Here is a 72,089-nt window from a genome sequence, read left to right as displayed (position 1 = left end):
CATGGCTAGTTCTCTGACGGCATCTGCAGCGGCAGTCAAAAAAGATATCAGAATATTAGGACTTATTAGCAAAAAAGATAGACAGAAAATATCATAAATCCATGGTATGCCTACACCTTCAAAACTGCATGCAGGTCTTGTCGCCTCATCTCAAAAAAAATCATTAGAATTGGAAAAAGTACAGAGAAGGGCAACAAAAAAGATTAGTGGTATGAAACAGCTCCCATATGAAGAGAGGTTAAAAACACTGGGACTAAGAAAAGAGACTGGGGGGGTATGAGCGAGGTCTATAAAATCATGACTGGCATGGAGAAAAAGTGTTATTTATCCCTTCACCCAATGTAATTAATACGCAGCAGGTTTAAAAACAAACTAATGGAAGTGCTACTTCACACAATGCACAGTTAACCTGTGGAACTTTTGGCCTTCACAACATCCCCTGGCAACAAGTATAACTGGGTTCCAAAAAGAATTAGGTAAGTTCATGGAGAATAGGGACATCAATGGCTATTAGCCAAGACGGTCAGGGATGTGTAACTCTGTGCTCTGGATGTCCCTAGATCTCTGACTGCCAGAAGCTGGGACTGGGCAATAGGGGATGGATCACTTGATAAGCTGCCATGTTCTGTTCATTCCCACTGTGGGAAGACAGGCTATGGGGCTAGATGTGACTTGGAATAGCCATTTTTATGTTCTTAATTACTTCAGATCCCAAGATAAATAAACTACTCTAGAGATGTACCATCTGTGACAGATACTGCAGTATCTTTGGGAGACCTTGTGAATTAAGTTTAAATAGCCTTGGAGTCCATTGTACTATAAATGCAGAGTTTATGTAACTTCTATAGGGGGAAGATGTGACCCAGGTAAACCCCAGGAAGCATTATGAACTTCACAGGACTATTTGAAACAATGTGTGAGAGAAGAATAAACCTATGGAACACACAGAATTAGGTGACTTTCCAAGGAAATTGCTAGTGGAAGGTGAATGCTAATATACCACCTGTGGTTATGCAAGAACTCAGCCTTTTGAAGCTTCCCTGAGCAGGGGACCTTTGTCTGCTGATTACCCATTCCCAGGGTTCCAAGACTAAAGGCCCAACTGTATAAAGGAGTGACTTACAGATTCATGCATCCGATGAAGTGAGCTGTAGCTCACGAAGGCTTATGCTCAAATAAATTGGTTAGTCTCTAAGGTGCCACAAGTACTCCTTTTCTTTTTGCGAATACAGACTAACATGGCTGTTACTCTGAAAAAAGATTCATGAGTGTGCTTGTTCTAAGCCAACAGCTGTTATGAATTTGAAACCACAGAAAACCCCCTTGGTGGAATTTGAAGGACTGATCACCTGCCAGAGCCCTTGCTGGAGATGGTGGGTGATGTCTGGTAAGCTTATTAGCATGTGGGTTGGTTCTTTTATCATTTTAATATGTTTTTGCTGTAATACTTTCACCTTAAGAACAAATGTGCTTACTTGTAAAGGGCTGGGTGATAACTTAACACTACTGGAAATTAACCAGTTCATTGCCTCTCAGGAGAAAGCAAAGTGCAGACATCGGCCTGTCTAGGCAATCTGGCTTGCTGAGAATAATGCAGGGGAGGTGGTGAACTGTGCAGCCTGCAAAAACACCAGTCAGGAGGACAAGAGATATGGGTCTCTACTCAAGAGAAGTGACTGCTGAGGATCCTGGAGCACCAAGTAGGCACCCTTGCAGGACCATGGAGGGAGGAATACCAGGTTCAGTTGCCCCGAACTGTGGTGAATTTCATATATCAGCTCAGACCAGGTTCAGGCAGCTCAGACAAAGGAAGGACTTGTGCTATAATGGGTCAGCCTAAACTGACCGAGTTCCTTCATTGTGATCCAAAAACTGGCATGAGATTGTAACCAAGAGGGCAAAACCCTGTTGAAAGTGCATGCAGGACTGGAACCTGCCAGGGTCTTCATGCACAAGATAGATGACACCTAGGAAGCCAGCATTCATGTAGACTTTTCTTTTATTATATATTGTCTCTTTAATGCTTTCATCCTAAAAATAAACATACTGTGCTTTGTGAAAGCTGGCTGGTCACTGGTAACCACTCATTGCCCCTGGGAGAACTGCAGGCACTGGACTAAAATCAGCCTTGCTGGGATAAGCACAGTGAATTGCAGAGGGTTGGAAAACATGATCTGTGAGGAAAAGTTGAAAGAACTGGGCACATTTCATCTAGAAAAGAGAAGACTGAGGGGGGACATGATAACCGTCTTCAAATACATAAAGTGTTATGAAGAGGAGGGCATTCAATTGTTCTCCATGTCCACTGAGGGTAGGACAAGAAGTAATCAGCTTAGTTTGAAACAAGCGTGATTTAGGTTAGATATCAGGAAAACAGCTTTAACTATAAGGTTAAGTCCTGGAACAGGTTACCCAAGGAAGTTGTAGAATCCCTTCATTGGAGGATTTAAGAACAGGTTGGACAAATACCTGTCAGGGATGGTCTAGGTCAGTGCAGGAGGCTGGACTAGGAAACCTCTTGAGGTCCCTTCCAGCCCTATATTTCTATGATTCTATGACTGGAAAAATTGCAATCAGCTCTACAGATAACAAAGACAACAATCCCTGCCCAGAGGCCTAAGACGGTACAAAACAGATAGGTAAAACAAACTCATGGGCCTGGGCTGAGAGGGCTGGAAGTATGAGGTAACAATTAAACAAATAATTAAACACAGAGTTTAGCATAAACCCAGAAGTCTCAGTTCATCACTTGCCTGGCCAATGTCATCTGGTAGCTATTTGAAGGCATCATGGCAGAGGTGTTTTTAGAAGATAGGATGGTTAATATGAAATCACAGCCTTTGTACTCTCCTGAAAATGATGAAATAGCCCTTAGCATATTGCTGTTTTCCCCTTTATGACATTAATAATTAACCAGGACGCTCTCTCCCTACCCTGCCCTCCAAGGAATGCCAGGATGTAAAAACAGGAGTATCCACTTCCATTCGCCATGGATGTTCTCTCTTCTGAGACTACCAATCCCTAATATTTAGGCCTGTGGTGTCCCAGAGCAGTTCATCCTAATCCTCCTTTAGATCAGGTGTCTATTCGGCTGTTTCCCATATGCATAGGGTGACCAGATGTTCCATTTTTATAGGGACAGACCTATTTTTTGGGACTTTCTTATATAGGCGCCGATTACCCCCCCACCCCTGGCCTGTTTTTTCACAATTGCTTTCTGCTCACCCTACATATGCATATAATTACCATGCATATCAATGGGAGTTAAGTGTTACACCTTACTGGTCAGTGCACATGTCTACCACTGCCCTCTGCTGGATAGAATATCAAATCTGTTGAAGTGTGCCACCCACCACATTGTGGATGGCCTAGTGGGTGGCTACAAACCTTGTAAACTGAGCAAATCTGATCTGGAACCACCAAGAGAGAATACTGATTATTATTCATATTGCAAGAACACCTACAGGTCCAAGCAGGTTGGGGACAGGTCGCTGCCCTCTGCACTAGGCCCAACATGGAGAAATGCTAGGAGATATTGCCTGTCCTGAAGAGCTTGCAGCATAAACATGGAATGCCATCATGCATCCCGACAGTCAGTTTCTAGTGTACAGCTGTGTTTGCATCAACATCTATCATTTGATACAAGAGAAATAAAGCCTAGGGTACTGTCTCAGGATGAGGATCTCCTGCTTGGAGCATGAATGTCTCAGCTTCACATCAAGTCTCCATAAATGCCAATGCATTAATGTAGCAACAGGCGATGATTAGCCTCTAGCAATGTTCTAGTGCACAGACATTAGCTTAGTCATGTGAACTCCACTGGCTTTGACAGAGTCAGGATCTGGGCATAAGATGCACTCTACACTGCCCTTCCTGGCTGTGGCCTTTTGAGCAGCCATATATGGACGTGTAGCCTTATGTCAGGATTGACCACAAATACCATAGGTGAATGTATTGTATAAAGGGGTTGGATACGTTTATGAACTATTACAATATTTGTCCTTAAAGGGGTAATCAACCTCCTGCTTTGGGGCAAAAACTTAGAGGGATGAGAAAGGAACTTCCCCTTTCTATTCCTTATACACACACTATAGGCCAAGGGTCCTCTGAAGGGATTTTGCTTTCCTCTGAATCATCTGCTATTGGCCACTCCTAGAGGCAGGATACCAGACTTGACAAATTAATTGCTCTGACCCAATCTGGCAGCTGCTCATAATTGTCACAAACATTTACCAGCCCAAGCACAAAAAGTTATTCATCCACAACTGGGGGATAAGGGAAAAAAAACTACACACATTTTACTCACTCATCAAAAAGCTAATCACCTAGGACAAGCGTGTGGGCAGAATTTGGCAAGGCTGTGGTATGGTAAATCCTGTGTTTCTGATGTCATTTATCCAAATGATCAGGACCGCGTCAGTCTGCAAAATGAGGGTGGTTATTTCACAAGAGCAGATTCTCCTGTGAGATTTCTGGCATGCCCTGCCTCCTGTGGCACCAGGAACAGCAAAGGATATTCCTTCACTAGTCCCAACAAGGGCCAGAAGTTGCAGAGCTGCCAAAAAATAATACAACACATGCAATAAAGTAATCCAGTATGTTTAGACTCTCAAAAATAATCTCACCTTGTGGTTTTTGGGCAAGGCTAGCATTTAAGTTTTCCAGGCCAGTTTGCCCATCCCTTAGCACAGGGAGTCTCAAATCTTTTCATAGCATCAATTTTAAAATTATTAAGGATAAAGGTATATATAATTCATAAAGAAACAAAATAAAAATAAGTAGAGTAGTTCATCTTGTAAGTGTTTGCTAAGGGGGAAGTCCATAAAAATATTTTGCTGGGGTGTGGGGGGGGGGGAGAAGAATAAACTATGGACCACTTCCTCTCATTTGCCAGCATGCAGACCAACTCCCTTCACATTTGTGATCTTGCAGCATCCTGGGAAAACTACATCTATTGCTTACATGGAAACCGAATGTTAGGGAAATATTCAATGTGTTTTAACTTCTTTTAGTGCCATTTAGCAGCTGGAAAGAGGAGAGCCAGAAGCCTGAGCCAGCCAGCTCCTTGCTGGACCACTGCCTAAGCAAAACCATGGATACTTGGGATTGTTCCAAGCAGTCAAGTGTATATTAAGATCTCAGACTGGATCTCAGCTTTATGAAGGTTCAAGAGTGTTCACATCTTGGGTTTTCCGTCAGCCCATTAAACTGACAAGGAGCCAGCTGTGGCTTTGAATACAGATTCAAACTTGCCAAAAGTCCCCAAAGGAGCTGTCTGATGGGTTTCAACTTCTGGCCCATCTCTAATGCTTATCAATCAAGTCAATTCCATTTAGTGTGATGGCAAGAGGAAATAAATGTGTTATTTTCACCTTGTTAAATATAGTCCATTTGCAAAGGTGCGTTCCCACTACTGTCAAGTGCTGAACCTCCTATGAATTGGGGAGTGAAGCTCAGCTCCCCTCAACTTCAACTCCTATCAGCTAGGTAGATGAGGGTCTCCATACCTCACAGGTGGTGCTGAGCACCTCATAGAATAAGCATCATGGTTACTTTTTTCAACACCTTAATTTGTACTGTATACAAAGAGTGGGGTAATAAAGGTCACAGAAGCCACACTGCATGTCAGTAGGCAGCACGATTCACACTACATTCATAAAGAGACCTTGTGGTGGGCTTTGTACCTCGTCAATCCCTTAAGTCAGGGGGGCAGGAGGTAACCCCACCTCACTATGCCTACATCTGTTTTCTAAACCCACCCCTGGTAGTCAGCACAGTGTGGCCCAATGGCCAGGGTCAGTCTACTGCCTCTTCCTGATTAGGGTAATGCAGCCTAGCAGCCAGAGTCCATTCAATGTGTCCATAGGGCAGGGCAGTCCAATGGCCAGAGGTCACCTAATTCCCCTTTCCCTAATGGGGTAGCACAGCCTAGTGTGCAGAGTCCCCATTAGGGGGGGCTTGGGCCCACCAGCCTCCACTGGGCCCCAACCCAGAGCCCTGCCAGCAGTGGCATGGTCTGCCACAGGGTCAGTGGGGAATCCTACTGAAACACGCTGACCTCATAAGGGTGGAAGGTACCACTCCCTTAGCCACCCTGGGTCACTTCCTACCAGCTTTCCTGCAGCAGTGGTCCTTATGGTATTACAGCCCCCAGGCTCCTCAGCACCAGACACTCCCTGGGATTCTGATAGCAACAGGCCTCTTGTCCAGGTTTCTGGCTCTTCCGCTCCCATAGGTAAGGGCTGTAACAGCTCCTGGGCTGAAGCCCCTGCCAACTGTCCTTCCTCCTCAGCAGTCCACTCTGACTGAGTAGCTCTGCAGGCTTTTATACCTGACTTCCAGATGGCACATGCCCAGCAGAGCCTCAGGGGTGGGGCTTCCTCTGCTAGGAGGGAAGGATTAACCCCCTCCGTACCAGTGTGGGGCCGATCTGCCCCGCCACTGACCTCTTAGCATAGTAAGGAGCAAAATGCAGAGAAGTTGATAGTACCACAAAAAATCTGCAGAGGAGAATAAGGCAGACTTTTGTAAAGGATTCATAGCACAGGGAAATGTACTCAGTGAGGAATGGGTGGAGGGATGGACGGGTGATGTATAGTTCCTATCAGTAACTGTAAGAAATGTCCCAGGCAATTCAAAGTTTTATGCTGTGACATACATGACAAACACCTGGGTATTTATATGATAAAAGCTGTTAGCCATGCCATCAGCCTACAGCTACAGCTGAACTAGAGCCTCCTCAGCTCTGCTGGTGTTCACCATCATGTTGAAGGATGTGGCCAGAACCTCACAATATTTGACACACGCAGGTTATCAAAGTGTATGACACTTAACTCTGCTTGCCTAACAAATGTTACCACCATCATTGAATCTCCCAGGCATCATCATCCCTTGTGGCACTACTCAAAGCATTTTTTTTTTGGTAGGCTTATTGCAATGCCTGTGGAGATCAATGATTTGGTCTGAGAGATTGCTGCCTTAGGGAAAAGGAGGAATCATAGCAAAAAATGGGATCTTGGTGGCTCAAGTGGAAGGAAGAATATTGAGACTTAGCACTTCCAATCTGCAAAGCACTTGCAAATGTTAACAAATGAACCCTCACAACTTCCCTGTTAGTGGGCAAGCCTTACGAGGAGAAACTGAGGCAGAAGCCTAGATTGTCAAACATGGGTGTCTAAATTAGGCTCCTGAGTCCTTTCATGGAACTGATCTCTGATAGCTCCCATTGAAGTCAATGGGTGCTCAGAACTTTTGAAAATCTGGTCACTTATTTAGCAGCAACTAACTAGAAGCCCCAAGATTTGAAGAGCATGGCCAGAGAGGTTAATGGCCAAATTCTGTTCTTAATTGCAACCCCACTGATATTAGTGAAGTTACACAGATTAAATGCAAGCTGGATTTGCCCTTTTGGCCTCGTCTGTGCTAGGAAATATTTACAAAACATTCCAACCATTGCTAATAGCAATGCTATTGCACCAGTGTTCGTAAAGCTAGGAGACATACCCTCAGAGAAAGCTCTCCAGCTCAGCACCATGTTACTGAATCCTGTACAGGGACTTGCAGCAGGGGGTCCGTGTCAAAGCAAAGTTTAGAAGTCAGGGGTTTCTCACTCCCCAATCCTGTGTTCAGAGGAAAACTAAACCACTGCCATACTCAAAGGAAGGAACCTACCGGGACGCAGAATTTAGAGGAGGTGCTTGGGCATGCTGATGAGCCATATGTTTAGTAGGAATCCAAAGCATAGAAAGGATGCTAATTCCTAAAGGAACATGGTCCCAACATGGTCAAAGTCCATATGATCTTCTGGTTAGAGCTAACTGCTTTGAGAGATCTAATGAATGGTGAGAGAGGAATATTTTGTTTCTGAGATCTAATTTTTATTTTATTTTACAAAAAAATTGCCAATTTTCAAGTAAAAAAAAAGTCCCGAAATTATCCACATGGACAATCAAGTGCACTGGGAAATACATTCTTGACAGACTATATTCCACCAGCAGGTACATTGTGATTAAACCATGGCACCCTAAGCAAACTGGTTAAGCAAATCAGTCTCTTCTTTCTTGTTACCAGATCCCATCAGCAATTCTCTTAGGATGACATCCGTGATTAACTATACAACACCAAAGGCCCCAGAGAGAATTCAGTGCGATTACAATCATACTCTACCTCCAAAATATTTAGAAGTATAAGAAATGCTCACTGGACAGATAGCCCCTGCCCTTCTCCACTCCATCAAGGGCTGAGTGCTGTTTCCTTTGTGTTATGCCAATTTAAGCCCATCTCATGAGATGCCTGTAGTATACTTCCACAACCAGGCCACACGCAGGACAACACAGAGTCGCCACTATGCAAAAAAAATTTCCAGATGCTCCACAGTTTCACAGGATCCTGTAAGATCAGCATGTGCAATGTGAAACAATCAGGTAGAATATTGCATCAGGGAATGATGGTCCTACATTATGAAGTGACACCACGTCTCCTGGGGATAGTAAATTAGTTTAGCGACAATGCATACTTGAATCTTCTCCTAAAACTCAAATCAAACCCATACTGAAAAACTTTCCTGAGGTTCAAAAGTGTTCAATTGCCTTTTTTTTTAAAACACTGTTGTTATTTTAATGCACACTTCTTAGTTTCAATTGGGGTAATAAACAGAAGTGATTGAACAGTACAAGATAGAGGTATGGGTAGAGCACCTAGCACAACAAGCCCCCCATCCTGGTACCTCAATACAAATGATAAACAATAACTATACCCCTGGACTATGTGGAAATGGCAAGCACAGGAATTCACATTAGAAAAGTTGACTCCATTTGGATCTGATTCAGCAAAGCATGTAAGCACATGCTTAACATTAAGCATTTGAATAATCCCATTCCCATTCAGCAAAGCATTTAAGCACATGCTCAATGTTAAGCATGTGCTTAAATCCCACTGAAGTACAACATTAAATTTAATTTAAAGTTAAACTTGTGTTTAAGTGTTTTGATTAACTGGGGCCTTGATTTCCAGCTAAATTTTGCTGACTCTGGAGGTTTGAATTGTTCCATATGCACAAGGACTTCTGGGCGCTGTCCACCTATTGTGGCTAATCACTTTGCGGAGTGTAAACATTGCCTCAATTCAGGCAGCTTTATTGTGACTCAGGAATAACCCTGAAAGAAGGTGACCCCAACAGTGAAGTATGGTTCCATAAACTCTGCCAAGCCAGCAGGAGCAGCCTTAGCAGTTTTGCTAGCCAAGGTGGAAAACATTTGTGTGCCACCCCCCACACTCCCATCAAACTGAGCCAAAAAACTATTTTTTTAAAGCCAAGTGGAACAGTGGTACGGTGCTCCTGGAAGTTGGCACCCAAGGCGACCATACTGCTCACCTGTCCCTAGAACTGGCCTTTCAAGCTAGAGCTACTATGCCTGTCTTTATGGAAGGGATTATTTCCCAAGACAAGCATACCAGATGAGACTGTTATTTGCCTGTCCTGGGGAGATCTCCCTCCATAGTCCTGACCAGAACCTGGAATAAGCAAAGAGCAGAGCTAGTCCTAGGGACATGCCAACAGCCGTACTGAACATGGCTGTCACAGTTCATGGCACTGTACCTGTACTTCCTCCTCGTGGTCCAGCAAGGGCACTCACTTTAGGCTCCTGGCTCTTCAGCCATCACCTCTCTTGGATAGAGACCTGCATCTTTCTCTCCCTCCTGACTGGGATATTTCCAGGCTGCAGAGCTCCCTGCCTACACTGTGAGTTCCCCAGCAAGTCAGATGACCTAAGCAGGCCTGCTTTGCTTTCTCTTTACAGGCTACAAACCGCGTAATTGCCCACAGTTAAAAATTAACACACAGCCCTTGCTAAGCAAGCACATTTATTTGTAAGGTGAAAGCATTATGTGGAAAACATATTCAAATGATAAAAGAACCTACACATGCTGATAAGCTTACCAGAGGTCATGCCAACTCCAACAAGGGCTCTGGTAGGACTCAGTCATTCAGACCCACAATAAGACACAAACACTTGAGTTTTTAGTACAATGAAGTCCTCAGATCATTAAACGTAGTTCAACAGGGTTTGTCCAGGACATTCGAGGAAATTGCCATACCTGTCGCAATGGCTATCCCTTGCCCAGGGCATTCCATCTTTGGCTAAAGCACAGGGGCTGGGAGTGGAGCCAATATAATCTCTTGTAAATCTGAGAAGAAAAGTGAATAGCAGTGATGAATGAGCAGTGGGAGCCCAGGGTGGGGGCCTGGAGACCTGCAGATATTGTGTGCATTCTTAAACGTCCTCTAAAAATATGTTAGACCAGGACACTGCCATAGAGAAGATTGTCCAGTGCATGCTGGGACAGGAGGCTGGGGCCTAATTCTTCCTGGATGTATTTCCATTGACCTTAGTGGAATTACACCAGGGATGAATTTGGCCCAGGTAGTTTAGCCAGTGCTCTGTGGCTACTTTATGAAGTGCAGACACAATCCATGTATCTCAATGTCAAGTCTCAAGAGAATCCAAGAGATCCCACTACACTGAGACTCATTATTCATAAAGGATTATCTTACTCTGGTTAAAAACAAATGATTTCCTAAGCCTTTCCAAGGCTTGTGTAACACTACAGGACACAGTCATCCTCCTCTCTGACTAGGGTTGCCAACAATCCCTTATTTTTCCTTCTCATAAAACACTATTGGGAGATGCTGAGTGATACAAAAAGCAGTAAGAAATACCCCTGGCAAACATAGGTGAGCACTGCTTATTATTAATTATTATTAATTATGATAATAATAATAATAATCTTGGAAGGAGGGGTGGGGTGAGGGGTGCTAAGTAAACAGTCCCCTATTTATCTCTGACCCACTTCCTAAAAGCAACTTAAAAGATAACATCACTTTCTGGATGATGGTATGTGACTGGCCCATTTAAATTAACAGTGTTGGCTGAGTGTCCAAGTTTCATGTCAAGGGCGCTTATTATAACTCTGTAAAACCTTGCTATTGAAACCACAGGCCAGACTGAGCTCTCACCTAGTTTCACTGCAAACCCCAAATATGGACTAATTTCATGAGCCTAAAGGCAGGTGCAGGCCACTTCTGAGGAGCTGTGGCCATAATTATGGTTTTGGAGTGAGAACACCAAAACTCAAAGGGTTTCACATAGTTTGGGCCCAAAATTGGAGGGCTGAATGAAGTTTCACTTGGAGATCTTGGGGTCTGATTAAAAAAAAGAATCAAAGTGAGACTCAGAGAGTACAAAGAGGGCTACGGCCAGGATTTACAGGACAAAGGGTAAATGTAGAAGCCAGCATTCAAACCCACCCCTCCCCCCCACAAACACACACCATCGTCTCCCCAGCTTATCCTTCTGGGGTTTTGGCTTTTTCTATGCTTTTGTCTTTCCTGCTTTTCCATTGCCTCTCCTTTCCCTCCATTTTTAGCACGTCTTCTCACTTTGCTTTCCCCATTTTTCCTTCACGCATTTCTAAGCTCCTTTACCTGCTCTGTACCTTGATCCCACTTTCCTCCTCTCCTGGCCGTTTTAAAGCTTGCTCCATTACATTTTCCATATGCTCTCAACCTCCAACACCTCCTCAGTTACCAGGAGATTCAAAGGCAGGCCTGTTACCCCTCCTGAGCTTGGGAAGCAGCCTGCTGTTGCCTGACTGCGTGTTGCATTCAGCGCCACTCACAATGAAGCTAGCAGATCCCAGCCCTCACCTAAACTCAGGTCCAAGAACAGCAGCACGCATGCTCCCCACTTAGGGTGTGACCCCACATGAGCGGGAATTGGATAAACATTTGCCCTAACACCTACATATGCAAGCCAGCACAGAGTTAGTCTTTTTCCATTAGTCATGTTATCACTGAGGTCAGCAGTACAGAGCACTAAAAAGATTGATTTCAGCTTAGTGCAGGGAAAGAGGACTATGCCCTCAGAAAAGTTTAATGGTAGAATAGGACTTTGTAATTCCAGCCAGACACCTTTCAAAGCTTGGAGAGCAGGAGCCCTGAGTCTCTGGCTGCACCTACCTCCATATAGCAAAAGGCCCCATTCTTGTGCCTTTTGTTAGGGGTCCAAGTATTTATTCAATAAAAAATAAACATAAAATTTGGTTTGAGATGATGTTTCAGCATCAGCACTTCCTTGAAACAGATCGGGGGGGGGGGGGGGGCAAGAAAAGGTTTGAATCCCTATTGTGCTACATTTGAGGCCATTTACTACCAGTTAGGGGCCCTCTCCTGCAACTTATGTGCCGAAGGACTGCTGTGACTGCATGAGCACTGTTGAAATCTTCCTTGCCTCCAGGCAGTGAATTGCAGGATTGGGGCCTAACATCCCTCTCTCCTGTTGAATTGCAGTATAGATTTTTTAAAAACTTTATTAAAGGGAAAACTTTGACTGGAAATCACATTTCTGTCTGAAAACGTCACACTGATTGACATAACCCCTAAGATTACTCTAACTGAAGAAGTTAGTAAGGACAAATATTTTCCCTGTTTTTTTCCAGCTTGTTTACGTTGTGCACTTGACAGTTCTTTGCATCCAGTCAGGGAGGTATTGTCCCTGCAGAGCCTTACACACAGGCACATTATGACGGGTGGGATCACAGAAACCCCTTTGGGACTGCCACCGGATGTGTCTAGACTACCTCTGAGCCTGTTTTCCCTACCTGCTTGGGATCTCAGGGCCTTGCCTTGTTCGAGCCAGACACGCTTGCCTACTGCAAACACAGATCCAAGTCTGAACCACATCCCCCACAAGCTGCAGGCTTAACTGAAAACAGCTTAAGAAGTGCTCCTGTCTCTAGCACTCAGATACCCAACTCTCAATGGGGTCCAAACCCCAAATAAATCCGTTTTACCCTGTATAAAGCGTATACAGGATAAACTCATAAATTGTTCGCCCTCTATGACACTGATAGAGAGATATGCACAGCTGTTTCCCCCCCCCCCCCAGGTATTAATACACACTCTGGGAGTTCTGTTGGAGGAGAAGGTATTTGTGTTTGGTTTTGTACTGGTAGTATTTGTATGTGGAGAGGCTTGTAGGGGCTTTGTGCTGGGAGAGAAGCTGAGCCCTGATTAGGGGGCAGGGCTTCTCTGACTAGGGGTCCTAAAAGGTAGCAGCCAGTCAGGCAGCGGCACAGAAGCTAGCAAACAGAGCTGTAAACAGGGGAGTTTGAGTGGGAGTTTGTCTCGTGGTGCTTGTTTTTTGCTGTGGGTGCTGGTGTTTTGGTGTGGTTTGTGTTTCCCAGATTAACAGGATTTAGGTGGGAAGGCAATGACAGATACAGAGGCAGCAGTGGGAGTGACCCATGTAGCGGAAGACACAATGAAGATGACTGGATGTGGAAGCTGTGGTATGTACATGATCCTGGAGGGGGCACCTGGTGAGAGTTTTGTCTGTATGAAGTGCCGTCTGATAGAGCTGATGGAGGAAAAGATCCGAGGTTTGGAGAAAGTCTGGTAGAGTTTAGAAAGGGGTTTGAGCAGATTATGGAGCAAAGACATGAGGTATCTGAAGGGAAAAGCTCAGACTTGCAGATGAAAGCAGGACTGGGGAATTCTGAGTGGAGACTGGGTGAGGAAAGTGGTCAGTGGAAGCATGTGACTAAAAGAACCAGGCAGAGGAAAAGACGGGCTAGTGAAGGAGAAATAGAGTTTAGGAATAGGTATGCAGAATTGGAAAATTGGAAAAATGAAGAAGGGGCTCAGCAGGTAGTCACTGAAGGTGGAAGGGCAAGGAAGAAGAGAAGAGCGGCTAGTCCTATAGGAAAAGGGGAAGAGTTAATGGAGATTACACCAAATATGAGCCCCAGGAGGATACAGGATGGGTTAAAGAGGATTACAAGGGAGAATAGAAATGGAAAGAACTTGCAGCCAGAGGGAACGGGATAGACTGGAGAATAGCACCGTCACTAGGAAAAGACAGGTCTATGTGATTGGAGACTCTTTACTGAAAAGAATAGATAGGCCTGTAACCAGAGCTGATCCGGAGAATAGGAGGGTGTGCTGTCTTCCAGGTGCTAAGATACGGGATGTAGACCTGAGATTGAAAAGGATTCTAAAGGGAGTGGGAAAGAATCCCCTAATTATCCTTCATGTGGGAACAAATGATACGGCTAGATTCTCGCTGGGAAGTATTAAGGGAGACTATGCTAGGCTGGGGAAGACGCTTAAGGAAATTGAGGCTCAGGTGATCTTTAGTGGGATTCTGCCTGTTCCTAGAGAAGGGCAACAAAGGTGTGACAAGATTATGACTATCAACAGATGGTTTAGGCAGTGGTGCTATAAGGAGGGCTTTGGGATATATGGCCACTGGGGGCATTCATGGACAGAGGACAGTTCTCTCGGGATCAACTTCATCTGAGTAGGAAAGGAAATAGACTTCTAGGATGGAGGCTGGCACAACTGATTAAGAGAGCTTTAAACTAGGAATTAGGGGGAGATGGTTGGGAGATGTCCAGGTAATCTCCACGCCAGAATTTAGCACTGAGAGGAAAGAAAATGAAGTAAGAGTGGATACAGCCGTGGGTAGGAGGAAGGGCAGTGTAGATACAAGTCTAATAGGTTATACTGGTAGTAAAATGACCGTGCCTAATAGGGTACAGAATGTGAGTGAGGCCAAACAGCAAAAATTAAGATGTTTGTACACTAATGCGAGGAGCCTAGGTAACAAAATGGAGGAACTAGAGCTACTGGTGCAGGAAGCGAAACCAGATATTCTAAGGATAACAGAAACATGGTGGAATAGTAGTCATGACTGGGCTACAGGTATTGAAGGGTATGTGCTGTTTAGGAAAGACCGAAATAATGGTAAAGGTGGTGGAGTAGCATTGTATATCAATGATGAGATAGAATGTAAAGAAATAAGAAGCAATGAAATGGATATGACTGAGTCCGTCTGGGCAAAAATTAAATTGGGGAAGAAAACTATTAGAGCCTCCCCTGGGATAGTGCTTGGGGTGTGCTATAGACCGCTGGGATCTAATCTGGATATGGATAGAGCCCTTTTTAATGTTTTTAATAAAGTAAATACTAATGGAAACTGCGTGATCATGGGAGACTTTAACTTCCCAGATATAGACTGGAGGACGAGTGCTAGCAATAATAATAAGGCTCAGATTTTCCTAGATGCGATAGCTGATGGATTCCTTCATCAAGTAGTTGCTGAACCGACTAGAGGGGATGCCATTTTAGATTTGGTTTTGGTGAGTAGTGAGGACCTCATAGAAAATGGTTGTAGGGGATAATCTTGGCTCAAGTGATCATGAGCTAATTCAGTTCAAACTGAACGGAAGGATTAATAAAAATAAATCTGCAGCTAGGGTTTTTGATTTCAAAAGGGCTGACTTTCAAAAATTAAGGAAATTAGTTAGGGAAGTGGATTGGACTGAAGAATTTACGGATCTAAAGGTAGAGGAGGCCTGGGACTATTTTAAATCAAAGCTGCAGAAGCTATTGGAAGCCTGCATCCCAAGTAAGGGGAAAAAAATCATAGGCAGGAGTTGTAGACCAAGCTGGATGAGCAAGCATCTCAGAGAGGTGATTAAGAAAAAGCAAAAAGCATATAGGGAGTGGAAGAAGGGAGGTATCAGCAAGGAAAGCTACCTTATTGAGGTCAGAACATGCAGGGATAAAGTGAGATAGGCTAAAAGTCAAGTAGAGTTGGACCTTGCAAAGGGAATTAAAACCAATAGTAAAAGGTTCTATAGTCATATAAATAAGAAGAAAACTAAGAAAAAAGAAGTGGGACTGCTAAACACTGAGGATGGAGTGGAGGTCAAGGATAATCTAGGCATGGCCCAATATCTAAACAAATACTTTGCCTCAGTCTTTAATAAGACTAAAGAGGAACTTAGGGATAATGGTAGCATGACAAATGGGAATGAGGATATGGAGGTAGACATCACCATATTTGAGGTAGAAGCAAAACTCAAACAGCTTAATGGGACTAAATTGGGGGGCCCAGATAATCTTCATCCAAGAATATTAAAGGAATTGGCACAAGAAATTGCAAGCCCATTAGCAAGAATTTTTAATGAATCTGTAAACTCAGGGGTTGTACCGTATGATTGGAGAATTGCTAACATAGTTCCTATTTTTAAGAAAGGGGAAAAAAAGTGATCCGGGTAATTATAGGCCTGTTAGTTTGACATCTGTAGTATGCAAGGTCTTCGAAAAAATTTTGAAGGAGAAGATAGTTAAGGACATTGAAGTCAATGGTAAATGGGACAAAATACAACACGGTTTTACAAAAGGTAGATCGTGCCAAACCAACCTGATCTCCTTCTTTGAGAAAGTAACAGATTTTTTAGACAAAGGAAACGCAGTGGATCTAATTTACCTAGATTTTAGTAAGGCGTTTGATACCGTGCCACATGGGGAATTATTAGTTAAATTGGATAAGATGGGGATCAATAGGAAAATTGAAAGGTGGATAAGGAATTGGTTAAAGGGGAGACTACAACGGGTCCTACTGTCAGGCTGGAGGAAGGTTACCAGTGGAGTTCCTCAAGGATCGGTTTTGGGACCAATCTTATTTAATCTTTTTATTACTGACCTTGGCACAAAAAGTGAGAGTGTGCTAATAAAGTTTGCGGATGATACAAAGCTGGGAGGTATTGCCAATTTAGAGAAGGACAGGGATACCCTACAGGAGGATCTGGATGACCTTGTAAACTGGAGTAATAGTAATAGGATGAAATTTAATAGTGAGAAGTGTAAGGTCATGCATTTAGGGATTAATAACAAGAATTTTAGTTATAAGCTAGGGACGCTTCAATTAGAAGTAACGGAGGAGGAAAAGGACCTTGGAGTATTGGTTGATCATAGGATGACTATGAGCCGCCAATGTGATATGGCTGTGAAAAAGTTAATGCGGTCTTGGGATGCATCAGGAGAGGTATTTCCAGTAGGGATAAAGAGGTTTTAGTACCGTTATACAAGGCACTGGTGAGACCTCACCTGGAATACTGTGTGCAGTTCTGATCTCCCATGTTTAAGAAGGATGAATTCAAACTGGAACAGGTACAGAGAAGGGCTACTAGGATGATCTGCGGAATGGAAAACTTGTCTTATGAAAGGAGACTCAGGGAGCTTGGCTTGTTTAGCCTAACTAAAAGAAGGTTGAGGGGAGATATGATTGCTCTCTATAAATATATCAGAGGGATTAATACCAGAGAGGGAGAGGAATTATTTAAGTTCAGTACCAATGTGGACACAAGAACAAATGGATATAAACTGGCCACTAGGAAATTTAGATTAGAAATTAGACGAAGGTTTTTAACCATCAGAGGAGTGAAGTTTTGGAATAGCCTTCCAAGGGAAGCAGTGGGGGCAAAAGATCTGTCTGGCTTTAAGATTAAACTCGATAAGTTTATGGAGCAGATGGTATGATGGGATAACATGGTTTTGGTAATTAAATATTCATAAATAGGCCCAATGGCCTGTGATGGGCTATTAGATGGGGTGAGATCCGAGTTACCCAGGAAAGAATTTTCTGTAGTATCTGGCTGATGAATCTTGCCCATATGCTCAGGGTTTAGCTGATCGCCATATTTGGGGTTGGGAAGGAATTTTCCTCCAGGGCAGATTGGAAGAGGCCCTGGAGGTTTTTCACTTTCCTCTGTAGCATGGGGCATGGGTCACTTGCTGGAGGATTCTCTGCTCCTTGAAGTCTTTAAACCACAATTTGAGGACTTCAATAGCACAGATATAGGTGAGAGGTTTTTTTCGCAGGAGTGGGTGGGTGAAATTCTGTGGTCTGTGTTGTGCAGGAGGTCAGACTAGATGATCATAATGGTCCCTTCTGACCTAAATATCTATGAATCTATGAATAAGTAAACAGTGATTTTATTAACTACAAAAAGTAGGATTTAAGTGGTTCCAAGTAATAACAGACAGAACAAAGTGAATTACCAAGCAAAATAAAATAAAACACGCAAGTCTAAGCCTAATACAGTAAGAAAACTGAATACAGATAAAATCTCACCCTCAGAGATGTTTCAATAAGCTTCTTTCACAAACTGGATGCCTTCCTAGTCTGGGCACAATCATTTCCCCTGGTACAGTCCTTGTTCCAGCTCAGGTGGTAGCTAGGGGATTTCTCATGACTGCCCCCCCCCCTTTGTTCTGTTCCACCCCCTTTTGCACAAGGTGGGAATCCTTTGTCCCTCTCTGGGTTCCCACACCTCCTTCTAAATGGAAAAGCACCAGGTTAAAGATGGATTCCAGTTCAGGTGACATGATCACATGTCACTGTAAGACTTCATTACCCACTTGCCAGTACACATGTACACAGGAAGACTTACAAGTAAACAGAGCCATCTACAGTCAATTGTCCTAGTTGATGGGAGCCATCATGATTCCAAACCACCATGAATGGCCCACATTTAGCATAATTACAATAGGACCCCTGAGTTATATTTCATATTTCTAGTTTCAGATACAAGAGTGATACATTTATACAAATAGGATGACCACACTCAGTAGATTCTAAGCTTTGTAATGATACCTTTTGCATGAAGCATATTCCAGTTACATTATATTCACACTTATTAGCATATTTTCATAAAATCATATGGAGTGCAATGTCACACACATACATAGCTCCATTGAACTCAACAAGTGTAAAGTGAAGCACAGTGCTGAAAGCTAAGCATGTGCACAAGTCTTTGGAGGATCAGCTCTTCAGGCCCCAATCCTACAACTAACTGCATACATATGCACCTTTGTGTCTATATGACCCATCAACTCTAACGTGGCTCTGTGAAGCTGGAGGATGTACCCGCATACAGGTAGTTGCAGGATTCACACTTTGATCAGCCTCTTCTTTCCAAAAAGACCCTTGTAAACATCAGCAAGGAAGCAGAACCACTTGTTATAAAAAGTTAAGAAATTTTTAAAAAATGTCAGCACATCCTGTTGAAAGAGCTCACTCTGCGAGAACCTGGAATTTTTAAAAAAATTATCAATTTAAAACAATTCAAGTGAACAGCGTTGTCCCTTTACCAATACTTGCTACAACAAGAAGACATAATTTCTAGGATACAGCTATTGTTATTACCCTGTACCATGATATCTCAGGATGTCATTATCCAGTATTGTAGGAGGAAGAAAAGAGTTAATCTTATATTTTCTCGGAGAAAGGGCAATCCTGAAATCCATTTATTTTCTAACTTTTTTGCCAGAGGCGTAAACGTTTGATAGCTAGTTATTCAATCATTAGTTGATCTTTTATGAAAATGTCACAAAACTCAAAGTGCGACAGATTAGTTACATGCAATAATTTATTAAAATAATTTTCATTTTGCTAGGACAAATAGAAACCTAATGCCTTGATAACCTGTAGCTTATTTAATTGCCCTCCTGTTTGAATTCCCATCTCGGACAAACTTTGGAATCCCAAGGAAATTTACAACGTGACACTAGGACTATTGCTAAACAAATCCCTTTGTGGACATGATGGATTTTTGGACAGATCAGACAGGAGAGGAAAGAGGAAGGTGCAGTTGTCAACCACTCCTTACAAGTTTTAGGTTTAAGAGGATAGAGTAATTCCCGAGTCTCTTTTGCAGGCAGACAAAAAATAGCTAGTCCTGACCATGAATGGGGCCTGCTCAGAGAATGTCGTGCTCCCATTGGGAGTTAAAGCTGTTCTCTATGCTGGGAACCCAAAGGGATGGTGGTAGGAACACTGCCTGGGGGAATCCTTGCTTCAGCATAGCAGGGATGCTGGAACAATTTTTATAGTGGGAAGTGCTGAGAGCCATTGAACCAAACTGTAAACCCTGTATATAATGGATTCCACTTCAAGTCAGAGGGCATGGCAGCACCCTTCCACACACACACTCCTAGTTCCAGCACCTGGGTAGTTCATGGAAGTGTGATTATACCTCCTTACATCAGCTTCCGTGTATCCATCCCAGCATTGTCAACATGACTGCAGATATATTAGGAAGTAGGCCACTGTTGTAGACATACTTGTATATAACAATGTCTGATGCTGATCACTGAAAATTACTGTTGTAGAAAGATGTGAGGTACCTTGAAGGACAACCCTCATAGGTCAGGTGTGATGCTGCTTGGCGTGTCCTTTAGCTATTCGATGGGTGTACCAAAACTAAGGGTTTCTAATTTTAGAGAGCAGAGGAAGTTAATACAGAGTCTTTGGTGTTCACCCTGCCTCCTATGGAAGGTTAGTGCTCAAGGTTAGTGCAGAATAAGGAGGTAATACAGACAATTTGAGAGAATAACAGTGCATAATAGATTATAATTAAAAAAGGTGATCTGCTCTTCTCTATTCCTTTGCCATCTGGCTCTCTAAGATACAGGTTTTCAACCTAGGGTTTGTAAGCAACCCCTTGTTAGAGGGTCATGACCATTCTGACCTTCCATATTCCTCAGTGAGGGGGCCCACCATGGAAGAGATTGAGAATTCTGCTCTAAAAGTTGGTTTAAAGTGTTTCTGTGGCAGAGTGGGTCAAAATCAGAACAGAACCTCAAATCTGAACCCCCTTCAGGGTAAGGGGAAGGAAGATTGTTTGAATCTGTATTTCCTGAACCAAAGCCTCATTCTGGGCAGAATCCAATAGTGAAGGGGCCTATTTTCCAGTTTCATTTTAGACACCATCAGAAATCTTGCAAGACCAGCTGATCTCACCAAAGACTTTTTATCCATCACTGGCAACTTTAATCAAGATTGGATGTTTTTCTAAAAGTTATGCTCCAGGGATTATTCTGGGGGCAGTTCTATAGCCTGTGCTACACAGGAGGGCAGACTAGATGACCACAGTGGTCCCTTCTGGCCTTGGAATCTATGACTCAGCTCCCTCTTATTCACAGCTTAGAAGCCTTCAGCTCAGATACACTGCAGCCTCCACATGTTTGTTTAGCAATATATTTTGTAATTTAAAGTAACAGGAACGTTTGAATGGCAAATTGTGTTTTCTCTTTACCCTGGTCTGTCTGAGTCCTCACTGTTGGTAATTTTTGGCTCTTCTTTCCCATGGGTTTTACTCTCGCCCTTGACACCCACATAAAACCTCATTTGAAACCAATGAGAGTCATGCAGATGAATGCAGGGAACAAGAGACCCAGCTCCCCCCCACCCCACTTACAAATGTTAGCAAATGATAATCAGGAACCTTGAGGAAAAGCTAAGGAAGAATTCATGCTCTAGACTAGAGCTAGAGCAGAGGGGAGATATTAGCATTGTCCATCTGGAAGAAAGCGTGAGTCTAAATAAGGCTGAGGTCAATTACTCTCAGTAGCCAGCAAGAGCAGAAGAAGTAGTAATAGTGGGATTTGAGTGGTAAGAGGGGAGACGGAGGATGCCTGTTAGGAAAAAGCTTTAGAAAAATGTGAACAGTTGGAAAATAGGAGATAGCGCCAAGGGGGCTTGGGAAGACTCTTCAGTGGAGATACACATCCCTGCGTTGGGACTGGAGCTTCCCTGTTCAGAGGTTGAAGGGACTGGATCAGCCCCCAGCACAGACTAGGACAGCCCTATGGGCCACAGCAGGAGCACAGAATCTCCAAGAGCCAAGATCCACCCTCCACTATCAGCACATCCCCTTCCCTCCTGGAGTCAGTGCGTGCTCCGCCTCCCTTCTGGTCATGCCCACAGCACAATGGCCCAGCCCCTGAACCGGCAGCTGCTGCTGCTGCGACACAGAGACAGCGCTGAGCACAGCACATTAGCCTTCTGTGCTAGGAATATTTCCTGGGAGTCTTTTATACCTGCCCCATGGACCTTTTGCACCAGCAACTGTGAATCTGGCCTTTGAATATAGGTGCAATCCTCGAACCTTTCAAATTCCTCCTGCGCTACAGGGTGAAGAAGTCCATTGAATAACACTGAATTTCTGCAACCTGACACTGCCTTTCTGCAGGACAGTTAGAATTTCGAAGGGCCAGGATTCTAATGAACAGATTTTGAAGGTGTTTGTAATTTGTTTACAAAGGTAAGTGATTCTTAAGCCTGATCTGCACTTGAACTTTTGCTGGCATAGCAATATTGGTTAGGGGTGTGATTTCCCCCTCTTCCTGACTAACTAAGCTATACTGGCAAAAGCCCTCATACACACAGTTATGCTGACAAAAAAAGTTCTTTTGGCAGTACAGCTTACTCCATTTGGGGAGCTGGTATAAACTACACCAGCAAAGGTACTCTATTGTTGGTATAAGCTGTCTCCACTGAGTGGATTTGCCATGTAGCTATGCTGGTATATCTATACTGGCAAACCCTTTCCAGTGTAGACAGGGCCTGAATTAGATAAAGCGCTCCTGACAACAGACTGAAGTGGCTTATTAGGCTATCTAACCTACACACCCTTAACACTACAAGATTGTTCCTCAGACTGTCGGTGTGTAACTTAAACCAGTTCCCCAAACAGAGACACACACACACACTCACACAATCTGAGGAACAATCTTGCAGTGTTATGGGTGTGTAGGTTAGATAGCCTAATAGGTCACCTCATTCTGCTTTCAGTAGCCCTCTGTCGAAGGCCCTGTCTACACTTGAAAGGGTTTGCCAGTATAGATATACCAGCTTAGCAACATGGCAAATCCACCTAGTGGGAGACACAGTTTATACCAACTATAGAGTGTCTTTCCCAGTGTAGTTTATTCCAGTTCCCCAAATGGAGTAAGCTGACAAAAAAACTTTTTTTGTCAGCAGTACTGTGTTTATACGAGGGCATTTGCTGTATAGTAATATGGGTCCAAGAGCTGGGGGGACCCAGCCAATGAAATCAACAACATTTAGGTCAGCAGGATAAAACATTGACATCCATTAAGTCCAATTGCTTTAGGACGGCATTGGCATATAACAAGTGAAGAGCAAAAAATGCTGACTCAAAACCAGTTGATCAGACGGAAACTTTTGAAGATGTCACAGCAGTAACCTCTAGAGATTTCTTCAATTTTGAACCTCAATCCCATTTGTAAATTGCATTTCTGGGGGTGTAACTCTTTCCCTCAAAGGGAAGTTTTGCATTCTAATCCTTGGGCTGTTGTAGGCCTGCCAGAATCAGCTGGTGCGCTCAGACGTTTGCAACAGTTGCCAGCTCCTCTCATTCCTTCTAAACTATTTCTTGCACACCTACAGCATTATGTAACTAATAATTATGCCTCTCATGGAATTCTGCTTCCTCCCATTCTCCTAGTGATGTTACGCCCTTGTCAACTGCAATGGACAGAGATTAAAAAAATAGAACCAATTCTGGAAAATAAAATATTTTTCAGTTAACAGATGATTGACAAATGTTTCAAACTGCCCCAAAACTTGACATTTTAGCTCCAGAAGTATCTCCCGCTCAAACGCCTTGTTCTTCCACCACAACTTCTATATTTGTTTTCTCACTCACCTAACTCAAAAATGACTGAATAGATTTTTCTCAAGCTTCAAAAAACACAAATTAACAGTTGGGCTAATAAAAGGACATACATTTTGAGCCCTACAAATACACAACCTTTGACAATTACAGGAGCCGATGGGAGCAGTATAAAAACCTACATCAAATAGAAACTAATATTTTTTCATGAATTTATGAGCAGCTGATAAGGAGGTTCAAAAAGAGTCATATTTTGTAGTTCTATGGTTACTTTTGTCCAAACACCTCAGAGAATGTAACATTAAATGAATTCAGCCTCACAACACCCCACTGGGTAAAATTAGTTTTGGTCTTCTCATTTTATAAGGTAGGAAACTGAGGCACAGCGAAGTGGATGAGGGCACACAGGAAGGATATGGCAAAACCAGGAACAGATCTGAGCTACCCCAACAGCCAGCCTGGTGTTTAAGTCACAAAGGGCTTATTTACACTACAGCTGCTGGTTGATTTAAGCTTGGCAATTTGTATTATGTTAGTAGCATAACTCAAGTCAACGTAGTTTAGATCTACTTACCACGGGGTCCATGCTATGCTATGTCGACGGGAGACGCTCTCCTGCCAACATTGCTTCTGCATCTCGTTGACGTGGAGTACAGAAATCAATGGGAGAGCACTTGCCCATTGATTGAGCATGTCTTCACTAGACCTGCTAAATCAATGCCGCTTCATCGATTGCAGCAGCGCCAATTTTGCTCCATAGTGAAGACCAGCCCAAAGTGTCATGCTATAATGGAAGTGAGGTTCTAACTGTAGCGATAAACTGCACAGGCTTGGCACAAAGTTATACAACTTGTCAGTCAGACTCAAGAAGAGGGGGAAAGTATATGGCTGTAACTATTATTTGTATTATTGTAGTGCCTAGGAGCCCAAGTCAAAACCAGGACCCTGTTGTGCTTGGGTCAGTACAAACACATGATCAAAAAGACAGTCCCCACCCCCAAAGAGTTCAATGAAAAGTATCTTTTGCACTTTAACAATATTACAGTTCAAAGATCCCCAAAATCTGAGATGCACCCTCCCTGGTTTCTTTGTCAGAATGAGTAACTAACATAGGCAAAAGAAACTGAAATGAAGATTTTCTTTCAACCTCCCCATACTGGCAGTAACCATGGAGTCATTCACCTTCGCAGAGAAACCAGGAAGTTTACAGCTCAGACACCTCAGGCCCTTAAGGAAAATGTAATTGTGTAAAAAGTTTAATCGGTGATAATTATATCTATTTTTTTCCATTTGTGAAATCGCACGAAATCTGGGCAGTCCAGCTTTAACTATCACCTTCAACACCTCAGTCACTATAACTAACAGGAGAACAGAGTTCAAAGTTCTGCTGATTGTAGGAGAGGTGGCTAGGGATTGTCTTCACATCATACCTCCTGGGATAGTATGTTGCCTGGGAGGGTACTAATGGCTCCAGGAAACAAAGGGCAAGATTAGCTCATGCTGAACAAACAAATTTCTCAACATAGGAGGTTAAATACATCTATTGCGGTTTTTCCTTGTGTTTATGAAAAAGATAACTTATTAAAACAAGGGTCCCCATGGAAAACCAATGTGAGCTTTCTCCTCTGCCTTGACTGTGGTTTGCTTTAACTCTTTTTTCACTCCTTGTTACAGCTGATTCCCCAATCCCATTTCAGCACCTTCCCTCCAGAGAGGAGGGACAGACAGTTGTAGCTTTGAGGCTTAGGCCCAGATGCACAAAGATATTTAGGCTCCTAAGTGCTAAGCACTATTAGATCAGTCACTGAACCTAGTCTCCATATCCTTCCAGAAATCATCACTTCTCAGGAAATGCCCCATCCATGGGTTGTTATTAATTAAGCGCCCACAACTGACTGCATAGATTTCAGAACTGAGCGAAGTGTTCTGGTTCCGCAGACTCAAGCACTGCTCTGTGTATTTAGCTTTATTTAATACATTTTCTGGAATGATTCCACATACCTGTTCATGCTAAGTCCACAGGCTTTTGGCTTATGAAAACTTTAGCATCAGCTAACTGGCTGCACAATCCAGCCAGTATGCTTAAAACCATCAGCGCTGCAGGAACACATGCAATGGGGAAGAGCAGAAACATTCTGATATCATGTGAATTTGCTGTCGGGAAATGAAACCTTATGACGATTCCTTTTAAGGAAGCCCTTTCTTGTACATTAGCGGTCACATGGCTATAAGCAATCATACATAAAAGATTCTTTATTGGTCAGCATGTTTCTCTGATTATTCCTACTGTACTGTCAGCATTTTACACTTCTCCCCCAGCATCCAAACCACATACTTTCCTTGCCCTGCTGCATACATTTCTCTGGTTTGGAGAATTTCATTGAGTCAGAAACAAAAATAACACAGAATGAAAGAATAAAGGGAGAGGAGGGATTCCCATTTTCCCCTATCCATAAAAGAGGACTCAGAGTTTAACAGCCCGTTAGATAGTGTTTTAGGTCCCACTTTTCAATCTCAAACACACAATTATTTTCCTCAATGTATGAAACCAGGAAAGGCACAGGTGAAAATTCCACCCCAAGAACAGGAAATGCTAAAGACAGATACTAATGTAACTTGCAGACTGGATGTAGTAATTAAAATGTTCTGATGGAAATAGCCAGGGATCAACACACCAGGAAAATATTTCAGCTGTGATTGCATACAGGTCATCTATCAGACTTTTGAGCACTTACAAAACTCTTGATCCTTACAGTAGAAGAAGGGAGAAGAGAAGATTCTGGGATCCTATGCAGCCATTTGGGTTGAGGTTTGGGCTGCAGGGACGTGCTGGCCGCCACTTCCCGCAGCTCCCATTGGCTGGGAACAGTGAACCGCAGCCACTGGGAGCTGCAGGAGGCCGTGCCAACAGGGGCCATTGCCTGCCGTCAATGTAAACAAAAAGAAAAGGAGGACTTGGGGCACCTTAGAGACTAACCAATTTATTTGAGCATAAGCTTTCGTGAGCTACAGCTCACTTCATTGGATGCAGTGATGCAGAGCTGTAGCTCACGAAAGCTTACACTCAAATAAATTGGTTAGTCTCTGAGGTGCCGCAAGTACTCCTTTTCTTTTCGCGAATACAGACTAACACGGCTGCTACTCTGAAATGTAAACAAACTGTCTCACGGCCTGCCAGCGGATTACCCTGACAGGCCGTGTGCGGCCCACGGGCTGCCCACCACTGATCTAAGACATTCAGGCATCTCCTTTCGTATTTAATTTTCATGGAAGATATAAATCTTCTACAGGCAGGTCTATACATCGGACGCCGTATTGGTGCAGCTGCACCGAGGCAGCTGTGCTGCAGTAGCACTTTAACGAAGGCTCTCTAAGCCGACAGGAGACAGTTTCTCCCACTGGCTTAGTTCATTCACCTCTGTGAGAGGCAGTAGCTATGTTGGTGGGCGAAGTTCCGCCGCTGACATAGCGCTGTCTACACAAGCGCTTAGGTGAGTATAGCTACATCGCTCAGAGGGGTGGATGATACACATCCTGAGCCACGTTGTACCGAAGTAATTCTGTGGTGTACACCAGGGCTCAGACAGTTTTTAAATTTTTACCCTTCTTCTCCAATGGCCCAGTCCAATGCCTTTTCCAATAGAAACAACCCTATTGAATTCAATGGGTATTGGATCTGGTTCTAATTGTGTTTGGAGTCAGCACTGACCTCTCCCAGTGGCCTTGTCTATACCACAACCTATCACTATTGCTGACAACAGTTATTAATACTGACTGCAGGCGAACATGCTCATCATTATGTCAGCTAAATGTTGTTAATCTCACTTTCAACCAAGAGTTAACAGCAGCAACATTTAGCTAATATGGTGCTGGACACGGTTATCTTTGTCTACACTTACCGCTGAACGATGCTCAGCACTGTGAATGATGTTAACATTAACGGTTCCGCTTTATAATGTAGACAAGACCAGAGCGTTTTGGGCTGGAGATTTGATCTAAACCAGTCTCCACCACTAAACTCAGGGAATGAAAGACACCGAGATGCCTGCAATCTGGATTAAAGTAAATGGAAGCCACTTGAGCCTTACCTATGGGATTGAAAGAAGAAGAAAAAAAACAACCCCCACCCCCAGCCTGACAGACTCGCTGTCTGAGAAATTGGCCATTGCTCCATCAGCACATTAGAAATGTGTAGTTAAGTCAGTAGGGTTTCAGTATCACAGAATGGGATTATGAGGCGCCACATACATTCTATAGGAAGAAGAGTCAATTGACATATAGCAGCAAAACTCCTGGAGGATTACACGGGAACTATTTGTATTTCTAAATATGAGCGCTCGTGACCAGGCATCATTCCAAATGACTTTTCCATTCTCTCAGCACCCCCATGTTGGAAACATATAGGAGATTGTGTGTTTCTCAGCCCTGTGTGTTCGAATTAGGAAACTATGAGCTGCTGACCGAGCCTAAGTGATTCAGCTCAGATGTGTACCCTGATATTCCACCGAAGAATTTTACATCTGCAACCCTGGATGGAAAGTCTGGTAAGAACAGGCTTTCTGGTAGCTGGGCCAGAAATAGCAACTCTTCCTGCTGCTGTTATCATTAGTGAGCACAGGGCAAAACACAGAAGTTGGTCCTTGTCCCAAGCAACTTAAAAGGTAAGGGTTTGCTCCTTCCTCATTAAAGTCAATGGGAGTTTTACCATTGCCTTCAATGACAGCGGGGCCATGTCATTTTAATTAAGCAATTGATTTTACCATTCAGAAAAGGAAGTCAGCCCCAACAAACACGTGTGCGCATGCCCACACACACACACCCGAATTTGTCTCCAGACTCTTAACAATAACTCCAAATCCAACAGTTTTACATAAAAAGGTACAAGGAACGTTATGATATATTAAATAATAGCATTTCATTCCCATTAAATTATATTACTCTGTCTTAGAGTGTAAATTATTTGCAGCGGGGATCTGGGCTTATTAGATTTCGTAAAGCACCACCTTCTCTTACAAATAAAAATTAATCACAATTAATCAGAACTGTCCAGTTGCCTTTTCCCAGTTGTATTATATCTTAATAGTATGTCCTTGAGACTGTCACGCTCATAATAGTTACCAAAGGCAATGGAGACATAGCTTCCATTCAGTTACAGGATCTAATTACTCACTCATTTGACCTGATAGTTCTGGTCTGAGTCGTTTAAAACTCGACCAGAGAGAGTTTTTAAGAAAAATAATGGAGGGAATATTTCTGCATGGGGGTTCCTGGACAATGTGAACTTAGCTCTTTCCTTTAAAAAAAAAACAAACATTTTTACAAATATAGCACATAATAATCCTGCAATTCTTACTCTGGCAAATTGCTCTAACTCCTAGGAATCTGTGACGCTAACTGATGTTTTTCTCAGTAGGGCATTTAAGAAAAATTGTTTGTTTTTTTAAAACATGCCAAGATAAAGACACAATATTTTATTAACAGCCAGGAGTTAGAAGATCAAAGAAGATCAGATCCTTAAGTCTTTCATCAATGCATGCTAAAAAGCTCTCAGTCATTGGAAATGCCTCCGATAACCCGCTGGCTTGCTCCAGCACAGTGATGTTTGTAATGCATCTTGCAATGCTTCCACTGGGCAAACAGCGCTTACTGCCGTGAAAGTTCACAGCAGCTCACACCTGCCCCAAATTTATGCCCCAGTGTACACCAGATGATTGCAAAATCCCCAAATAGACAATGCCTGATTATTTTTCAACATGAGGGAGAGGGATAACTCAGTGGTTTGAGCATTGGCCTGTTAAACCCAGGGTTGTGAGTTCAATCCCTGAGGGGACCATTTAGGCATTGGGGACAAAAATTGGGGATTGGTCCTGCTTTGAGCAGGGGGTTGGACTAGATGACCTCTTGAGGTCCCTTCCAACCCTGATATTCTATGATATTAGGTTGCCCAAGTAGAGTATTCACAGGGAAAAGACAATATACCCCTCTCAGTAAGAGACCTGGGAATCAGGCCCTTAATCTGGAAGCACCTCTTCCTTTTTCACAGCATCAGAGCATTCCATGTAGCCAATTGCATAAATCCTTTGTTTTTACCCTATCTTACTCCTCCTCTTCCTTTCAAGCAAGTTCCTTTTCCTATTAGGCACACAAGACCAAATACATCCTTGCGTAGACAGGCTCAGCTCCCACTGAATTTAATGGGAGTAGTGACTGCCTAGGACAAGGCTAAATTTGGCTAACGACTTCATCTCCATATGGAGAGTGTTAAGCCAGAGCCGTGCTGCTGTCCTTCCCTATATGCATATCAGGATTACACAACTGAATAAAAAGCTCTTTGTTTCCCACAAAAGTGCTTTGTCTTTGAAGATCAACACCCATTCTCTAGCCATGGTGGGAGCAGCCATCCAGCAGGTCATTAGTCAGAAAGGGACCTGTTCTTATCTGTTTTGCTGAGGAAATTCATTCCACAGTCCCTTCTTGCCTACTAATACAGGGAGTAATAGGGGAGCCTCTCTCTGACCCCATATCTCACACCTTGCATAGCATGCTATTGTCAGGCCTCCAAGGCAAACTATTTTGCCTGCCACATGGAACTCTGTCACTCCACATCTTTGAAGAAGCTGGAATTTCAGATGAGAGTCACCTGCACCTGCAGATGTGCCCCTACAGCAAACTGCAGTTCCCTGTAGGGTGGGCTTCCAAAAGCATTCATCACTGACCTGCCTCCGCTCCCACTAAAATCAACAGTAAAACTCTCGTTGATTTCTATGGGGGCAGCTCGGCCAGTGCTGAGTGCTTCTGAAAACCTCACCTGCGAAGTGCTACACGTTCTCCAGCTGTTTCTATCATATCCATTCCAGCCAATACAAGTTTCTCAGAGCCGCTACCAGCTGCACTAGTAAATGTATAGACTTCCTCCTGCCTTCCGTCTGCCTCCCCTGTCTTCCAGAGGTTTCCTCACTTATCTTGCCTCCCCTTGTCAACCCCCACATCCTCTTTACTGATTACCACATGACCACACTGAGTACTCAGACACAGTCTTATGGGCATGCTACCTCACTCTCTCTCCCCTATGTTGGAGGGTAGGGTATGTGTGGATTCAATCACCTTCTAGATTATCCTAATGGGTCCCTGCGTATCTTTGCTGAAGCAGAAAGTTCAGCACACTTGCAAATAACCTCTTATGGAAAAGTCCTACAGAACTGAAGAGAAAATCAGAACCTAACTCTAGATTTTTGGGGCAAGTTCATTCAGTATAATTTAAGAGATAATATCCCTGCTGTGGAATTCTATAAGTGAGTTAAGTAAAACTATTCTCTAAAATATACAGGATTTTAGAATATTTTTTCTATAAGCCTATTGGGTGAATCACTATTCAAGAGGACTCTTTCCATGAGGAACTAGGGTGATGCAATAAGAGAGGCAGCAGGGTGTTTAGTGTGTATGTGTCTGTCTGTGAGTCAAATGTTTCCCGGCAAGATGAGCTCAACAGGCAAAGCTCAGCCCAAGTGTTACTTCCTCAAAGTCTCTGTGAGTTCAAATCTAGGATTTTGCTTAGGTCCAGCAAAGAACAGGGGCCAGTTTAAGCTTGGGCACGAAGCCAGATCCAGCCTTTCCTGTGATTCAAAGGTGTTCCCAACAGACATTCTGGTTCAGGCCCATCTCTAACTTTCCTGTTTGTATAATGCAGGTAAGAACCTCAGAGCCAGCCCTGATAAAAGACTACAGTCACCCTTACTTAATTTTCCCTATCCTGTGAATACATCATCATTTTCAGGGATGGAACATTAAATGGTGACAAAGGGATATTGATTGTCCTGCTACAGGCAGAACAAAAAGCATTGGGAACACAGAAAGCAGCTCAAATGTGGCTTGTCACTTTACTTCCATGTCATGTCATTTCTCATCCAGTTTCTCTTCCATGCACTGTTGCATGCTTTGGTAACATGAGAAATTTTGCACCACTGCCTCTTCCTTTTAATTTATTTGGTGAACACCTTTCCATCTACTTCTAAATGCCTTATCACCTTCCTGCAGAAACCCATGACACATCACCCTTGTCTCAGCGAATATTGTAGTCATAAATAAATGAGGACAGCTCCCTGGAGCACTGGCACTAACTGATCCAGTCTCTTCAATAGCCAGTGTCATTCTTAATACTGGTGGTCTTGACATGAAGAGTTCAGATGCAGATCTGTTCTGAACTTTCCCACAATTCATGGGGGTTTGGATCCCTTTATTTCACTGCTAGGGCTTGCCTGACAGGAAAGCTACCTCCCACTACTGCCCTAAAAATTGGGTAGAAGATTATGGACCTATTTGCTGATTTGGTAAAAATTAATTGCATTGGAAATTGGTGCTGTCGGTTTTCTCCTGCTAACAATGCCTATTGTGCTGCTCAGATATTCTAGAGGGATGTGTTTGGCAATAGTGGTTTCATTTCTGCAAAGGGCAATTTATAGCATTTCGGCAACTGCTAGAGTAACAGGTTTGCTGTTGGGACATTTTCCTCTCAAAAGAACAGATGAAACCTTGATGAGCCTGACAACAGGCTTGGCTACACAAAGTGGTATCAGTCTGTGTAAACCCTGCTGGTGTGCACTAAAGGCTCCCTAGTGTGCTTTCATGGAGTACTGTTTCAAACAGCACTATGTTAAAGTGCACCAGCAGGGTCTGCATAGACCAATTAATGTGCACCACAGTAGTGTGCCTTAAAAATCACACCCCCATAGACCACATGACCCCATCGTGTAGACAAACCCTACAGCTCTGTTTGTTTGTAAGCTCCACCTCCATGATAGCAATTGTTCTCAAAGACATTGGCTATCTGAAGAACTCTGGTATGGGAGGGTTCCACTGGGGTGACTTGTGTTTTCTGGGGTGCTCACTGGGCCGTTCCAGGAAGAGACAAGCCACTGTTGGAGTAAAAGGTTGATATTATTTGCAAGTACAGGTCATGTCCGGGTGGGACTGCTCAGCTGGCATGTCCATACTAGTGCCCAAGCAGGATAACTCCCCCATGCTGAACCTAGACTTACCGTCCCTAAACAACATAACAGCCACATCTCACCCCAAGCTGCCACTCCCCTCCCTGTAACATTTAAAAACATGCTGGAGGCAGAGGGAGAGTACAGCATTTTTCTACTAAGTGAACACTTAGCAAGTCAGTGCCTGGCCAGGTTCCAGGAACCATCCAGCTCACACCCAGCATGCCCAGAGGTTTAGCACAGGCATTAGCATAGTCACTGCCATAAGCTAAGTTGATACCTATCCTTACGTCTAAACCTTTGTAACACCAGTCCATTTCCCCTGCCAACACCTTCCTAACCCTTACACATCAGTGCTCTGATCTAGCTCCTTCTCTGAGCTGCAAATCTCTAGGCATATAAGTTCTCCAGCCCAGTGGTTTCCAAACTTGTTCCGCCGCTTGTGCAGGAAAAGCCCCTGGCGGGCCGGGCCGGTTTGTTTACCAGCCGCGTCTGCAGGTTTGGCCAATCGCGGCTCCCAGCAGTTCGCTGCTCCAGGCCAATGGGGGCTGATGGAAGCAGCGGCCAGCACATCCCTCGGCCCGCGCCACTTCCAGCAGCTCCCATTGGCCTGGAGCAGCAAACCGCGGCCACTGCGAGCCATGATCGGCCGAACCTGCGGACGCGGCAGGTAAACAAACCGGCCCGGCCCACCAGGGCCTTTCCCCGCACAAGTGGCGGAACAGGTTTGGGAACCACTGCTCTAGCCCATTTCTCCCAGTGAGCTGCCTCTACCCCATCCAACCCCTGCACACACCAGCAGCCAGTCCAGTCCTCCTACTGTCTTCCACCTCTCCAATGTCAGAGCGTGTAGCGGGGTGGCCACCCCCTACTGCCCTGAAGGGCTTGAAATCAGCCATGGGAGAGGGCTGAGGTGGTGAAAGGGCTGCTGCTAGGAAAAGCAGCAAGCCTCGGCTGATTGAGGAACCAGCCACAGACGCGGCCATACCCCAATCAGGGCCCAGCTGGCCCTTATAAGAGGGCAGTGGGACAGGTGCAAACACTTACTCTCACTTTAGATGTGGAAAGGGATGGGCCTGGCTGCTAGGAGCTAAGCAGGGTATGAAGACTAGAGCAGGGCTGGGGGAAGGCCAGAGGAGCTGGGGAGCTTTAGCCTGGAAACCCCCCAGGCTGCAGACATTGTTAAAGGCCAAAGAAAGGTACTGGGGTTGCAGAGGGTAGCCCAAGGGTAGGCAGAGGCAGCAGGTCCAAACCCCCCTTGCTGGTGATGAGTGGCACTTACGCTGCAGTCTGCCCCAGGGAATGGGGGCTAGTTGGTGACTGGCAGTGGCCAAAGACTGAGGCGAGGTGGGGATAGAGGGTGGAGGTTCCCTGGGGAGGGGAGACCCAGATCTGTGGGGGTACTGCCAGGGGCAGCACCCTGGCCTGCAAGGGGTAACGGGGTCCAGGAGGGACTCGGGCCCAGAGGCAAGTGGGACACCAGCCTGCAGAGGGTGCTCCAGAGACTGGAAACACTAATTCCCTGGATGACCAGCAGGCGGTGCCGCAGGGGTGAGTCCCACCCAGCTACAGAGCGCAAGGACAATTTCTCCTCCCACCCCAGCAGCTGATTTATTCCCAATCACAAATTCCCCTACTGAGCTTCCACAACCCTTCCAACCCCCAAATATCAACATTCCAGCCTGTTCCCCTTTCTAGTTCATCCTTTGAACTTCTGTTACTGGCCAGGCCCACTGAGGTGCCAGCGCTCTGCTGAAATCCAGACACTTGTTCTCCGAGCTTCTCTCTCAGGTACCACTGCCTTCCTGATGCCCAAACAAAAGGGCTCTCACTTGCCTCCCTTTGCTCCAGCTGCTCTCAGTGTCCTGGACTTGAAACATCAGCATTTAAAGCTCTTTAAGGTCTCCTTGTATTTGTATGCAGAGTGCCTAGCACCCTTTGGGTGCTACCTTAATATAAATGTATCTTCATTCCAGAATGATCTCTTCCTACAAGGCAAACTTCTTTGTCATGCAAAATATTCTGGGGATCCTCTATAAAGAACAGCCCCATCAAAATGGAGTCCCTCCTGCTGCAGGAAACCTACCTTCCACATACCCCTTTCAGAGTTTCAACTCTCCTGGCCCACCAACGTCTAGCCAGGTACACCCACCAACTTGCAAACTTCAAGCTCAGTTTCACTCTCATGATGCTGCTTTCCTCCCTGCCCTCAGCTGCCAGTGCTTCTACTTAGTTGCCCTCTTTCCAGCTGCTTGCTGCAATCTCCTGAACTCCAATCACCTGGCAATCAACCCACCCCTCCTACTCTGCGTACAGTCTAATCATCTGTAAAGCAACTCGAGAGAGATCTGCCCTACGACACCACTTACACAACAGAGAAGCTGCACGTGGACACCTCAACAAACAGATATGCTAGTGAACAACACAAGCTTATAAGGCACTCAAGTCCATACCACTGGAACCTAGTTATTTGCTGAGTACACTGAAAGGAATGCCACTAGATGTGCACTGCAAGTATGTATCCAACCAGAAAAGGCCATGCATCTAACATACTCTCTGACCTTTCTAGAGCACCCATTGCCATAGTATCTAAGACATTTTGATTGGCACCACTGTGATTTTCCTAATTAAAGTTTGAAAAATTGGCAGGCGTCAGCAGGGTGTTTTTATGTTGAATTTTGCTTACTTTCTTTTCTTAAAGAGAAAATTTTAAAAAGAGAAATTAACATGGTTTCTCAATTGAAAATTGACACTTTGGTTGGTCCTAGCCAGCTTTGTTTTGTTTTAGTTTAAAAAAGAAAATCTTTGTTTTGTCAACCTAACAGCGGTTCTCAAACTGTGGATTGGGACCACAAAGTGGGTCACGACTCTGTTTTAATGGGGTCGCCAGGGCTGGTGTTAGACTTGCTGGGGCCTGGAGCTGGGGCCAAACCCTGAGGGCTTCAGCCCTGGGCAGTGGGCCTCAGGCTTCAGCTTCAGGTGACAGGCCTCAGGTTACAGCCCCAGCCCCACCCCAACCCCCTCCGCCCCGCCCGGGGCGGTGATGCTCAGGCTTTGGTCTCCCCTCCAGGGGTCATGTAGTAATTTTTGTTGTCAGAAGGGGGTCATGGTGCAATGAAGTTTGAGAACCGCTGTGAGCACTACGGGATAGTGTTTGTCTGAAGCATTAGATAATCATTTAGTTCAATGTTTATTCTAAAAAATAATTTGAGTTATTACACCCCAGCTCTAACTGTAAGATCTTAGTGCTACTACTGAAATACATAGCTAGGGTTCCATTCTCTGTGTTCCATCTGCCCTCATTTCATTAACAGTCATAGAAGTTGCAAGCACATTAAAGCAGTTTTCAAGTCTGTTTCCTTTTAGCATGAGGAATAAAATTTAGAAAAGAGTCTAATTCCCATTGAAAGTCAACTGGACTTAAGCTCCTACAGGTTATGTAGGCCAGATTTACAAAGGTATTTAGGCTCCTAAAGAAGCAGATAGGCATCTAATGGGGTTTTCAAAAGAGCCTTAGCAGGTCAGATGCTTAACTCCCATGATACCTAACCATCTTAGACCCTTCTGCAAATCCTGCTAGGCATCTATCTGCATCTTTCCACGGATGCTGCAGGTAAAGAAACCGTCCTGGCGCACCAGCAGATTTCCCTGACAAGCCGCATGCCAAAGGTTGCCAATCCCTGCATTAGATTCTCAGCACGATTGAACAGAGTTTCATAGACTCATAAAAATGTAGGGCTGGAAGGAACCTCAAGAAGTCATCAAATCCAGCCCCCAGTGCTGAGGCAGGACCAGGTAAACCTAGACCCGCCTGGACAGGTGTTTGTCCAACCTGTTCTTAAAAACCTCCAGTGACGGGGATCTCTCAACCTTCCTTGGAAGCCTATTCCAGAGTTTAATGTCCCTTATACATATGAGGGGAAACTTTCTAACTAAACTAAATCTCTTTGCTGAAGATTAAGCCCATTACTGCTTGTCCTACCTTCAGTGAACATGAAGAAAAATTGATCACTGTCCTCTTTATAACTGCCTTTAACATATTTGAAGACTTATCTGTTCGTCATCCTAAGGGAATTAAACTGAGCACTATGCAATTAACTAGGTGTGGATCTCTCAGGTGAGACTTTCAAAACATGGGTCCTGTCTGTTCTGCATACACAGTAAAGGTCCCATGAGATTTTCCCTAAGAGAAGGGGTTTGCCTTAGCAATGACTACTATATCCTTTCCTCCCTCTGTTATCTAACAGGCTGTGTATCAGCGGTCCATGCATTGCAGTGATATCATATATATGATTTGCAAACAGCTTTCAGGTCACTGAGGCCAAAATACAAAAATTAAATTGAAAATTTAAAAATTAAATTAAAAATATGTGTACATGGCAGAAATTGCTTCCTAGGAGCACCTTCTAAGATTAAAAACAAAACTGAAGAATTACAAGTGATATGGAAAAATCTCTCTCCTCTAGAAAGGAAAATACCTTTATGCAAGGGAGGTGCATGAGAGCACCAAAGGAGGTGATGTGGGGTAGCTGTTCAGGACTTCATGTTTATGCAGTTGGTTCTGGTCCATCTGAAGAGTTTTAATAGCATTGTTTTATAGTGAATAAAGGTATTGGAGCAAATTTCCTGCTGCTGTAGATTGGTGCTGCTCCATTGAATTGAATGGCACTATACCAATCAACAGCAGCAGAAATATGGTCCAGAATGTCCATTTTCTTGAGCCTTTTTAGGAAATCTCCTCTCCAGGTAGAATGTTCTCCCTAGGTAGAACCTCTGGGCAGGGCCAGATCTAGGCATCAGCTAAGGAAGCTGGTGCCTGGGTCGGCAAATCAGAATGGGCAGCTTTTTTATTTTTTTCTTCTTCGGTGGCTGCTTTTTTTTTTTTTTTGCTTCGCTGCTTGGGGCGGCAAAAAAGGTAGAGTCGGCCCTGCTTCTGGGAGAATCCAATTTTAGTAAAATGAGAATAAAAGAACTCCTGTTATTTTGACTCTGCCAGCTTCTCTGGGCATCAAAGAAAACCCAAACCATGCAGAGCCCAACTGCTTCAGCTTCCCTCCTGCTCTGTTGGCATGGCAGTCGTCTTCAATATCCCTTTCAGCCCGCTTGCTTTACAATAGCATTCAGGATGTGAGAGGTTAAAGCACCCTGCTGTGCAGAAAGCTTTTACTTGAAAAGTCTACCAATCTCTCTCTCCCCTAATCTACAGAACATAGCTGTGATCATGAGACAACTAAAGTCATGAGGCTGTAAATGCTAAAATGAGGGCTATTATAACAACAGGGTATTTATTAAGCGTCCTGCAACCCTGCTGTGTCCTCAGACACCAACTTCTTTCCAAGACTTTTTTGTTTTTAATAACCAACAGTTAAGAACAGAAGTCTGTTTCCGTCACTCTAATAAGAAGTTATGTAAAGAAAAAAAATAGTTTATAAACTCTCTTCCCTCCATGCCAGCTTGACTTCCATTACCAAGGGAAGCTACATTTGTTCTGCCCTATTTTTCTGCCTGGATGTTGCAGTATAGTCTTACTACACACACACACAAAAAGCAGCATAGGTTTATCTTTTTCTGGCATCTAAGTGACACATTATAATGTTGCACAGAAGGTCAGTGCTGATGTCATTTTACAGTCATGGATACCATGGCTTTGTCATGACTTACAAGTTGGCACTGTTCATTTAGTAAGTAGTTTGTAAACTACCTCCAGTGTCTGGTAGAACTAGACTTTTCACTAGTGTTTATCTGTATTAGGATAGCACCTGGAGGCCTCCACCAAGTTGGAGTTCCATTGTACAAATAAGAGAGATAGCCTGGCCCCAAAGCACTTACAGTCTAAAAGACAAGATGTAACAGGTGGGTGAGACAAAAAGGCTGGAGTGGGGAGGGAAGACGCAGTGACAGTAAGAGAATTTTTTAATACACGCAAGCTGTGTGAACAATTCAGAGATGTCCAAACCAATTAGTAGCCTTAGTCACAGGACTCTTTATACTGTATAACCTAAATTGGTTGTTTCACTGCTCAGTTCCTAAGGCAGTTATTTCCCTCAAGTTTCTCACTCCCTGGAATTTACGATATATGAAAGATAGATTTGAAAGTCAAAATTAGACCTTATCTATTCTCAAAAAGTGCAGTAGTTTCAAATCAATCTCGTTAAACCATTCCAAACTCTTCACTTAGACACACAAACCAGTTTAACTCTTGCTTATATCAATTTCTTTTAAAATCAGTAATTTACATAAGCTAGATCCATATAACCAACAGTTAAACCGTTTTAAGTGTATGTGTGTTCGGGTTTTGTGCTGGTTTAACTAGATAGGTTTAAAAAAATCTAATTCATTAGACTTCTAGTACACACAAGGCCTTAGTGGCAGAATATAGCATTTCTACAATTTTGCTGGAAGCTATGCCATGTTCATGCAACTTTCAATTTCTAACATTCACAAATTTGCCAAAATCAAATAAAATCAATAAACACACTCATTGTGCACCTATGTAATTTTAATGAAAGCACAACAGACTGACACTCCTCCATGTAAGAGATAGGATGTAGTTAGGCTTGGAAGGATTAGATTTTTATCAATAAATGTTGGTAAACATCAATTTACTGGCTGTATTTATTGGCTGTATTTCAAGGAATCCCTGTTGAGGTTACAGGGACAAACCATCCCGATGAGTCGAAAGAATAGTAAATATGGCAGGCGACCAGCTTGGCTTAACGGTGAAATCCTAGCGGATCTTAAACATAAAAAAGAAGCTTACAAGAAGTGGAAGGTTGGACATATGACCAGGGAAGAGTATAAAAATATTGCTCGGGCATGTAGGAATGAAATCAGGAGGGCCAAATTGCACCTGGAGCTGCAGCTACCGAGAAATGTCAAGAGTAACAAGAAGGGTTTCTTCAGGTATGTTGGCAACAAGAAGAAAGCCAAGGAAAGTGTGGGCCCCTTAATGAATGAGGGAGGCAACCTAGTGACAGAGGATGTGGAGAAAGCTAATGTACTCAATGCTTTTTTTGCCTCTGTCTTCACTAACAAGGTCAGCTCCCAGACTGCTGCGCTGGGCATCACAACATGGGGAATAGATGGCCAGCCCTCTGTGGAGAAAGAGGTGGTTAGGGACTATTTAGAAAAGCTGGACGTGCACAAGTCCATGGGGCCGGACAAGTTGCATCCGAGAGTGCTAAAGGAATTGGCGGCTGTGATTGCAGAGCCATTGGCCATTATCTTTGAAAACTAGTGGCAAACGGGGGAAGTCCCAGATGACTGGAAAAAGGCTAATATAGTGCCAATCTTTAAAAAAGGGAAGAAGGAGGATCCTGGGAACTACAGGCCAGTCAGCCTCACCTCAGTCTCTGGAAAAATCATGGAGCAGGTCCTCAAAGAATCAATCCTGAAGCACTTACATGAGAGGAAAGTGATCAGGAACAGCCAGCATGGATTCACCAAGGGAAGGTCATGCCTCACTAATCTAATCGCCTTCTATGATGACATTACTGGTTCTGTGGATGAAGGGAAAGCAGTGGATGTATTGTTTCTTGACTTTAGCAAAGCTTTTGACACGGTCTCCCACAGTATTCTTGTCAGCAAGTTAAAGAAGTATGGGCTGGATGAATGCACTATAAGGTGGGTAGAAAGTTGGCTAGATTGTCGGGCTCAACGGGTAGTGATCAATGGCTCCATGTCTAGTTGGCAGCCGGTGTCAAGTGGAGTGCCCCAGGGGTCGGTCCTGGGGCCGGTTTTATGCAATATCTTCATAAATGATCTGGAGGATGGTGTGGATTGCACTCTCAGCAAATTTGCAGATGATACTAAACTAGGAGGAGTGGTAGATACGCTGGAGGGCAGGGATAGGATACAGAGGGACCTAGACAAATTGGAAGATTGGGCCAAAAGAAATCTGATGAGGTTCAATAAGGATAAGTGCAGGGTACTGCACTTAGGATGGAAGAACCCAATGCACAGCTACAGACTAGGGACCGAATGGCTAGGCAGCAGTTCTGCAGAAAAGGACCTAGGGGTGACAGTGGACAAGAAGCTGGATATGAGTCAGCAGTGTGCCCTTGTTGCCAAGAAGGCCAATGGCATTTTGGGATGTATAAGTAGGGGCATAGCGAGCAGATCGAGGGACGTGATCGTCCCCCTCTATTCGACATTGGTGAGGCCTCATCTGGAGTACTGTGTCCAGTTTTGGACCCCACACTACAAGAAGGATGTGGATAAATTGGAGAGAGTCCAGCGAAGGGCAACAAAAATTATTAGGGGTCTGGAACACATGACTTATGAGGAGAGGCTGAGGGAACTGGGATTGTTTAGTCTGCAGAAGAGAAGAATGAGGGGGGATTTGATAGCTGCTTTCAACTACCTGAGAGGTGGTTCCAGAGAGGATGGTTCTAGACTATTCTCAGTGGTAGAAGAGGACAGGACAAGGAGTAATGGTCTCAAGTTGCAATGGGGGAGATTTAGGTTGAATATTAGGAAAAACTTTTTCACTAGGAGGGTGGTGAAACACTGGAATGCGTTACCTAGGGAGGTGGTAGAATCTCCTTCCTTAGAAGTTTTTAAGGTCAGGCTTGACAAAGCCCTGGCTGGGATGATTTAATTGGGGATTGGTCCTGCTTTGAGCAGGGGGTTGGACTAGATGACCTCCTGAGGTCCCTTCCAACCCTGATATTCTATGATTCTATGAATTTCACATTCACAAACCAATGAAAATGTATTCCATTGATGATAAACATTTACAAATAGGCAAAGTAAAGAAAATGCAGCTGCGTGAGAACTTAGAGTTTGATTTAAGGATATTTACTTTGTATATTGTAACATGTGATGCTGACAGTTTGTGTTTTAGCGGTTATAAAGCTTTAACTTTTTGAATCTCCGTGTCTGCAGTCATTAAATAATTATCTGACTTCCCCAACTGTCTGACCCCTCCAGTTTCCCACAACTGTGAAAATGTAAATAGATAAAAATAGACATGCTTAAAAATAAACATCAATATTATCCATCAAAATTATACAAAAATAAAAATCAAATTCAGACAAGCCTCAATATAGAGCAAAGAGGCATGTTCGGAGGATTGAGATAGGTGGAAAAGGAAAGAAAACTAGCCCAAGATATTAGCCTAACTTTTTTTTTATTTTTTTTTTAACATACATGCGGGACTCCGATTTCTTAGGAGTTCAACTCCTAATTTAATACACTAAGGCCTGGTCTACACTCAAAAATTAAGTTGGCTCAACTATTCACTCAGAAGCATAATTAAATTGACCTAACCCCCAACTTAGCGCTAGGTTAAAAGAGGAATTCTTCCATGGACCTAACTACCGCCTCTTGGGGAGGTGGTTGATTACACCGACAGGAGACCCTCTCCCACTGGTGTAGGTAATGTCTACACTGAAGAGCTACGGTGGCACTGTATCATTTAAAGGGTAGACAACTCTTATGAGTTGGATCCAAAAGCCCACTGAAATCAGTGAAAAGACTCCCATTGATTTCAATGGGCTTTTATCAGGCCCATAGATTCAGTATTTAAGCAACTAATTTCAAGCTTTATTCATGCATCCCAGCTGCTCAGGGTGCATAGTTATATACAACTAATTAAACCCCACCAATCCCAGCATGTCCTGGATCTCAGCTAAACCCAAGCATCAGTTCTATAGGCAGCTCTCTCTGCTTCAGTTGTTGCAGAGTCCTAGCCAGGACAGACACAGGGTAGGGGAGACAGGCAAATTAACAAGGCGATGGCAGCAAACAAGCTAGTTCCATATTTGTGGGGGGAATTTAGCAGGGGATAAGCCAAGTGGAAAGAAAAGGGAAGGAGGGGGTGAGGAGGGGTCAAGGGAAGGGAGAAAATGGTAAGAGAGGCAGTGGGATGGAATGAAGCGGAGGTGAAGAGACTGTGAGGCAGTGAGAAGGTTGGAGCAAACAGCCAATCGGCACAGGACAGAGAAAGTCCAGTCAAAAGTACTGGAATTTCTCTCTTGCTCCTACCAACTGGAGTCTCTGGATGGCTCCTCTGTGCAGTCACCTCCTCCGCATGGGGATTTGGGGAAAAGAGGGAGACAATACCTGGATCCTAGTACCCCAATATGTGGAGGGTCTTCCCTACACAGTTCTGGGTTGAGAAGTTCTCAGAGGAGGGGTGGCCCTGGCTGGGACCCATTTTACCCTCTTCCTCCAGTGCAGCAATCCCAGCTTTGGCAGCTTCTTCTCCTATCTTCTGGAGTCTCTGGCTGAGAGGGGTGGAGGGAAAGGAGACACGACGTGGGTCCTACTGTCCCCAGAGTAGGTGGTTGTCTCTTATATAGGCCACCGCCTCTCATGCTATGGCTTCTGCAGCTATCGTCTACTTGGCAAAACAGTATCAGGAAAGTAAACGATCTCAGCTGGAAACAAGGAGAGCCTGCCCCATGTGCACAGCTAGCAAGTGCTCCAGACACCACACTTTGGAGACCCATTTCTATACATTTTAAGCAGAGCTCAATGAAACTGGGAATTTCCATCCCCTGGGATAGTTTGACATTTCAATGTTTGTTTCATCACAGATTGGGACAAAAAGCTGAAAGTTTGAAACTTTTAGCAGAACAGAGATTCTGAACAGTTTAGATTTGGAAACATCAAAATGTTTTGTTAAACATTTTCAGCTGAAAAGAAGTCATGTGTGTTCCATGATGCTCCACACAACTCAATAAGAGGGAAATCCATATTGCGTTATGGGAGATGAAGTCCTCCAGGTACCCCAGCCTATAAGAGAGAATGGGGGCTTGAACTACAATTCCCACAAGGCATGCACTGATGAGGAAATGTAGTTTAATATTTTGTTGAACTGATTTGAAACTAAACATTTTGGGTCAGTTCAGCAAAAATTAAATATTTTGATTTGGGTCAAATTGACCCAAACCAAAACATTTCATTTAGATTTTTCCCAATGGAAAACATGATTTTCAGCAAAAATCAAAGTTTTCAATTTTGTGGAAACTATTTTCCATCAGATCATAATTCCATTGTAATTCTAGCTCTAATTTTAAGAAGCCCGAAGGTGTTCTAGTCATAGGCGCCAACTCCGTGGGTGCTTCAGGGCTGCAGCACCCATGGAAAAAAAATAGGGGGTGCTCAGCACTCACTGGAGGGCCCTGCTGATCAGCTCCTTCCCCTCCGCCCCCAGCATCTCCCACCCGCCGCAATCAGCTATTCAGCGGCCTTCAGGAGATGCTTGAGGGAAGGTGGAGGAGCTGGACCAGGAAGAGATGGGGGGGAAGGGCACGAAGAGGTGGGGGGAGGGATGGGCTTGGGGGAAGGTGAGGACTAGTGAAGGGATCTGGGGCGGAGTGGGAGTCGACCACCCCCCAGGAACTGGAGAAGTCGGCACCTCTGGTTCTAGTAATTCTAATAATTTGAGGGCAGAATTCAGAGTGAACTGGTTACTGGAGTTACAAACTCCTGAAAAGCAGATTTTAAAAATTAAGTTAATACACTCCCTCAAAACCAAAACATAGGGTTCAATGTAAATGCTTCCGGAGTGTTAGCATTTGTGGTAACAGATAAACTGGTTACAGTCTCCTATTGCACAACTCAGAGGTACTGTCTCAGCGCATTGCAGAATCTGCAATTTCACCTGTTTGCAATGTCGTCGTCACCATCCCAGGATATTAGAGAGACAAGGTGGGTGAAGTATTATCTTTTATTGGACCATCTTCTGTGGGTGGAAGAGGCAAGCTTTCGCGCTTACACAGACCTGAAGAAGAGCTCTGTGTACGCTTCAGACTTTGTCTCTTTCACCAACAAAAGTCAGTCCAACAAAAGATATTACCTCACCTTGTCTCTCCAGTTTCACCTGTCATTTATGTTAATGAGATGTGTGTAAATCTTCACACAGCAAAATTAAAGCTGTATTCCTCACCTCAAACAGACATAACCATTTACACTGCATAATATTACAGGAATGAAATAAACACCTGAGCACGATGATCATAACCAAGGTTTCATCACTTTTGGGTGGTGACTTTAAGAGTAATTAAACAGTGCAATGAGCAGGCAGTACTAGACTGATTTAAAGGGATAGGACACCACCGAGGAGGAGCATATGCATTCAGCCATCATCACCAGTGAGGAAGTGGAACTTTTTCATTAACAGCCAGATTTCCCATTTACTGCTAGCGTACACAGATTTTTCATGGTCTTTGACAGCAGAAAGATGATCTTATGCTTAAGATACAAGACTTTCACCCAGGAGACCAGGGTTGTAGTTCAGATTTTGCCACACAGTGTGGCCATAGGTAATCCATTTTATTTTGCTGGGTCAGAGTCCACATCTGGAAAACAGGGATAATAGTACTGCTCTATATCTGAGATGCTGTGAGGCTAAACTAACTAATGTTTGTGAAGCATTTGGACACTACAGTGATGAGCACCATAGAAAAGCCAATAATAAAATACATTAAGGATCAGCATTTTAGTGGTTTCAGAAGAGTGAACATGCAGACTTTAACAATTTATAAACAATTTATATAATTTGCACACATCTTTTATCAATTCTATTACACAGGCAATTCTCATTTCCATCCATGGTAATGCTTCATGAAGGAAAACTAGATTCTTCTTAGAGCATGTGTCCATGTGGATCCCACCCAGTGTGCACATATCCTATGAGCACAAGACCTGATTCTTTGCATAGTGTTCACCGGGCCACACCTGCACCCTGCATGTCCTTGCCCCCTCACTCCCAGCCCAGGGCAGAGCAGTCACTACTTTCCCTCAGTTCATGCTTACCATCCACAGCAGTGAGATGGAACCAGGCTGTATCTGCCTGGTACCTCTTAGCACATTCTCAAAACCTGTTCTAGATCCAGATAGTTAAGGTTAATTACATAGACATTTCCACCCTTTTTCCTTTAAATTTACTCCTTTTAAAAGCATTTCTCTCAGGCTCTGCACCACAAGCACTTCAACAGCAGGTTCAAAGCCTTCAGGCTTCAAATGCTGTCCATCTTATGATGGCCTCATTTCCCTTACAGATGGTCATAAGCAGTTGTTTTGTCTCAGCAAGAGCTATATACTTGACTGTTGCTCTGTCTCCCAGTTGTTCTCCTTAAAAGAGACAATCTAAAGACAGACTTTTAGCTGCGTATCTTCTGCAGCAGTCTGTGAGGGGTACTTTGGACCCAGAAGAATGGGCACAGAAGTTCAAGACAGGACTTTCCACATCTAAGTCCTAGTCTGTCAGTGCTCGTCAATCAGAACGTGACTCCCAAGGCCAGTAAGAAGTCTGACCCAGCACCAATAGGCCAGAAGCAATGACACACCACAGACCAGCTCAGCACTGATGGCTGCTCCAGCACCAAAAATTAGTTCTCCTCTACACCAAGAGGTAGATCAGAAAACTAGAACAAGCACAGTGCCTCAGTGGGAAGAAGCGGGGAGGGGGCTAGCTTCCCCAAGGGGAAGCTTCACCCACCACCCATGCCTCATAGGTCATGTTTGCTAGATCTTTAATCATTTTGGTTATGCTTCTCTGGACTTTCTCCGATTTTTCCACATCCTTCCTGAAATGTGGACCTAGAACTGGACACAATACTCCAGTTGAGGCCTAATCAGTGAGGAGTAGAGCGGAAGAATTACTTCTCATGTCTTGCTTATAACACTCCTGTTAATGCATCCCAGAATTATGTTTGCTTTTTTTTGCAACAGTGTTACACTGTTCATTCATATTTAGCTTGTGATCCACTTTAACCCCCAGATCCCTTTCTGCAGTACTCCTTCCTAGGCAGTCATTTTCCATTTTGTATGTGTTCAGCTGATTGTTCCTTCCTAAGTGAAGTACTTTGCATTTGTCCTTAATTGAATTTCATCCTATTTTCTTCAGACCATTTCTCCAGTTTGTCCAAATCATTTTGAATTTTAATCCTGTCCTCCAAAACACTTGCAACCCCTCCCAGCTTGGTATCGTCAGCAAACTTTATAAGTGTACACTCTATGCCATTATCTAAATCATTGATGAAGCCATTGAACAGAACCTATAAACAAAGGAAGGCATCTTGGACCCAGTCAAAGATCTCTGGCTGACCCCTGTTACCTTAGCCCCAACGGCAAAGAGAGTAGTAAAAAAGATGTGTAATGCCTCAGAAGGGTTTCAAACAATTCTACATTCATTTAACAGATGAGACCTTACGCTCCGTGAAAGACTCCAGAGCCACTTTGCAATTTAAACCCCAGCCTCAAGGCAGAAGTCTTTCAGACACTAATCTCAGACCAGAGCGAGTGCCCACCTACAAGGTCTCTGGATCTCTGGTGGTCTCTGTGATTCAGGAGAAAGCTAGATGGTCTGACATACCAAAGTCTACAACCAAAGATAAAGACTACAAAAAGCTGGATTCCTTTGGAAGTAAATCTTACTCCTTTGCTTCACACCATCTACACATAGCAAAGTACCAAGCATGACAAAAAAAATCTCCCTTTGTGAACAAGCTTCCTCCAGGTGCCAGAGAGGAATTAAAAACCTGATCTCTGAAGGGCAACTGGTGGAAAACGTTGTTACAAGCAGCCATAGACATGTCTGAGATACAGTTCGTTCCATGCCCACAGAAGTTTCAGGGAGGGAAGGCTTAGTGGTGACAAGTATCAGCTATCCCAAAAGGAGGTTCAGAGCACCATAGATGACTTGCCTTTTGAGAGCACAGACTTGGTTACCAATTTAACAGCTCCTTGAAAAACTCCAGAGCCACTTTGAGATCTCTGAGTATTTATATCCCAGCTTCAAGATGGAAGCTTTTCAGACACCAATCTCAGACCAAACAAAGCACTCACCTACTCTCAACAACTTCCTACTTACGCTCACAGGAATTCAGGATCTCTCGAAGGTGGCCTCCATCTTCTACAGTCAGTAGCCAACCTACATCATCAAGAAAGCAGGTTTCAACCATCATGTCTGAGTAACAACCTAGTCAGACTAGAGCTATCCCCAAACCCTGTCTTCAGAAGCCATCTTTCCCTAGTCTACGAGGCTTGGGTTGGAATAGTCACCAACAAATGTGTATGAGAAATCCCCTATCATGGACACACCATTAAATTCCAGTCCCTGCCTCGTAACCAAGCCCCTCTTCATCCCTGTTCAGAGGCCCTTCTCATGAAAGCCAACTGAAAGAAGTTACCCCCCTGCTTCACCTTGGAACCTAAGAAATTCAAGGGAAGAGGTTTCTACTCCTAATATTTTCTTACTCTAAAGGAAAAAAAGACTGAAAAAATATGTGTGTAGTCTCAGATTCAAGATAGTAATGTTAGTCTCTATCATCCCTTCCTCACAGGCTCAAGACCGGTTTTTGGCTTGACCTCCAAGATGCATACTTCCAGACTGTGATCCATCTGTCCCACAGGAAGTCCCTGTAATTCACTGCACACAACAGAATTAAGAGGAGCACATATAGACTCTGAATCAGTAAAGGCATACCTTCCCAAGGACAGATTTCAGTCTACCAGTATGTGAGTCTGGTGGGTGGAACTACATGCTCTTCTGTCTATCCAGACAATCTTCTACAGTATCAAGATAAATCTATCACAGTATGAACCTGTCTCAAATATGTCAGGCCACACATCAGCTTTCACTTATGTGGCACTTCTAGCCGGACTTAACCTACATCTCTTACAGGGCTGTCTGAGTCACTGTATCAATCTGTGAAACACTGAACGGACATGTTCCTCGGTCCCAGCTCATATCCTATTGTCACTGAAATGGTAGATAGATGCTCAGAACGTTGGGAAAGGAATATCCTTCTCCACACCTCTGCCTACAAAGATGCTGATCAGGAACAGTTTGGGAATCCATGCTCACCTGGACCATCTTCAGATACATGGGATATGGTCTCAGAAGGAAATGAGTCTTTCCATACACATCCTAGAACTCTGGACAAACAAAGAATTCCTCTCAACTTTAAAGAATTTCATTATACACATACTTACAAACTTACACATCTATGATGTATTATGGTAAACAAGCAGGGAGGTGCCCATTTACCCCTTCTGTGCCAAGAGGCAATCAATCAGTCTTATGGTATAACTCCAATTGCTTTTCATCTTCCAGGGGCCAACAATTTAGATTTCTCAGAAGATATGCCACCATTCACGAATGGTCCCCAGGGAGCTCCATCCTCAGACTGATATTTCAATAGTGGGGAATCATAGAAAGGTAGGACTGGAAGGGACCTCAAAAGGTCATTTGGTCCAGTCCCAGGCACCCAAGGCAGGACTAAGTAATAACTAGACCATTCCTGACAGGGGTTCATCTAACCTGTTAAAAAAACCTCCAATGACAGAGATTTCACAACCTCCCTAGGCAATTTGTTCACGTGCTTAACTACTCTGCCAGTTAGGAAGTTTTTCCAAATATCCAACCTAAACCTCCCTTGCTCCAATTTAGGCCCAATGCTTCTTGTCCTATCTTCAGAGATAACAAGAACAATTTTCCACCCTCCTCCCTGTAACAACCTTTTTATGTACTTTAAAACTGCTATGTCCCCCCCTTCACTCTTCTCTAAACAAACCCATTTTTTTCAATCTTTCTTCATAGGTCACAGTTTCTAGACCTTTTAATCATTTTTGTTGCTGTCCTCTGCACTTTCTTCAATTTGTCCACATCTTTCCTGAAATGTGGTGCCCAGAACTGGACACAATACTCCTGTAGAGGCCTTACCAGCACAGAGTAGAGCAGAAGAATTCCTTTTCGTCTCTTGCTTGCAACGCTCCTGCTGATACATCCAGAGGCGAAAGTGGGCCAGTACGGTGTACTGGTAAGATGTGGCAATCAGTACTGGCCTGTACGCTGCTGGGGCAGTGCTTTAACGTCGCTGCCCCTTTTGCCTCCCCTGAGGGCCGCTGATGGGGGGTGGCAAAAGGGGCAGCTGCTTCAGGATTTAAAAGGGCCCGGGGCTCCCGGCTGTCAGAGCTCCAGGCAGCGTGGGCTGGGCAGCGTGGAAGGGTTAGCTGGGGGAGGCTTTCCCCCCAGTCCTGCCCCTTCTGCCTCAGGCCCTGCCCCTTCCAGGGGCCCAGCTCTGGGCCCCCATACCAGTAAGTCTTTTATGTTACTTTCACCCCTGGACACATCCCAGTATGATGTTTGCTTTTTTTGTAACAGTGTTACACTATTGGCTCATATATAGTTTGTGATCCACTATGACCCCCAGATCCCTTTCTGCAGTACTCCTTCCTAGCCAGTCATTTCCCATTTTGTATGTCTGCAATTGACTGTTCCTTCCTAAATGAAGTACTTCTTTGCATCCCATTGTAAACTTATACACCAAAGAGAACACAAAATGCCCTTTTTTTTTTTTTAAACTCTAACGGGCGCCTGAGCCCTTAATCCATGCAAGATATGTTAGATCAGGGGTTCTCACAACAAATTTTTTGGTGGCCTCAGAGTGCGGCCGCTCTGACACTTTTTCCTAAAATACTTAATTAACTTTGGGGAAAACAAATAAATATACATATATACATGTCCGAATCATTGTAATTTATTTATGTAGGGTGGTTTTGGTTTTTTGGGTTTTTTTGCAGACTCAATAATAAAAATAATGTACAGCTGTTGCCATGCTTTACTGGACCTAAACAGAATAGAAACACAAATAAGGTGCTTGTTGTCTTTTTTTCTTGTTTCTTTTGCTTTTTTTGGTTGCTTTTTTTTTTTTTTAAAGACTTCCTAGCTACTAAATCTGCTGTGAAAAGTACTATTAACATACAAATAAATATCACTTCACAGCAGACTTACTCAGCCCTGGCAAGCCTGGGGACAAATTAAGTCCTGAATGAGGAGGTGGGTATGGAGGCAGTAGGGGTCAGGGCATGATGGGGCACTGGGGGGAGGCAGTGGGTGCCAGGAGTGATTGGGGAGCAGTGAGCTCAGAGCCAGAGCCTGCCACGAAAAGGCTGGGGAACAGAGCCTGAAGCCCCATGGCTGGAGCCTGCCACGCACCACCTCCGGGCTGAAGCCTGACCTCACTGCCCCCGGGAAGGTGGGGAGTTCACTGGCTGCCTGCTCCTCCAGCTTTTTGTGCCTCTGGGGGGGGGGGGGGGGAAGTGGCAGGGCCCAACTACTGCTGGTGGCCCTGGGGGAGGGGCCGCTGCTTTCTCTCTCCCAGTCACCTCCCAGCAGGCTGTGGCTGCAAGAAAAGCCCCTGGTGGCTGCATTTGAGAAATGCCGTGTTAGATCCATGTGAAATGGAAAAATGTATTGAAATCTTTCTATAGCACCCGCTACCATAGTATCTAATTTACTTGGGAAGGGCTTAGCTCTACAAAGGAAGGGCCCTAGTGAACTTCATGGAGATATCTGCTCTTCCCTTTTCCCTGGTTAGGAGAGATTCTGCTTGGCTTTATCATGGAAAAGCTCTCAACAAGGGCTAAAGACATTGAATTAGTCTGACCTCCCCTGGGAGTTCATTCCCCAGCCTGATCTATCTCAACCAGGAATGTATTCCCTCACTCATCCCAGGTTCTCACACTCACTTCATCCAGGACCTTTATTGCCCAGAAAAGCACAGTTGTCTCATTGCAGCACAGATAAAGATGGTCACTGATGTAGAGAGACATCATTTGGAATATGAAGGGCATTTCACATCAAATTCTCAAACAAACTAGTGAAATATAGCCTAAATGAACCTACTATAAGGTGGATTCACAACTGGCTGGAAAACCGTACTCAACTATAGCTAACAGTGGTTCACAGTCAAACTGGAAGGGTATATTGAGTGGGGTCCTGCCTTGGGTCTGGTCTGGTCTATATCTTCATAAATAATTTGTATAATAGCATACAGACTACACTTATAAATTTGCAGATGATACCAAGCCAGTAGAGGTTGCAAGCATTTTGGAGGACAGGATTAGAATTCAAAATGATCTTGACAAACTGGAAAAATAGTCTAAATTAAATAGGATGAAATTCAGTAAGGATAAATTCAAAGTACTACACTTAGGAAGGAATAAGCAATTGCACAAATACAAAATGGGAAATGACTTCCCAGGAAGGAGTACTTCCAAAAAGGATCTGAGGGTTATAGTGGATCACAAACTAAATACAGGTCAACAGTGTAATACTATTGCAAAAAAAGTGAACATTCTGGGATGTACTATGAGTGTTCTAAGCAAGACACGAGAAATAATTCTTCCACTCTACTCAGCACGGCTAAGGCCTCAACTGGAGTATTCTGTCCAGTTCTAGGTACCACACTTCAGGAAAGAGGTGTAGAAATTGGAAAAAAGTCCAGAGAAGAGCAACAAAAATGACTAAAGGTCTAGAAAACATGACCTATGAAGAGTTTGTTTAGTCTGGAGAAGAAGGGGAGGGAGGGCACAGTACAGTCTTCATGTATGTAAAAGGTTATTAAAGAGAAGAGAATAATAAAATGTTGTTCTTAACCAGAGGATAGGACAAGAAGTAATGGGCTTAAATTGCAGGCAGGGAGATTTAGCAATTTTTCCTGTCAGGGTAATTAAGCACTGGAAGAAATTGCCTAGGGAGGTTGTGGAGTCTCCCTCATCAGAGGTTTCTAAGAACAGGTCAGACAAACATGTGTCAGGGATGGTCTAGATCGGGGTGGACAAACGGTGACTTGTGAACCACATGTGACTCTTGCTTTTGGAGCCTCCCGCCCCCAATTCCCCACCTACCAGACTAGGGGGCAAGAGCTCGGGACCTCTGCCTTGTGGTGGGGTGGTGAAGTAGGGGCTTCTGCCCAGTGAGAGGGGGACCTTGGGGCTTCAGACCACAGGACGCGCGTGCCGGGGCTCGGGGCTTCAGCAGGAGCAAGGCTGAAACCCAAGCCCCAGCAAGCACTTCCTGAGGTGCTGAAGCCTGGACTCCCAGCACGTGTGCCCCGGCTCTTGAACTTCTGAAGATCGTTGTACCTGTCCCACAGTCCGTCTCTCACTAGGTGTTGTGGGATGACGGAGCAGATCACAGCGCATCTGGGGACAGTGCCCATGATCATTGCTTTCTGTCCCATCACTCCATGGGCTTCCAGCTTTCTTTCCATTCTTTGGCATTTTTTCAATGGCCCTTCTTTGCTGTGCACCTTGGCATCTTTGTGGGAAGGGATGGATCCTGCACTGCTCTCCTATGCTCTGTTAACTGTCAGGAAGACATCACAGATGGCAGTGCAGTTAATCATGAAGTTCCTAACTGAAGAAGACTCGCAGGCACCCGACATTCCACACGCTATGGATAGGAGCAACTTTAGGTTGCTTTTGGCATTCACAGAGTTGCATATGGTAGACCATCGCTTTTGATCTTGTGAAACAAACACTGAATGGTGGGATCATATCATCATGCAGGTGTGGGATGAACAGCGGTGGCTATAGAACTTTTGGATGTGGAAAGCCACCTTCCTGGAACTGTGCGTGGAGCTCGCCCCAAACCTGCAGTACAAGGACACTAGAATGAGAGCTGCCCTCTCAGTAGAGAAGTGTGTGGCAATTGCTGAATGGAAGCTGGCAAATCCAGACTGCTACTGATCAGTTGTGAATCAATTTGGAGTGGGGAAGTTGACCGCTGGGGCTGCGCTAATGCAAGTATGCAGGGCAATAAATCACATCCTGCTACGAAGGACCATGACCCTGGGAAAATGTGCTCATGAAACCTTACATGGGACACCTGGACAGCAGTAAGGAGCGGTTCAACAACAGGCTCAGTAGGTGCCAGATGACAGCTGAATGGGCCTTTGGCAGATTTAAGGTGCACTGGCAATGCCTTTATGGCAGGTTAGATCTCACTGAGGATAACATTACTATGGTCATAGCTACATGCTGTACATTGCCTTATCTCTGTGAAGCTAAAGATGAAAGGTTTGCTCAGGGTGGAGTTATGAGGCAGACTGCTTGGCCACTGATACCAGGGCTGTTAGAGGAGGTCAGAGAGGAGGTATTCGAATGAGGGAGGCTTTGAGGCAGCACTTTGACAACGACCACCAGTAATGTAACATTGAAGCAACTCAGACAGAGAGATACATTACATGTAGTTTTCCTAGGGGACAATGGTGACATCTGGGGCCTTATATTTCTGTAATAAAGTGATTAAAGTATCTGTGTAGGGATGAAAGAACCATACCCACAGAACTACAAAATTAGTTACAGCTTCCCCCCACTCACTGAACTTTAAACAAAAAATAAACACAGTAGCATGTCTCATAGAACATTTATAATACATGAACAGTTCACAAAGCCTCATACTGAGGTAGAAACAGCTTTGTAAAATGATGTACATTACATATATTCATAGACATTACAATGTTTTAAAGTAAAAGAACCCAAACATACAGATCTGCAGGTAGGAAGATGACAACCGCATAAAACTGCATCACTTTTTCCCCAGGCAAACACTAAAGTTACATAAAATAAGGGCTTCATGAAGAACACACTGATGCACGTCAGTGTGCTGTTAACTTAAGAGCATTCTTGTCCTATGACTTATTAAAGAACCTTACATATACTTTGCTGCAGTCCCTTTTCTAGCAACAACTCCTTAGGACTGCAATGTTTTTGGATTGAAAATTTAAACTATAGAACACAAAACAATGTTTTAAGTAGTTAAAGTCTACAAACTCTGAAAGCAAAGTGAAAAGTGTATGTTATAGATTTAGCAAACCTACCTTAAATTTGAGAGACCTACATGTTAAAAGTTTAATTACCGTTATGCAGTGATGTGGGGTGATTGATATTCAAAGATTTATTCAAATACCGACTACCTCTTTAAAAAATGGTGAAAGATGACACAAACTCAGTAAGTATTCATATATTTGCACCAGAAACCATGACAGGAGGTACGATAATTTGGTTTTACAATTCACTTCCCAACTTTGTTTCTACTTACAATATTCGTATCTTTAAAAAGACTGAATGCATGTAAGAGTATACTGCTAGTGGTCAGGCAGCTGAACTTGTAAGCAGAACAGCAAGATTATTTAAGTGCTTCTCATTAAATAGATACGTTTTCTCACAGGACTAATATGCTGTTTCTTTTAATGTTGGTTTAATAGAAGCCAAACCCAGTTTTTCCACTGATGAAGTCTAGACAATAGGTACAGACATGTCAAGTAGGTCCCCTCAACAATGGTTACAAAATTAAACTCATGGTGTGAGAAAAGAATCTTAACTAAACCCACATACCTTGGGAAATATAACCTAAAGGTGTTGTGTTGCGTTTTTTTAAATGAATACTCAGATATACGAATGGAAAAGGTATCAGGCTCACATTTATACAATATCGAAAGGTATCCCATATAGGCAATTAATTTCACAAACTAAAGGTCATAAGGAAGAATCAGACCTTATCATCAGTAAGGCTGCATCAGGCCTGGAAAGCTTTCAGGACTGTCTCAATTCAGGCACACGAAGAACCCCTCCTTTCCATCCATGAGGAGAAATAAAAGGTTCAAGTAGAAGGCTAAATCAATCACCACAGAAGTGAGTAAGCAACATAAAAATCAGAATTCTAAGAAGGCTAAATAACTGATGCTGTGTTATGAAATAAACCCAATGTTTTAATATGCTGTTTTAAATACCCTTAAATAGAGCATTTCATCACATGAAAAATCAGCATGTCTAGATATAAAAATTCAGGAAAAAAGTTCCCTATGGCAGAATAGGTTAGCATGTGCATTCTAGAAAGAAATGTTGTTTCCCTCTTAACTACCCATTGCGTTACTTGATTGCCTACTTTTCAAAGGTGCTAAGCAACACCAATTCCAACTGAAGTCAATAAGAGCATTGGTGTTCAACGCCTTTGAAAAAAGTCAGACCAAGAGTTAAAAGTTCAGTTAAAAGCCAGTACTACTTATGTAACATAATTTTGATGGGAAAAAACCCTCTATTACCACCCATTTCATTTTATATTGATTTTAAAATAATCATCACTAAAAATCAGCACCTAGCTTTTGAGGCTTCTTTTGAAAAGCCATAGAGCCCTCCCCCCCCCCCCCATTGCATATTTAGGGTCCAATCCTGCAAACACTTATTCACAGGCAAGTAACTTCACTCACACAAGTATTCCCTCTGAGTTCAATAGGACTACTCAGGAATATAAATGTTTGCAGTATCAAGCCCCTACATAGTTTTCCTCAGGCTGTCTCAATTTTGATCTACTTCTACTTGTTTACTACACACCTCTAGGAAGTGAACTCTAAAGTAAGTATATTTATGAATGAAACATTTTACCAGATATAAGATACTCTACCAAGTAACATTTAATGGGAAGCAAACAAAAACAGACACTGGAGTATACTTTCCTTTTTCCTAAAAATCAGTGTTCCATGTTTTAATTTATAATAAAAAAAATAAAAATAAAAAACACCCCACACCCAGGAATGCACAATGCAGACAATTAGCTGCTTTCCTGTTCCACCTGGTAAAGTGCTTACTCATATGAGAGTCACTAATTTCATGCTTTAAAAAACGATTTATGCAATAATTCGAGAAAGCTACCAGTATTCTGGAATTACGGTCTTCAGAATTAAATCAAGTCTGCATAAATCAGATTAAAAGATTGAGATGTATTGCAAGTTATCAGGCTACAGTTTGGGCTAATTACAGCAACATGAATGTACAAATCATACTGCCACTGCTGTACAACTCCCACTTTGGGCCTAAAATGAAATATATACTGTACTCAAGTCCGAGGGGGGAAAGTTTTTTTCCTTTTATTTAAAGATAGCCATTGCCTGCAATGGACATAGCACTAGAAAAATATGACTTCTGGCACAAACAGATTAAAAATTTACAATGGAATGAGTGTCTACATTTCTAGACCTATTCAAATGTATTTATCTGTGACTGTTACCTAAAGAGGACAATCATGTCAGGACTAGTAGCCTCTCTATAAAAGAGAAAGGAAAACGAATAGTCGTGACTTTCAGTACTACTATATTTTTGGCAATAAACTGTTTTATATTTTGTTAGCGATAGTTATACAGCAGGACCTTGCCAATTCCCACTAGTGACTGGGAGACCAAATACAAACTATTAACCATACTAGTCAAACAGCTTACAGTAAAAAAAAGCAAGGTTATCTATTTCAAGTGCACTTTGTTCATGTCAGAGGTGCAGTTTGACAATGTTTCATTCATTGCACATTAGTGAATATATGGTAGTATATTTTGCAAACAATCTTAATGTAAAACCTCATTATAATGCTTTGCTGAGAAGCTGAGGAAGCCCACTGTCACAAACAGGCCTGGTCCCCCTCTGGAAGAGCACCAGTCAGTTGTGAACCACTTATGAGTGGGTATTATAGGGAACATTAATTAGAGATGTGCAAATTAGTGAAGAGCTCTATATTGAAGAGGGGGGAAAAAAGAACCTACATTTCCTTCACTAACCAAAACATTTTAATACAAAATATATTAAATTTAAATACTGTTTAAGGCCTTAAAAACACAGTATGCAGTAAATCCATAAATAAGGCCAAAACGGTCCTTAAATAATCCTGTTGTGCCTGGCTATTGCAGCACATATGTAAAAGGAGCCACTGTTGGAAAACAAGCCATTTTACAATTGTGCACCTCTATAGGGCCTTCATCAGGAGATCTCAAAAGGTCTTTAGAAACTAATGTATTAAGCCTCAATACCCCATGAGGTAGGTATTATCTGCATTTTAAAAATGGGTAAAATGAGGCCAAGAAAGGTTAAGCGACTAGCCCAAGGTCACACAATGTAAGTGGCAGAGCTGGGAAAAGAACTCATCCTTCCAACTCTCAGTCCCGTGCTTAATTACCAATCATTGTTTCTCGTTGTAAATATGCAATTCCAAAGGTGGATTTAAGGGTACATTTTGGCCTGGAACACAATTCTCAGCATGGGACCAAAGTCCCTTAGTGTCCTCTTTTATATTGCCTTCTGTTCTCCCCAATACCCTGCTGACTCAAAGGGTCAATAACCCAATTCTTGAGAAAGTATGAGTTGATGGCACACTGTAACAGCTTCTTCAGAGCTAGTCTATTATTTAGTTGAGTTAAACATTTTTAAACTGAATATTTACAAATTCAGTAGGTAAAATTCTTTGACACACATTACTTTAAAAAGGGTAAAATATATTGGATGAAATCCTGGCCCCACTGATATCAGTGGCAAAGCTTCAATTGTCTTCAATGGAGCCAGGATCTCACCTACTGTAAAAAGTACTTACTGCTGCATTGAGACTATCAGCAAAATTTCATCCAAGTGAATTTTTACTACAGTTATAATTTAAACCCTTGAAACCCAGGAAATAGAATGCCAATGTTGACAGATGCTCCACTTTAACAATGCTGGTTGGCATTACAATGATAAATACCAACTCCTTTAAATAAAGGTTCCAACTCCAATGTTACAGCACTGGAACTTAAAGGTTCTAGCAAATTCTTACATTTACATAATGATCTAATGAAATCAAGAGTGCAACTGAACTTGTGAAGAAGGAAGAACACTGAATGCATATTTTATGAATTAGCCAACAATTAGTTACTTTATCAGTCACTTCATCTCTCAGTCTGATCAGAGGAGCATACAGCAGGTTGAACTTACATTTTAACAGAACATAACTTTCACAACCGATATTTTTACAGCCAATTTTAATTACCCCATAGCCCCAGTGGGGAAAAAAACTAGACAGTTTTCTATCAATCATGTGATATGTTTCCTTTAAAATATGCTACTATTTATGCTATGCAATAAATCCACCAAAAAAAGCACTCACATAGTTCACTGTATAAGTGTAAGGAAAAAAGTGTGAAACTGACAAAGTGGTTTTAGTTTGATGTTATTTCCATAAAAACATTCTATGAACTTTGGTTTTCATATGGGTTACAAACAATATATTAAAATATCTACAAATCAAATATTAAGGGAAAAGAGTAGCCCCAATGAGAAGTCTAACACAAACTGAGTTCCAATTTACTTATCCCTCAAGCAGCTTTTCAGGGGAGAAAATATTTTAATTTGAAGCACAACAAAAGTCTTTCTGCTGAAGTGTTGAAACTAGTTTTCCAAATTTTTTTACAGCATTGGCACACTTTCAGTGCCACTTATTACAAAGTCAACACAAACACATTGTGTCATGACAATGCTAATATGTTCTTTAAAACAAGCATCCTAGATTTAGCAATGTGACAAGAACAGGGACTTCCGCAATTACACTGCTTGACAAACTTGCATCTCAAATATTACTCTTCCTCTTGCAATAAAGCTGTAGTAGAAGCCATCAAAACTCAAACAGCACAACTTTGGGAATTACAAAGATGATTCAAATTGCGTGTCTGGGTCATCATCTGCCTCTAGCCTAACAGCAGGTATACTTTCAGATTTAGTCCTCCTAGTTTTATGGTGTGGAGAGTCAATGATTATTTCTGAGCATGAAATAGCAATTGAAGAGGTCTTTGCGGTCTTCTTTTCAGTACTGCCGTCTGCTGTCCCACAACACTGCTTCAGAGCACACTGAGTTCTGCAGGGAAACTCACATTTGCCAACACCTGATTCAGAGCCTACACTGGCAAACTCAGGCTGAATTGTAGTGGCATGGATCCCTTCATCATGAAAAATCTCCTTAATGTGCTTTGCCACTTTCATGTATGATGCAGGGTCATGACATTTTATGTGAGCAGTACCAATGATCCTGCTGCCTGCCAGCTGCCAAACATGTAGTTCATGGACTGCTTCAACTCCTTCAAGTTTACGTAGTTTCAAGTTCAGAGAATAAATATCAATTTGTTTGGGAACAGTTTGCAAAAGGATAAGGGCAGATTCCTTAAGTAATGGATAAGTTGTGTAAAGGAGTATACAAACCATTATCAGACAAAGAGAGGGATCTAAATACAGCACCCAGCAGGGACCAGCTACATGAATACCCTCTTGTGTGAGCAGATCAGCACTGTCAAGCAGTGGGGCTACAGTAGCATTTTCTAAGCAATGGCTATCAATACATGGATTAAAACAGGACCCATCTTTGGGGCATGGATTCCAAGAAAAGTAAAAGACTGAGGCATTCACCACCACAATCACTGAACCCAAGGCATCTCCAAGCACATGCAGAAAAACTCCACGCATGTTAAGCTGTCCACTGGAATCTTCTTCGACCTCAACGTCCAGAGAGTTAGGGCCAACGCTCCCATTCGCTTGTAGTTCTGCCTTGCCATCACCTGCAAAGAAAACAGTAAAACAGTTACATGCTACATCACAATATTAGATACTAAAAACATTTTACTATATCATGGTATTAACTCACAGTAGGTTTAGAAACCACATTACTACAGTGAAATATTGTAGCAAAGTGACTTCATTTAGGTTTTTGTTTTTTAAAACCTCTACCACGGCACAATTCAGCTACAGGTATACCCCAGCAATTCAATTTGTGTTCTTGTAGCAGAACAGTGGATGGAGAAGTGTATTTATTGATTATCTGTACAGAGTAAGTTGTGAAACTGTTGTCCCTTTCTTATTCTACTATAGAAAGCACAAGTCTGTATAAAACAGGTAAGAGAAAAGATGTTGAGTTTATTCAAAGGCCTGGTCTACACATTAGGGAGGTGTGTGTGTGGGGGGGGAATCCATCTAAGTTATGCAACTTCATGGATAATTTAGCTGAAGTTGACTTACTTAGATCGACTTACTGTGGTGTGTGGTCTCTTCACCACAGTGAGTCGACTACTGCCGCTCCCCCGTTGACTCTGCCTGCGCCTCTCACAGCGCTGGAGTACAGAAGTTGATCGCTGCCCGCCGATCTGGCAGGTAGTGTAGACATACCCAAAGAGGTTCAACTGAGTGAGGACACTACAAACTGCTCTACTTTCAGAGCAAAATGCACAAAAAACAAGCCAGCCAGTCTACCACTTCCACAATAACTAGGAAAGAAAGTCTGCTGGCCACTGCTGATCAGAAGAGAGAGAAATATACTCATATGTACATTTTATCATTTTGGAAGGTACTCAGAAAATGGGGACCACAGAAGAACTAGATGAAGAGACAGACAGATGGCTCATACATAGAGGGTAGTTGGTTAGGAAATTAGAATGTAGACTGTTAGTGCTCGTCTGCACTAGGATAGGACAGTGTTAAAACATATGTTAACTAACACAATGTTAGACAGATGTTAGCCCTTCTCTATGCAGAGTAGTACCACATTTTAAGTTTATCAGGTGGTCATGCTTAACCCCAATATTTATATAATGTTTTCTAGTATAGAAGAGACCTATGACAGTATAGCAGGCATGTAGTGGATACTACAAATTTCAGAGGTATATGGTGTTCAGGTATGACAAGACAGAATTAGTATTTTTCATGGAAATTTAACTCTGCATTTTCTGATCTAATGAGGTTCTGTCAGATATACTTAACTTTAACGGCCTAAGGATTTTTACAGAGACAAGGAGGTAATATCTTTATTGGACCAATTTCCAATGGTCAGAGAGACAAGTTTCTGAGCTTTCCCAGACCTGAAGTACAGCTCTGTGTAACAGAATACCTCTGTGTAAGCTTGTCTCTCAAACCAACAGAAATTGGCCCAATAAAAAGATATTACCTTACCAACCTTGTTGCTCTAACTCAGTGAGTTACTTATGTTGAAACTAGGATACTTACCTAGGAAGTGAAATAACACTAAGGCTTATTAAGTGGTCAAGTTAATGCTTAAGGTACTAGAGCAACCTTCCTATATTGTCATAAAGCCCATCTTTTAAAAATCAACATACAGCCCAAGTACACAATGATTAGTGGATTGATTTTATGTTATGCTAGACACTTAGAGAACAAGAATCTGTAAAGTAATTGTTTACCTGACAGGTGTCTGGTAGAGAAGCATTTCCCCCCAACCCACACTAAAGTCTGCTGGATTGCCAAATAAGGGCACAATGCAGAAAGCAAGTTGTCAGAGAAAGAGTGTGCATGAGTGTACTGAGTACCTGTGGATCGCCTGACCGGCTAATATAGGAACAGAAACTGTTGCCGATATATTACTACATAAACAACTATCTAATGGGGGAGTCTCTTACCTTTCTTCCACCAGCATGCAGGTGGCCTCCAAAATCCACTGCGCACTCCAGGATGTTATTGCCCCTCTACCAGGTTACTTGACAAAGTCTTATCTCCCTTACTTTGTCCTACTTCATCTCCTCTGAGAATGAGAAAGTAAACCTCTCCCCTACCCACCTTCCAGTCTGACACTGGAGTGTCTACCAGCCCCCCTCCTTCCTAAATTTGCTAGGAGAGATTTCCCCCGCCTCCTCCAGACCTCAGGCTAAGGGAGGGCTCCTCCCGGAGGCAGTACTGCTTACCTAGCTTCTCCTGGTTGACCCCATTGGTGCTGCTGCAATTCTCCACCAGCGTGTTGGTCTCCTCCTTGCGCAGCACAGCATCCCCTTCCCCGGAAGATCGCTCCAATTTGGCGCGGCTGCCGCTGCGGTGGTGCTGGCTGCCCCCATGCGAGTGCCCGTGCCCGCCGCCTCCATGCTGGTGGAAGAGGCAGAGCCCCAGCAGATTGACGAGCAGCCCGGCGGCCCCCACCCCAATCACCACGAGCGGCTGCTGGATCTCGTGGGGCTCGGTGAAGCGCTCGATGGCCTCCAGCAGGATGGTGAAGCAGAGGGCGGTGAGGAAGACGGCGTTGACCAAGGCGCCCATCACCTCGGCCCGCACCCAGCCGAAGGTGTTCTTGTGGGTGGCGCGGGTGCGCTGGGCGAAGCGCACGGCCACCAGGGCCACCACCAGGGCCATGACGTCGGACAGCATGTGGAAGGAGTCCGAGAGCATGGCCAGCGAGGCGGTGACCCGGCTCACCACCACCTCCACCACGAAGAAGAGGAAAGTGAGCGCCAGCATGCACATCAGCCGCACCCGGCGGTAGCGGGGCTGCCGGGGCTCGCCCGCCCCGTTGTCCGCCATCCTCGCGCTCCGCCCCGGCGGGGAGCGGCGCCCAGCGGGGAGGGAGGCTGAGAGGACCCGGGTCTCGGCGCTGCCGGCTGCGGGGTGAGCCCGCGGGAGGGCGGGGCGCAGCGAGGGGACGGGGCGGCGGCGAGCTCCGCACTCACCTGGCCGGGCAACGACCGCCGCGAAGGAAAAGCGAGAGGCGGCGGCGGCACGAGCCGGGCTGAGCGGGGCGCGGGGCGTCGGTCTCCAACTCCCCCTCCTCGGCCGCTCTTTGCAGACGGTTTGAAACGAAACTTTGCACCCGAGCCCCCTGTTCTTTCCACACGGAACCCCAGCTCACCGCCTCCCCCCCGCGCGTCTTATTGGCTGCGGCCCCAGCGGTGGCGGGGCGGGGCTGCCTCACATCTTCTCCCCGATTGGCCCGCAACCCTCACGACAAGCGCTTGGCCGCGCCCCCAACGCGGCGCCCATAGGCTCCGGCCGCCACCTCTCCCGGGCCAGAAGCGGGGAGTAGGCCAATGAGGCGGAGCGAGGAAGCCGATTGGACGCTTCTCCCTGTCGCTCTTCGCGGTGTCCCCTTAGCCCCGCCCCCTCCGAGAGGCCGTTTGCGGGACTGGTGCAAAAGGGGGTTACGAGGGGCGAGTATCGTCCTGCCGCGCCCGCTCTCCACACGGCCCGGTCGGGCCTGAGGGCGAGGGCGGCTGCTCGCTGCCTGCCCGGCGCCACTGCTGGGCTGGGAACTCGCCCCACCCAGGGAGCGTCTGCACGGAGCCGCCCCTCCCGAGCGACGGCAGCCCCGCGGCACTGGGGCCGGCCGGGCCGCCGCCGGGGGCGGGGGGGCCCGGGTCCCTTTGAGCACGGAAATACCCCCCCCCCCCGCGCGCCATGAGAGCAGCGCCAGGGGGTGGGCAAAGGGCACCCCCCCAGACATCTCGGGCTTCGAAGTGAGCCCCCCCCCGGCATCACTTGTCTGCAAGTCCCCGCCCGCGCCGGGACTTGGGCACCCCCAAACAAACCGCACCGCGGGGGGCCGAGCCCCTCTAGGAGACACGGGCACCCGCCAGCCACCTCTCTTGTAAGGGGGCCCTAGGGGCGCTGCAGAGGCGGCCTGCACCCGTAGCAGCAAATACACAGCTGTCCGAACACCCACCTTCGGTCCTCTGAACCCATTAAAGTGAGTCCTGCTCCCACGGAGTCCCCTCCGCCTCCTAAGCCCCTAACTGGGGCCAGCACCCCTGCAGGGCTGCACCGCAAACAGCAGAATGAGGGGCCCTTACATCTCCCACAAGACTGCACAAGTAACACCCCCTTCAATGGGATACTGCCACAGGTGGCTCAGACCTAGGGTGATCAGATACTTCGATTTTATAGGGACAGTCCCGGTAGTTGGGGCTTTTTCAATATAGGCTCCTTTTACTCCCCGCCCCATCCCGATTTTTCACACTTGCTATCTGGTCAGCCTACTCAGGCCAGCCTGCAGAAATAGCACCAGAATCATAGCAGCTTGTTTAGTTTCAAGATAATCATTACTCATCAGAGAAACATTTTTTCTTCTCTGCAACATTTTGAAAGTTAATTTTAGTGCTGCTGTGTAAAGCACTGGAGTTGCCAGTAGGTCATGCCAGGATAATGCTTATGTAAACCAATAGCACCTGCCCACAGTAAGCATCAAAGTTAGGAATGGGAGAGGAAAGGAGGGAAACATTAAGTTTTTGCTTTATTGACCGTCAGCTGGGCAGACCTGGACTAGAAGTTATCCATAATGATCACTGTATCCTAAATCAATATCAGATTCTTAACCAGATGTTTGTTAAATCAAATGTTTCTACAATGAGTAAAAAAGAACTGGGAATCATAAACAAGTTAAAAATAATACAAAACACTCCATGCTTTCCTAGTACATAGACTGCAAAGTGTTTTGTCTTAATTGTAGCTAAAGACTTTTCAGTCTCATCATCCCACAGTTACCGTTATGCATCCTTTCCTCATTTGAGGTTCTCATACACAACAACTGGATGTCTGGGTACAGAGGTTGATAGGGTATGTATGTTTGAGACTTAACTAGAGCTGCACTGGAGAAGGCAGAAGACTGGAAGTGCCACAGAAATGTGTCTCTTGGTCCCTAGTCACCATAAATCTTTCCTATAATTCTTTCCCTGTTCTATAAAAATCTTATTCTCTCCCTCTCCTTTGACCATTAACTATTTTGCAATATTTCCTTTTCTTAAAACTCTCACACTTATAAGACACTGGTTTGCAGTGTTGTTGTAGTCAGCTGTGCTGGAGAGAGACACGGTCATAGAATATAGTGTCATAAGACACTGAGACATGCTACTTATTACTTTAACCATCAGCAGCTCTTCTGTTCCACCAGAAGGACCTCATAATGAGAGCAGCTCTCCTCAGCCAGATGGTGCCAACAACCAACCCTCAAACTGTTGGTTCCAATGGCCATTCCTGCAACTACCAAATCCACTAGCCAATCTTCCACCTGCCAGATCTGACAGCCAACCTTCAGTGTTACTCCCAATAGCCAACTCAACAGTCATTCCCAATTGCCAAGCCCCCAACTGCCATGAAATTTTCTGATTCCAGCATTTCATCCATTCTCTTGTTAAAGGGGTATCCTCCAAACCATTCTGCTCACCACTTCAATAGCAGCAGTGAGGAAAATAATATCACCCTGTGACTACTTTCTTTCCACATGCAAAGTTTCTCCTCCTCCCATGACCTCAGCTCAACCATAAGACTGGACCCTCAGGGACTGCCTATTCTGGATGCTGCAGTTATGATGAAAATAGTAATTAGACACGGCTTGGGACTGGCCAAGCTCCATTGGATTCTTGGCCTGGCCAGTAGCATTCAGTCACATAGGCTGAAACTCATAGACTGAAAGAGTTATCGCATTGCATCAAAACATTATATAACAATCTTTCGTGTCCCCCATCCTCTTGCTGCAAACATCCTAGCACCATGATGAGAGGAAATAGAATCACACTAATGAAATAGGGAGGATCCTAGAAAATATGGGATGTAAAATGTTTTGGCAGGAACCTTTCTTGAAATGAATGGACAGTTTCCCTTTGCATCTACTAAGATTGCACACAAGGGAACCAATTATGGTGGTTATTTAGTGATATGTAAAATTTAAGGAATGACTGAGTTTTAAGTTAAGTCCTATCTCCTCTGGTAATTCACTCCACAGACAAGGGTCATTAACAGAAAATCTCTGGCACTCTATAGATTCACTGTGGTCATGTTTTGCTGCATTACCCCCAAGGACTGACCCTTTTTGGGTGGATCATAAATGGAGAAGTAGTCTCTGATATAGCCAGACTTTAACCCATTCACAGCCTTCATGACTGAGACCAATGCTTTGAATTGACATTGGAAGCAAAGCAGGAGCCAATGTTGTCTCCAACTTTTCAGTCTTAGGTACATGAAATGAAACAGGTGGTTTCCTGGCAAGCTGGAGATGGAAGACATCACTTATTGCCACTGTTGCTATGTGACCATTCCTATAGCTACAGAATAACCATTACTGTTATGTTTAGACAGATAAACATAATAGCTATTCCTGTTTTCCTGTTGTCCAGAGCAGTGGTTATCTACCTTTTTTTTACTCGTGGCCCCTAACCTTAAATAGACATGCCTGTAGACCCCCAATCAGAGGTGACATATGGGGGTCATGTGTCCTCACATGCCCCCCTCCTCAAGATTTCTGCCTTCCATTTGGCCCTGCTCCGTGAAGTGCAGAGCAGTGGTGTATCTCCTTGGCTAGCTGCTGCCTGCTCATGGAGTCAATGGCTGTGTGGCAACCCCTTCTAATGGCAGGGGGAGATCTCTCTTCTCCAGTGATTCTGCAGTTTTTGGTTGAGCCCCCTCCCCAACCCGGACAGTCTGGGTGGCCCACTGAAGTGAGTCAGGGGGTGGAAGTGGCACTCCCTCCCCAAGTCCCACCCAGGCTGAAGCCCAAGCCCCCACTACCTGGACTGAAACCCAATTTATTTTGGCAGACCCCTCCCCCCCGTAACCTGCTCATGGGACCCCAGGAAGCCCCGGACCCCTGGTTGAGCACTGTTGGTCTAGAGGAGGTTTAACAGGACTGACCTTTACTCAGAGAGGAGCATGAGTGAACAAGAATTTCCCCAGAAAATTACATTAATGTTGTGAATCTTCGGTCCTTCCTCATCACCACCCTACCGCCTCTGTAGTCCAGTTATCTCACCACCTTGAAAAATCAGTTCCCGGGCATAATAATTATTATTTTTATAGCATATATATCCCATTGTCAGGGCAGAACTCCACTTCCATTAGCTGGCCCCACATTGGGGAATGCCCTGAAGTGGTGGCCAAATTCTATGGATTTTAAGAAGATTGAATAGGAAACATGAATATTAAGAAGCTGCATCTGTTTATTGCACCAAGTCTTACATAGCATCAGTGGCCCAGCCAATACAATCTAACCAGTGTAATGAGACTTGTGGGGAAGGGTAACTGTGACTGGGAAAGATACTTAATCCAGATAAAAGTTGATTCTAGATGTAATCTTTTTCTAATTCCCCCACTAACATGACAAATATTTTGGTCATCTTCTTCAGCTCTGCAACCAAGTTATGAGCCAAAGCATCTGTTCCTTGCATGCCATTAACACTGCCATGCTCCTTCCATGGCAGTTTAGATTAGAACTGTGTAAAAAAAAATTCATTTTAGACTTTTATTTGATGAAAAATAACCTTTTAACCAAAAATTTTCACAAAAGGGTTACGTTTTTCCAATTTTTTTATTTTTTGTTGAAACCAACATTTTTGGAATTTCAAATTTTGAAGTTTTTGAATTCTGAATTTTGAAGTTTCAATGTTTTGTTTGTTTCCCCACCCTTCCTCCCCATTTTTCTCTTTATTTCTTTTTGCTACTGAATACAACAAAATGAATTGTCTAGTTCTGGGGGAGAGAAACGGGGTATTTTTACTTTTTCATCCTCCTTTTTTCTCTTTTCCTTTTGCCATTCTATAACTTTTCCAAACTTGAGAAAGTTTGGGAAAGTTACCATGTACCATAATAAATAATAAATTAAAAGAGTAAAAGAACCCCAATCATCACCATTACTACACTAGACATCATTCATTTTATGTATTCAGTCAAGAGTGCTGGAACAATTTGTATAGCGGGGGTGCTAAGAGCCAGTGAACCAAACTGTAAACCCTGTATATAATGGAAACCATCTCAACCAGTTCCAGCACCTTTGTATTCAGTGCGGGAAAGGGTTGGGTCGGGGGAAGAAGAGAAGAGAGAGAAAGGGGAAAACCCAAATTTTGAAATATCTTTAACAAAATCAGAAAAATGTAGAAAAACATGACCAGTTATTCTGTTTCAAATCATGTGAAATAGAAACAACTTTGAAATTTCAATTTTTTTTCATTAAATCATTTTCCCTATTTTTTGGCCAGCTCTAGATTGGATTTACATGAAACCTTGCTTGGGCCCTCTGTACTGAGATGAATTTCACAATGAATGAGAAAGGTCTAGATGAGCTCCAGAGATGTTTTTCCTGCCTCACCTGTGGTGTTCTCAGAGGCCAAAAGAGAACAAACACTGGATAGCAAATAAAAAAAAATTATCAAGGAATGAAATATGCTTGGAGGAGCGATAGTGTGGGGTGAAGAGGGAGGGAACTGAAGCTGTAACTAATTCAGATGAATATAAGCAGAGGCAGCAGAGACAGCTGGGAAATTGAGAGAATGCAGAAAGAACATGAGAAGAGAATACAATAGGAGGACAAGAGACTGAGTCTACAGGTAGAAATATCAAAGGCATCGTGCTACATGAGCATACGATATGTTTCAGACAGATTGAGATTGAAAACCAGGCCCAGTGCATTTATAAGATTACTGAAGAGGTTCCTACTCCTGTGAGAAATATCCAAGCAGCATAACCAGGCCCAGCAGTTTAACACTGGCTTTCACCAACCTCAGCCAAGCACTTCATAGTCTAATGACTCCCTTATTATCATCATCCAGATTAACCTGATCCTACATGCCATCTTGTATGTCCTCTTCCTCCCTCCTGCTAGATCATCTTCCTCATATTACTCAGACTGCCCAGGCAGTACAAGTAACTCCAGTTATACTAACCTATATACAGTTTCTTGAACCTCATTTTGTCTGCGTCTGTTTATATGTAAAAATCTAGGTCTTGTTTGTTTGTTTGTTTTTTAATTGTTCTGCTGGAGAAAACTGCATGGAATGCTTTAATGAGTTTCATAAAGAGAGGCATTATAATAGAGTTGATAATTAGACTGCTGAAATGTTTTCCCAAACATCCCACTCCCTCTGTATCAAAATATGATTTAATGATACATTATACATCATTATACATAAGCAGGAAGTTGGTGACCAATTATACTGACATGGAGCATTTCCATGTTCCCCATTATCACCACCATCTTCTATATCAAAGTATGAGTTAATAAGGAAGCATTATTCATAAACTGGAAACTGGGGACAAAATAGGTAATATGTCTTTCACTCTTTAAAATCCCTCCTGTCCTACAGGAAGAGAGGGTCTTAATTTTATAAGAACTCTGTGTTATCCAGTGGAATTTTACTTGTAGGACAGGAGACATTTTGGAGGCCCAGGACTCTAAACTCTGTCATTTATTGCATTACAGCTGCTATTATTGACAGGGATGTTAGTTGTTTTCCCCATCTCTCTCACTGAAGGATTTCATTGATGATTGAAAGTACTGGGCTCTCTCCTCAGTCATATAAAGTATCAATATAGTAATATCAGTTTAATCAATGCAGCTTAAACCACAATAATTTATGATCACTAAGCCCTTATTTTATTTCACTTCGGAGACTTGGGCCCCCACTAGAAAAAAAAATGCTAAAAGACCCAGGTTTATTTCATTATTAGTTCTTAAAGGTAATTTGGAAGGAAGGGGAAAAGTGTGGGAGCGGCTCTCTGATTGTATCTCACTTAATCAATTCCCTACCATTGTAGGGGACTTGGACATGGGTGTACCTTAGCTTTCCTCTGCCTGTGGCACACAGAAGTTTAGTCTCCTGAGAGCTAGTCTAATTCTGGTTGGTGTGAGAGGTGGCTGGGTAGCATTTATTGGCTTGTGATAAACAGCAGGTCAGTCTAGATGATCTGGTGGTCCCTTATGGTCTTAAACTCTATGATCCTATGACTTAAGCCCTTTCTTTGCTCCTTTCTGAAGTGTAAAGAAGGCCTGATTGGATTGATTCTCTCCCGCCCCCAAGTTACATGATCTCAAATGTCTCAACTAAGGAAGATCCTACCCTACTCAAAGATGCCAGGCAAATGTATCTACCATGCTCAGTGTGCTGCCACGTCCTCCTGTCCTCACACTATTGCATCTCCTTGACCATACCCCAGTGTCATTCCCACTAAACTAGGTTGCCATATACTGCCATTCCCACACATTTCTATTGTAATATGACTCCAAATTCCCATTAATTTCAATAGAACAGGAGTAGACCCAAAGTTTGGGATTTGTAGGTCATTGGACAAATCCATGGGACTGCCTCATAAAATGCAGGCTAAGTAGGAATGCACAGATTTAAGCCATATGCAGGTATGCTTATAAGGGATCATTTTGTCCCAACTTGAATTAACTCCTTGAGTACCATACCTCTAGAGCAGTCAGGACTGTTTTTTAAAGGCTTCCAGGCATCGTTAATGGCTCCTCTGATTCTTCTATAGAGTTTGCTTCCTGTCCACATGTGTGAAGAAGAGTTTTCAAATGTATTCAGTCACTTTATCTGTGTTTCAAGAGGAGAATAATTCTGAATCTGCCATCTAGGGTTTGTTACTGCCTGGACATAGTCTAGTCTCTTTATATCTTGCCAAAGAGCTTCTTTCCATGGCCAGTTACTGTGCAAAGTGCTTTGCACTGAATTCCATTGAAAGAGTGATCTTTCAGTCAATATCTAAAAGCAGCTGAGAGCTGTGGAAAGAAAAGAACTATTGCATGTTTGCTGTGTAAATAAAGTCACTTCTTTTCCTCTGAATGTGTGTGCCAAATCACAAGTCATATGTGCCAAGACTCCAGCCATCTAGGACATTGCATCACTCCATGGCATTCCCACAGGAAAAGGTAAAACTTTATCCATAAACCTGTAAAGAAGTCACACACAAAATTCCTCTTGTGGGTTGTAGTTTGCAATTACATTGCTGAAGTTCCCCCTGCCCCTCTTTTTTTTCTTTTTGTTTAAAAACAAAGCTTACTTACATTACGTTGTGTTTTATGCAGTAATCAGACATTTGTGGTAAAATCCTGGCCTCACTGAAGTCAATGGCAAAATTCCCACTGACTTCAGTGAGGCCAGTATTTCACCCGGGGACTTTGGGATGTGCTCAGATGCTATAATGACAGACAGGTAATCCCAGAGATCGTTCTCATGATCATCCATCCTTCTATGCTCTGTCAACACTGGCCCTCACAGTGCACTCTGACTTCTATGGACCCTTAACTTGTTCCCCTTCTGTACAGTCACCAGAGCTGTCTTTGCTTCTAAGAGAGGCTTTTTGGACTCTGTTTGGCGAGCGTGACTCTGTCAGTCTGTTCCAATTCAGAGACTGTAGCTCTCAAGCCTACAGAGACTGTGTTCATTTTAGATTGTGATTCTAGTAGGCAATGTCTCTGTCAGTTAGCTCTCCTTAAAATGTACCTTCAGATTACACCCAGTCAGCAATAACAACAGCATTTACTCTACAGTTGTCTACACAAACAAGTTTATGTATTGTGATAGAAACAATACAAATGAAAAGTAAATCAGCTACATATATAGCCCTATTTCAGTTCAATCTGAGGCTCTAATTCACAAAAGCATCCCTGTTCAAGAAAGTGCTTAAACATGTGCGTAGAGCTGTGTAAGTGCTTTCTTGAATAGGGATCGACTAAAGCATGTGCTTAAGTGATTTCTTGAACTGTGGTTTTAAGACGAAAACATATTGCTGTTATCAGCCTAGAGATAAGACATGAAGAGCATCTTATCGCTCGGGAAAGCAAAGATACTTCTTCTTCCAAGGAGACATTGTGTGAAATTCTGCCCCCATTCAAATCAGTGGCAAAACTCTCGCTGACTTGAATGGGAACAGGATTTCACCCCCCCTTTCTTTTTTTACCTAACCCTTGCAAGGTAGGGGGAAATGACCCATTCCCACCAACTTTTGAGCCTTCCCTTCTTGGTTAGATTTAACCAGTTTGTGTTCCTGCTAGCAATCTATTCATTTGATTAAGTTGCATGACATTCGGCAACACCTCCAGACCATCTGCCATAATTAAATACAGACCCAATCTATGACTCTTTCCATTGAATGTGTACTTTCCTTTGAACTTCCAACAGATTTTCTGGCTGCTTTAATTACCATTTGATCTAATTTAAGTTTCAGACAGACATTTTCTCCAAATTCACATGTAAACAGGCAAAAACTATTGCTTTGGTCAGCTATGAAGTTCAGAATCATTCCAAAATTATTTGAGCTAACACTTTTTTCTGTAGCAGTTTTAGCTCTCATGCATTCTGAATTAGATTCTAAACTGAAAAATATTCACCACTGTATTAATCACCTTCTAGAAAAAATTACTTTGAATGTCATGCACATTTCCAGACTATCATCTGTTCTCTGCTGGAAAGACAAGTAATAATGATTCAACAGAGAGGGGGGAAAGTCTATAAATATTGAACCTATGGAAGGAAAAACTATCTTTCAAGTGATTGGTGGGGAATACTTGTATCTTATTGCTGAAGTGAATAGTCCTTTATGTGATATTTTTAATAAATCACATTGTCAAATCATAATTCTTGCTGAGACTACATATTGATTATCTTTAAAAAGAACCTAAGAGATATAGCTCTATCACCAATAGGAGTGGCTTAC

The 72,089-nt window shown here is 43.6% G+C and overlaps 1 protein-coding gene across 1 annotated transcript; it reads right to left on the bottom strand.

The window, feature by feature from the left end:
- Positions 1-53,470: 53,470 nt before the first annotated feature.
- Positions 53,471-62,485, bottom strand: SLC30A1 (solute carrier family 30 member 1). Its single transcript, XM_077813790.1, has 2 exons — positions 61,586-62,485; positions 53,471-59,455 (listed from the first exon to the last, which is right to left on the bottom strand). The coding sequence occupies exons 1-2, from the start codon at positions 62,190-62,192 to the stop codon at positions 58,551-58,553; spliced, it is 1,512 nt and encodes a 503-aa protein (XP_077669916.1). The 5' UTR covers positions 62,193-62,485; the 3' UTR covers positions 53,471-58,550.
- Positions 62,486-72,089: the final 9,604 nt, after the last annotated feature.

The sequence above is a fragment of the Eretmochelys imbricata genome, chromosome 3 (genome assembly GCF_965152235.1).
Source record: "Eretmochelys imbricata isolate rEreImb1 chromosome 3, rEreImb1.hap1, whole genome shotgun sequence".
NCBI lineage: Eukaryota > Metazoa > Chordata > Testudines > Cheloniidae > Eretmochelys > Eretmochelys imbricata.
This window is presented reverse-complemented; position numbering and strand designations above follow the sequence as displayed.

What these genes read in the sequence shown, in the direction of transcription:
- SLC30A1 (XM_077813790.1), bottom strand. Translation starts at nt 62,192, where the DNA reads ATGGCGGACAACGGGGCGGGCGAGCCCCGGCAGCCCCGCTACCGCCGG. An exon ending in GGTCAACCAGGAGAAGCTAG is followed by an intron (nt 59,456 to 61,585) that starts GTAAGCAGTACT and finishes TTTTCTTTGCAG; the next exon opens with GTGATGGCAAGGCAGAACTA.